We start from the raw sequence: 72,089 nt of genomic DNA, 5'->3' as shown, positions 1-72,089 counted from the left end.
ATGGGTTGGCAGTGGTGTCGTGGCGCCCGCAGCGCCGGACCGCTGATGGTGGTGTGTTAGGTCGGTCTCCATACTACGTCAGGAGCAGTGGAACAGCAGTGTCCAGTGGCTGCAGCAGACGGAGGTAGTGTAAAATGGGAGACCTCTCAGATTTTCAAAGAGGACAAATTGTTGGTGCGCAGTTATTTGGAGTGAGTGTGACGGCAGTGGCTACTGTGTTAGGTCTGTCGCGTGGGACAGTGTCGAAGGTGATGACGGCCTACACAACACATGGGAAAACCACATCGGGGAAGCGGAACAGTGGGCAGAAAAAATCATGAGTGATAGGTCACGCCGGGTATTAAAGCGCATTGTCACGCAGAACCGTCGTGCCACTGCGGAGCACTTCCCTCACCCTGTTTCGAAAATAACAGTCCGCCGCGAATTACATGACATGAACTTACGGGTTCGTGTTGCACGGGCCAAAGCGCTCATCAGGGACCATAACGCTTTCGCACGCCGCAAATGATGCCGCGACCATGCAACTTGGACCGTTGAGGATTGGAAACGTGTGATATGGTCGGATCAGTCATCCTTCACCCTATTCCCAACCACGGGCCGTGTTTATGTGTGGAGAACGCCCAAAGTAGCTTATGATCTGCAGTGTCTCCGCCCAACTGTGAAACATGGAGGCGGCTCGGTGATGCTGTGGGCCGCAATATCATGGTTTTCATTGGGTCCTGTGGTCACACTTAGCGGACGAATCACTGCCAACGATTATGTCGCAATTTTAGGAGACCACTTGCATCCTATGGTCCGGATGTTGTTCCCGGACAATGACGCCATCTTTCAGGATGATAATGCAACCATTCACACAGCTGGCGTTGTTGCAGCGTGGTTTGAGGAACATCGGGATGAAGTTCAACACCTCCCCTGGCCCGCCCAATCCCCAGATCTCAACATAATTGAACATCTGTGGTCAGTCAGTCTTGGAAACACGACTCCGGCGACGATTTCCACCTCCATCCTCTCTTACAGAACTGGCCAATGCCCTGCACGAGGAATGGTGTGAAATTCCACTTGCTACCATTCACGACCTCTATGCCTCCATCCCACGTCGCATCAAGGCTGTTCTGAAGGCGAAAGGTGGCCCGACACCATATTAATCTGGTAAGTTGCAATTTCGTTCAGGTGTTTCCATTTTTCTGATCACCATCTGTAGATATACTGTGTATATGTAAAGATAAGTTGAAGCAGGTCTTTAAAATTAGTTCGGAAAGATAATATGAAAATCTGGCATAATTTGCAAGAATCTATCTAGTCTAATATAAATAAAATAAATAGTTTGTTTGTGTGTTTGTCCGTCTGTATGCGACCTGTGGACCAGACGAGTGGACCGAGAGTTACCAAATTTTGGTCAGGGGTACCTTGGCCCAGGCCCCAGATAAAGACGAATCCTTTTTTTTTTTAATTCGAACCACAGGGTCTCAGGGGGCGCTTACAGGGACATGTAAAAGTGGTAGAAAATGGCCGATATTACTGTCGAATTCATAGTTTTCGCGGTCGCTGAAATCAATGGTGAAACTCTGATCACATTAACTTCCAAAATCACCCTATTCGGGCCGGGGGTCACCGCGGGGCAGGCAGTTGAGATATCGAGATATATAAAAGTAATCCACAATGACCAATATTAGTGTCAAATCTATAGTTTTCGCGGTCGCTGAGATCAATGGTGACAATTCCATTAGCGATGATATGCAAATTCAGCTACAATTGCATGCGGGCCGGGAGTCAGCGGGGGGGGGGGGATACCGAGACATGTAAAAATAATCCAAAATGACCGATATTAGTGTCAATTCCATAGTTTTCGAGGTCGCTGAGATCAATGGTGACACTTTCATTAGCGATGACTTGCAAATTCAGCTACAATTGTATGCGGGCCGGTAGTTAGCGGGGTCTCAGGGGGGCGGTATCCGCCCCCCGGTGACCCTCGGCCCGAATAGGGTGAATTTGGAAGTTAATGCGATCAGAGTTTCACCATTGATTTCAGCGAGCGCGAAAACTATGAATTCGACAGTAATATCGGCCATTTCCTACCACTTTTACATGTCCTTGTAAACACCCCCCTGAGACCCCCTGGTTGGATTCCGAAACATGTAAAAGTAACCCAAAATGATCGATATTAGTGTCAGATTCATAGTTTTAGCGGTCGCAGAAATGAATGTAATACTTCAACAGGCGTTGTCTTCCAAATACTGCCCCCATGCGAAGAATGGGTATATTCAGCTGTCTAATATAAATAAAATAAAAGAGTTTGTTTGTGTGTTTGTCTGTCTGTGTGCGGCCTGGGGACCAGACGACTGGACCGAGAGTTACCAAATTTTGGTCAGGGGTACCTTGGCCTAGGTCCCAGGTCAAGAAGGAAAGTTGTTTTCAAATTTCGAACCAGGGGAGTCTCAGGGGGGCGTTTACCGGAACCGGCTTGGGAACCAGACAAATTGACCGAGAGTTACCAAATTTTGATCACGAATACCTTGGTCCAGGCTCCAGACCAGAGTTAAACGATTTTGTCAAAATTCGAACCAGGGGGGTCTCAGGGGTCGTTTACCGGGACATGTAAAAGTAGTAGAAAATAACCGATATAACCGATACGTATATATAGTGGCGAATCCAGAATATGATCAAGGGAGGGGCTATACCATAGTTTCCAGTTTTATCTAGTGTAAAGCAGGATTGAAGCCCATTTTATGCAGTGTATACTTGAGTGTGAAGGGGGGGGGCTATAGCCCCATTGGATCCGCCTATGTTATATATATATATATGTGTGTGTGTGTGTGTGTGTGTGTGTGTACCGTGTTATGCAAAAGTGAACTAAGCGCCAAACTTTGAAAATCCACGTAAATGCGACGATTGGTTCCTGATAAGCATTAGAACGTTTTGCACAATCGAAAAGAGAGGAAAACCAACAATTTTCCCAAAAAAAAAAAAAAAAAAGAAAAGAAACATAATTTCACTTTTGATTACGGCTACATTAATGCTGGACATCAACCTTTATACGTAATTTTCTTAAAAGTATGAAAGTGGCGCTTAGTTCGTTTTCGCAGGACACGGTACATATATATATATAGGTAGATATAGATATATACATGATCGAAAATGGCCTCGTAACCATACTCGCTGAGATGAACAGAAGATGCAGTTATATCCACAAATTCAGCCCCATTTGTATTCTAAGGGAAATGATGACATGTAAAGATAATTGAAAATTATCGTTATTAATGTCAAATTCTTAGTTTTGGGGGTCCACAAGTTCATTGGCGACAGTTTTGGTGCCCTTTGTGTCCAAAATGAAACGTATTATCCCCGTGCGAAGAACGGATATTCTGCTAGTCTGTAACAATAACTAACGGAAGTTTCACTTAATATATTTCTCGCTGCTCAAATTTACTCACTTGTGCGGTACATGTGTATAAAGTAGAATTAAAACCTGTTGCTTTAAGTATTTTTCCTTTAGCGAAATACATTGTATATAGGCCTACAGTAGGACGTCGATAATCCTAACGTCAAAAATCCGAACGCGGTCCCTAGAAGCTTTTTACATCAACGTTAGCGATAAACAAGCTATGGCGTGTCCATCAACGTTATGTGAAGTCAGTGTTTTTACAAAAGTCCATTTATATGTAATTGTTTGTCATGTATTTTTATTTTTATTTTTTCTTAGGCCTATAAGTTTTAAGTGTGACTTACAAGAACAGTGTTATTTAGAGTACAAGCAGGTTCTTCAGAAACATTAAATGTAAGTAGCCTTACGTATGGTATTGTAATTACTGTATGTACTGAATAACCACTGTATCGATAGAAGAACATACCGTACAGTATATGTAAGCGTAAATGGCATTTTCTTGGTCATTTTCGAAAATCCGAACCATTTGAAAATCCGAACTACCTGTGGTCCCAATTAGTTCGGATTTTCGACTTCCCACTGTATATGTTGCAGACATGTTACAGCAAATAAGATTACTAGCATCAGGCCAACAAATAGTTTTTAAATTATATTTTCCTGTTTTTGCCAATATTTCCGAACAAATGATTTTTTCTAATGGTTTCAAAATTTCCGGTATTTTACAGAGAGCAATGAAGATATCTCTATGAAATATGTGTTTGATTTAACATATTAACTAAAATGATTCTGTGATTAACAAAAATGATGATTCTGATAATACCCTAATTTTCCATTTTTTCCCCAGCTCGGGAAAACCGTAAAAAAAACTGTTTTTTACCCAAAATTCCCGGTTTCTTCACAGGCCTTCACAACACTAGTCTGAACTCACAGTGCACCGAACACTCCTAACGGTGGCGAATGTTAACACCACGACATCGGCAACTACAACTGAAATGAACACGTGACCATCGCCACTAGACCTTGGCACAATGGCAGAGTGTTGCACTGACTGATGAATCCCGATATCTTCTTCATCATGACGATGTGAGGGCGCGAATCCGTCGTGTTCCAAGGGAACAGCTCCTTGATATCTGTACTGCGGGACGGAGACAAACTGGCTGCGGCTTAATTATTATCTGGGGAACATTCAGGTGAGCATCCATGTGTCTAGTGGAGCTCGAGCAAGGCACCATGATGGCCGAGGCGTTGCACGCTGCTTGCAGACTACGTACATCCCTTCATGACGGCCATGTTTCCCATCGGTAATGGCATTTTTCGACAAGATAATGCACCATGTCACATGGCCAGGAGTGTGATGGAGTGGTTCGAGGAACACAGGAGCGAGTTCCAAGTGATGTGCTGGCCCCCAAACTCTCCGGATCTGAACCCAATCGATCACATCTGGGATGTGAATGAACGTGACCTGAGGGCGCATCACCCCGTTCCCGGAATTTACGGGAATTAGATGACCTGTGTGTGCATATGTGGTGCCAACTCTCTCCAGCGACCCACCGAGGAACATTGCGACCATGCCAAGACGCGTTGCCGTTGTTATTTGTGCCAAAAGGTGGACATACTAACAATTAGGTAGGTAGTCATAATGGTCTGGCTGATGTGGGTGTATATTTTAACTCGTATATTTTGTCTCGACTCGAATTTCTAGTCGAGTCGAGACAGAGACTGTCGAGTCGAGACAGCAACATATTTTCGAGTCGAGACAACATTTTCTCGAGACGAGTCGAGACAGGCTTAAATCTCGACTCGACTCGACTCGTGCGCATCCCTACTCTTTCGCATACGGGAGTCGTATGCACCCAAAGAAAAACACATATTTTATGTTCCCGTTTCTTCTTTCTTCCTGATCCTTGCCATCTTCTTTGGTCATTTCCATAACAAATTTCATTCCGAAACAAGTTTTAGTTCTGAGAACCATATAGTTGAATTTTTTATAAAGTTTTTAAAGATTGCGAATTTTCGAAAAAGTTTTATTTTCAACATCAAATATCTGAAGAAGAACTAATGTGAAAAATCCGAAATTTGCACAAAATAAACGATAGTTGTGCAGTAATACGTGGGTAAAATTACATTACTGAGACTTAAGTAGTTTCTCAGTTATAAGTTGTTGCAATTACGTGAAATTTGCCATTTTAACAGCAGAAGAGATGTTCAGGTTTTGTTAATAGTGCCTGAGGCATACAATTTATCAAGCGGAAGTGCAGTCAAACAGCAAGAAATTCGAGATTTGATACTTGTAAAATAATTATCAGTAACAGATCATATCATAGATTTTACCTCTGACACAAACAAAATTAAGATGTTATGAATACTCACAACCAGATGAATTTACTGATTGCAGTACTTAAGTACTTCCAGAACATAGCATGTGGTGATTTGCACCTAATGGTACCGTAGCCTGTATTTACACCAAGAAATGATGGATTCGGAGAATCGAAGACATCAGTCAGGAAAATAACGATCTTTTTATTCACTTTTTGTATCTCTATGTAAAAAAACTTTTAAACTACCTACGAATTACAAGGTGTGGGTGCCTATTACTAAGGTTCTCCGGAAACTCTCACCCACAGAGTTCACAATTCTTACAGGTCGTAATCTCAATATCAGTGCCAAAATATGTACACAAATTAGTAAACTGTTTACCTCATTGATGTATTTACAGCAGCGCTATAAGCAAAAAATAAAGAACAGACGCGTTTCGTTTTTTATTATTTGTTTACTTTTGTACAAGATATGATTCATAAATTGTGCACACTTTGCACATTTAACATTACTGTCGTGATATTTTGACTTTCGCTACATAGTTTACATCCAAGTCTTATGACGCGTCCTGATATTGTCACAGAGAAGAAAAAAATCAGAAACTACACAAGTCTCAGTGACGCAATTTTACTCGCTTGTTACTGCAAAACTATAGTCTATTTTATGAAAATTTGAAATTTTTCACTTGCGTCCTTCCTGAGATATTTGATAGTGAAAATACACCATTTTTGAAAATTCGCAATGTTTAAAAATTCCTGAGAAGTCAACTATATGGTTCTGAGATCTGAAACTTGTTTGGGACGTTGTCTATTATCGAAAATTTACATTCCAAATGGCAATATTTAGGTTTCCAATCTCAATGTTCAGAGCTGTTTCTTCGACGTTCTAAAGTACGTCTCAATGTCCACAGAACACTGAATGTTGCCCATGTCATTATATTTCATATGGTTTTGGTTTGAACACATTATCTTTAAAACATAAAAAAATACAGAGTTTAATGGAATCCTGTAAAAAGTTCAAAATACAAAGGTACCTATACAAAGTGGCCGTTACGACAAAACCTACGCTGTTAAAAAATAAATGACTAACCGTTTTCAACTTTCTGAACATGGAAAGAAATTAGATAAAAAAAATAATCAGAAACTAAATTTTGTCAGCAACCGTCATTGGCCGATTTGATTTTGATTACAAGCCCCACCCCTTTCAATGCGCTTGTTGGCCGATATATTTAAATCACGTGTCGCTCTTTTTCGATGTTCTCTATGTCTGTGCAATCTTATCACAATTGTCGTGTTACACCGTGGTGCCCTGCCTTGTGACTAAATTTATCCATGATAAAACAGTTTCACAAGTAAAAACAATATAAATTTCGTAATGAATTTAATAGTACTCGTAGCACGCACAAACTTAAAATAACAACAGGTGCTCACCCAGAAATTTTGGTTGGAAGGTGTCCAACGTTCCGGCGGAAGGGAGGGTCAAATACAACCTCTATGTAGTATTAAACCGTTGATATGATGCACCCAAAAAGACAATAAATAATGTAAATGCTGCCACTGTATTCTACTGTTCTATTATTTTCTGTGTGTTTCAGATTCCACGTTAATCAGTAGGTCGACGTCTCATATAGCCTCGCTGCTGAACGGGACGTTAAACTGAAACTCAACTAAACTCTATATACGTATATTGTTTTATAAGAAAAGAATGAAAACAGATAAAGTGAAATTATATATATATGTTAATATGATAAAGACAGTAATTCGTGTGAGGTTGTTGAAAAATCTGCTAATATTCATCCCCTGTAGCCTTTCCATGGCTGGCATTGGGGCCAGCTTTCATGAAAAAAATATTTTTATTGTTATATGTATTTTTTATGAATAGCCCCCCCCCCCCAAGTTACGGAGTAACCGGCGCGGAGTTGATTATGGTGAGCGGAAATACGAGTCTTGCGCCTACATAATATAAATCCACAATATCAATTGTATTTGTAATATTATCATGTCTAGTTTTGAGAACTGGCGTCTAATTCGAGCACGGTTCTTGTTCATGATGCTCTTTCAGCTACCTAAGCATCTGTACTACTAGTAAGCCTCTATTTGCTTTCGTTTTTTTTTTTTTTTTTTTTTTTTAGGAATGCATTTTCTGTGTGGAAATGTAGTAAAACAGTAAAGACGCTATATAATCCATTTCCAATGGGATAAGACCCTATGACACCCCGGGGGAGTGGGAGAGGTGACATATAAAAATGATGTTAGAGTCTCGTAGATGGGGGAAGATTTGTTGTTACGAATTTCTTAAGCAGCGCCGTGCTGGGTAAACAAGCAGAACAATATTGAGGAGAGATTTGTTTCAAGTGAATAAGCACAATGACGTGTGATTGAGGAAGATAAAATTAAGTATCACTAATATAACAAATAAAATGAAATATGACTAACTGTAATACATTCTAGATATTTATTATTATTATTATTATTATTATTATTATTATTATTATTATTATTATTATTATTATTATTATTATTATTAACTTGTTTCGTTCTTTGGCACGGGACGTGTCATTCTTGTTAATGTTTCGTGAAAGCAGAGAAGTGAACTTGTTTTCCGATTGCCTTTATAAATAGCTGTTGTAAAGAAATCTCCCTGTCATTTGAGTAGTGTATATAGCTAAAAAATCCCCTACCGTCTCTTTTCTTATGACAAACAGCTGCACAAAAGTAATATTGTTCTTTCCACTGTATATTGCCTACTATAAAAAAAGGGAAAGAATGAAAAAGTATTCGGTAGAAGATCTAAATTTCTGTAGAGCCCTTGGACCCGTTTTACGAATTCCGTTTGGTGGTAACTTTCAATTTGCAGCACTGAACATAAACTACACGTGTAGAATTGCTGTTAAATGTGTAAGAACGTTAGCCTACAAAGTAGGTAAAAGATTTCCGGCCGTAAAAAATATTTAGGACCGGAAATAAAAAAATAGCCATCAACTCGGTAACATCTTTCCCGACTCAGCAAGGACAGCACTTAATTTCAGAAAAATATGTTATTTAAAACTGGGAAGAAAGAGCTACTTCATTGTCGTCCCATTTCTAGTATAATAAATTATATTTGAAATTATCAGAATAAGTTAGATCACATTCGACTATTTTTTTTAAAAAAAGGAAATTTATCATGGAATTTATATTTAAATTTTTTGAGGAAGGCGATGGGACAGGTTAAGTGAGTTATAGACTAATAGGCCTATGTGATTGATCTCAACTGCAAGAATTAGAATTACATGAAAAAACTGGATAAACACACATATTATATCCTACGAATATGTCGTTGAGACGCCATTCGCAGAGCCCACCAATATTTCAGCGTCATTTTCATGTACCGGTATTTATTTATACGAAACTACCTTACTGGCTTTATTTTAAAAAAATAATAAATTGATATTAAGATGCGTTTCAATTTAGGGAAAGTATCTTATTTTCTTAATTAAATAGTAAAGGACGTCGTTTCTCTATTTTATTTGATTTATTTATTTTTATTTTTATTTTTTTAGAAAGATTTTCTTCTATTTTTCTTGTTCTTAGTTTAATTTGATTACTGATGACTATTGAGAAATGTCCACATGTTAATAACAAAATTATAAGTACTCCATTGGTTATCGTTCAGAAAGATTATGATCAATATTTATTATCGTCCTGGCGTTCTAGTACTGAGTAGTCTTAAAAAAGAATGACATTCAGAGGCATTGATTTCAGGGTTGCTACGGTGCATCTCCTTAACCTGGGAGGTTATCAACACTCACACAAAAAAAGAGTAGAATAACAAGAAAATAGGATAGGATAGAAAAAAGTAATAGAAGAGAAAGAAAGAATAATGAAAGAATGATCACTACGAGTTATTTTTTTATGTATACCATTGACATATGCTTCCATGAAATACTTCCAATATGAAGGAATTTATTGGGATCATTCCTACATCAACTACTTGTATCGCCAGGATAGTCTCTCTCTCTCCCTCATTATTGCCCCTAGTAGATAGTGAGAGTGGCGAAGCAAGAGAGGGGCAAGGGGGCAAGCGCCCCCTAGTGGCTACTCTTGCCCTAATGATTGCCAACCAGACTTCCCTCCATTGACTCCACAATCTTAAAACATTCTACATATTGTATTGTATACGTAAGTATAATAAGCAATCTTATTGTCAAATTGTAATATCCATGCATTTAGTACGTGTTGAAGCTGAAACATTATTCATAGGCTTAAAAAAAAGTTAATTTTTAGAGAACATTTTTCCTATTCGTTACTGCAAATGATAATAATAATAAATATATGGAATTAAACTTATTACTCACAATAACGCGTATTGTCAGAATGCTGTTGTTTAGTTGGTGAGCCGCGATGGCTAAGTGGTATAGTTAATCCCAATGACATTTAAACCCGAGCATAGGCAAAAACGGTCATGCCAGGTGGCTCGGGAACTAACAGAGGCAACGCGTTGAGAGTTGGCTTTTATTATTTATTATACAATGTACTTTACTTTATGATAGGAACAACGAGCAAGGCGTTACATGTTGTTATTTATTCTACTCAGTTCCCTATGTTGTGAGTATATTTATTCTACTCATTTCTTTATTTCCTTGTGTAAAACACTCCAAGTAACCTCTGAATGGGGTCGAGAAAAAATCGAAAACGACACATTAACTCCTCCTCCTCCTCCTCCACCTCTCCTTGTCTAAAGCAGTGAGAGCGACATATTTCACTCTTTCCATTCAGCTGGAAAAGAAACAGGAATCAAGTTTACAACGTTAAAACTGTAAAACAGTCTTTTCCATTCGTTTGTTCTGAAATATTTTTAAGAGCCTAAATTTAAAAATAGATATGGGCGTTGATGGAATCGGAGAGGAGTGGATGATGAGGATTGAGCGTTCCGGATGTATTTGAGGCAAAGTTTTTCTACATGGAACCAAATGTATGGAAAAGACACGCTAGCATAGAGCTTTGGAGTTTGATGTGGTATAGAATTCTGAGTGTGTGATGTTCGATGATCTTAAGTTTTTGATAAAAGGGGGTAGCTGCCGAGACCTAATGGTATGGCCGTAACTAAGCACAGGTTTAAGGAAGACTATATAAGTGTTTAAGAATAGCTTTGCAGAAATACTCTAGGTTGTGCCAGTAAGTCATTTTAATAGATTGAGTCGATTATATGCATTTTTGTTGATGTCCTGAAGAGAAGTCTTCCATCTGAGGTATCTATCTACGGTGAGTCTTAAGTATTAACGGTTTTGGGGATTCTACAACGGTTCTCGCTAACAGTGATGGAAGTAAGTGTGAATTACTGTGAAATCTGGAGCGTCTCTTAGGAGGTAGAAATACTGTAGTTTGGGTTTTAGCAGCATTGGATTTCAGTTGCCGTTTATTGCACCACAGAACAAAAGTGTGTATTATTGGTTGTAAGGCGTTGTTTACTTAGTGTATAGTACGGCAAATTGCAAGAAACGCTGTATCATCAGCGTATGGAAATAACTGAATATTTTGTGGGGGAAGAGGCATGTCAACAACATAAAGTAGATGTAATAAGGGTGAAAGTAAAGAGCCTTAGATACGCTTGAGTGCATAAATATGGTTTGATATGACTGTTGATTAATGTATTCGAAAGTACGGTCGCCAAACAAGAAATTGTAAATTAAGCGGATATATGCGATAAGAAGGCGAAAATATAGCAGTTTTGAAAGCAAACCCTAACACTACACGTCATTAAATGCCGTCTCTAAATTAAAGAGTACAAGACAGGATGGCTTGATGGTATTATACTGCTTATGGATGCAATTGAGGAGACGCAGAAGCTGATCGTTGATGCTAATTTTTGGGCGGGAGCCTGCTTGATGGTGTGGTAAAGATGGTAATGAGAAAGATAAAGATGAGAGGTGTAGTAAAGATGGTGATATATATGCGGTTTGAGGGATGAACTGCTCAATTGCGAGTTGAGTGATTGGTGGCAAAGATTAGAGTGGGTTAAAAGCCTACATTGTTAGGTAAAATACTAAGCGTGGGTTATTTTGACCCATTCCTGCTTCTTGTAAAAAAAAAATATAACAAGTTTCATTCAGGGAGTTAAAATTTATAACGTACAATGAACAGGGCAATGTAACTGATCGTTCTTTATATTACAGTGAAATTTATACGCTGTATACACTGTCAGTGGCGGCTCGTGATTCTTTCAAACAATACCTGAATTATAGTACTGTAACATTAGAAATTTGTACTTAGAAATACGCTGTCTTTGTTAGGAATAAATTCTGTCGCACATTGTATTTTGATTACACCTGACAGTTCTTGCAGAGCGGTTTGCTGGTGCAGTGCGCTTTGCAAGCAAGCTTCTGACAGATTACATACTTTTGAGGAGTGAAGAATCACGTGGCTTGCGGAATCGTTAATGGAGGAATGCCTAAAATATTAGCCCACTACCTCTCTGTGATATTGTAGTATTTCTTTATAAAAGATCATCTGGGCCAAATTGACTCAGTCTTGGTATTCGAAGGGTTAAATTCATTTTCAGTAAAAGGAGGATAGGTCGCTTGACAGTGTATGAGTTTAGTAAGTTTAGTAGCGAAGTATTAGCCGAGTGGGTGCTGAGACGGAGGAGGAAGTAGTGGAAACTTTTTGAGTGAGTGTAATGGGCACATGTTCACAACCCAGACGATCTAGAATGTAGATGAAAATAATGTGGGCGAGAGATCATGTGATCACTATGTCAGGAGTAGTGTTAGATCACGAACGGATTGGTTTTGGTAATGGGTGAATGAAGCCTGTAGTGGAGGCAGTGATAAAATTGTTAAAAGCTGTTTCTCTCGGTTTGAGCGGCTATGGATGTTAATATTGGAAGAGATCAGGTAATGTCGGAAATTATTAGAAATATATTGGAATGGGAGGGGAATAGGATGATCTGGTCGAACATAGATGACTGTTATTGTGACACAAAGATTTGTAATAAATAGTTATGATTAGATGTTCTGGAATATTAGATGGAGTCAATACTATACCATATGTAAGAATAAAATACTATTGTCACGCCGCTGGTGGCGCGGCGAGCCGGAAGATTTTTATCGTGCCGAATGAGTTAGCCGGTAAATTTGCAATTAAGTTTTACTGATAAGTAATGTGTGAAATTGTTCCTCGTGTAATAATTGTTCAAATATGAGTTTATGAGGTAAGTACAAGAGAATGTTGAGAGATAGAAATAAAAGTCATAGTCAAATACCTAGGTACATGATCACTATGAAGTTAAATAGTTGTTTCGAGTGGAGATACATGAAAGTACACGTACGAATCATTGTAAGTGGCATGAAAATCGATGCAAAAGATGAACGTTTTGAAGAGTGCGGGTGACAAATGCTAATAGTTTATGAATCTAAAGAAATTGCTTAGTCTCACGTGAAGTCTTACCTTTTCGATTTTCAACATAATGAGTCAATAGTGGTACTACAAGTTTCGGCTTGAATTCTTCTGGAGCAAGCCGAGACTTACACTTCTAGCTGTATGCCGGAGGCGGGAATTGATACCAAGTGTTGTAGATTGGAACTTGTTGCAGATTCGGACAGCTTTTCATAGGAAGAGGAAAAGTGTGCACCTCTTCGTAGGATAACAGCTTCATAGGATGCACCTGTCAGTAGGAAGTTCTTTGTATTCTTGACAGCGTTTACCTGGGAGAGGAATTGGTTGTAATGAGCAGGATTGTTCAAATCAGCGTCTCTCATTGAAAATGAAGATTTGTTTATGCAAAAGGTCGTTGTTAGTATCCTGTGATGTTCTAAGAATTAGAACTATGTAAGTTGGTCCCTGATTCTTCCGAATACGGATGCATTTTTAAAGGTGTATCCCACTTCAGGAAGTTCAGCTTATATATCGCCAAGTGTTATAGATAGAGGGACCCCTCGTACTACTATTGACATGGTGTGTGGCTGAGGTTGCTAGTGTCGGATGTTCTTGAGAGAAGTTAAAGTTGCAGTTTTCCTGGACATTTCAAAACTGGATTGTCACGAATTATTTTGCGAAGTCTGCCGACTGGGATTTAATGATGAATCCATTTCTTGTTTCTACCATTTGCGAAATATCTTTGCGTTGCCGATACTGGAGAAGTTACAGAAGTAAAACCTTCGAACTAAAGTACTTTGGATTGTAGTTTTGCTGTAGCAAGCTGTAGACAGGCTGCAGAGGAGGATAAGCAGGTTGGAGTCAGAGTCGGAGGTCGAGATGCTATGTGCATTTGTATGCTTCTTAAATGGATTTGAACTCGTTGATGCTTGGTGGTAGCCACTGATTGAAGAACGAGAACTCGTTTCAGTGTATGCTCTGTCTCGTCGATTTCTCCGCATCTCGTTTATCTTCAAACGAATAAATGAAATGAAATTTTGAGTTTTACGTCCCACGGATATTCCGGCTAGGCTAAGGGAGACACTGATGATGAGCACTGAATGAAATTGTAGAATGAAGAAAGTGGGAGGAAACTGGAGAACTCTGAGGAAACCCACGCACACGGTGTTTGTCCACAACAAAGTTCACTTGGCGGGAGAAGGGTTTGGACCCGTGACCCCATCCATCAGAGTTGAACGCTTTACAACTGAGCCACCCCGGTAATTTTATCTTCAAAGGATGTATGAAAGACTTTTCCTCGTCAATTATCATATGCGATAAAATAACCGAACTGAAAGAGTATCCAAAAGTATGAGATGAGATCAGGATAAGAGTGAAAATGATCACAATGATGATCAAAAATTATACAACTTGTGTACTCCAGCCTGCTTCCGCTCGTGAAATCTCTCAATTTCTTGCAAACTGTCGCCTTTTAATGAATTAGCATCACTGTGCGTCCACACGAGTGCAATAAACATAGCCTAGACTACGCCTCACTACATGTGCGCCAGCTGGGAAAGTATGCGAATGCACTACTTTTTACCGGCCAGCCAAAGTGGCTAGCAACCTATGAGAAGGTTACGCCCTCTGTAACGTGAGTGATGAAAATAAATTTACGTACAAAATGTAAGTGGTGGTCTGTGGTCTATCGAAATTTTACAATTATACGGTATAACAACTAACAAAAAAATCAAAAAGAAAAAGAAAAAATGGGCGTATGGAACTTTGATCCTTAGCATTATGAAGTAGGTAAACATATATATACACAACTTAATATAGACAGATTGATTCAATAGAAATGCAATACAATTAGAGAAAATGAAAAATTTGTAAAGTGATAGCGAGGATGGAGAATGAGGGGAGGTGCGAAGCACAAGTTAACACATGGGCATTGTTAATCAGACAAATGAATGCGTCTTCTGCGTAGGGTCATCTCTATGTGATGATGGGAACCGGGGAAGCCAAACCGAGCAGAAAGTGATTACTGGGCAGGATATGATGGATGAAAGAGTGGAAGATGCTAATGAATAACATAGTCAGATATAACCTTCAGCCCCAAATTAGCCACAATTCGTGTCTTTTTCTAATTATTTGTAAACAACTGCAACAAGAGTTTTCTTAATTGGTATGTTAGCAACTTTGGATGAGACACTTGTCAGTTTCCCGGGAAGATGTGGATTTCGTATGTATATGCCCAAAAGACCTCCAAAATATGGAATTAAAATTTTTAGTCTTGTTGGGGAAGCATTATACTACACAACAAATATGGAAGTATACGTGGGGACTCAACCAGAAGGTCCGTTCCAGATAGATAACAAACCTGAGGAAGTAGTAAAGAGATTTTGTCAACCGATTTATGGTTCATCTCGCAAAGTGACCTTTGACAGTAATCGGTTTACAAGCTGCAATTTGGTTAAATCAATGGAATAGGACAATAAGTTAACAATTATAGGGACAAATCGTAAAAACAAGAAAGAGTTGCCCCCACGTTTGTGAATGCCAAAAGGAGGAAAGAATACAGTAGTGTATTTGGTTTTCATTAGAACTGTACCATTGTCTCCTACGCATCTAAGAAAAATCGGTGTTTAGTGCTGATCTCAAATATGCACAATCACATCAAATTAGATGAGAATACCGGAGATAACATGAAGCCAGACATCGTCACATTTTACAATGATACTAAAGGTGGGGTGGACACAGTAGACCAGATACGTACTGAATATGGCGAAGGCAGAAACACTATACGATGGCCAATGACGTTATTTTATCACTTCTAAAATGTAGAACCGGTCAATGGTAATGATATACATTCAGCGAACACAGCGACTAAATTCCAACAGCGAAAATACGTAAAGCAACTGGGAAAAGTTGACTGAAACAGAGAGCACTGAATAAACGAAATCCCATAGAACTTCGAAAATCGGAGGCAAAGTTGTTTGGATTGACTCTAGAAGAAGATGCTCGTGTACCTCCTCAAGTAGGAAAACGAGAACGATGTTACATGTATAAACACAGTATGACCAGATATTTTGACAAGTGTTCTAAGTGGATTTGCCTAAGTCACGCAAAAATGATGTGTAGAGATTGCTGCAGAATGAAACGTGAATTTCCCTATGTGTAATATACGACTATTAGGAGAAATCCTGGTTTACTTCTTTCTAGTTGATAAATATTTTATTTTGAGTGCCGGTTTTTAACCAATATATGTTATAACATTAAAGGATAACTAATTTATTATTAGTTAAAATTTTTTTAACTTCCTAAGTAAACCTCGCACAAAGGCAGCTCTGAGAAATTTCGCCAACAGACAAAAGTGTATATGTATGTGTGCGTCTTTGCGACGCAGAAACTCCTTTCGCTTCTACAAATATGGTTATAAAATTTACTCCCTCTGCATTCTTGACCATAATGCTTCATGGCTATTTATAACCATTACGTTATCCATTGCGTAGCGTTGGTGGCAGAATGCATCGGAGTGAGGAGGGACTGGCAACAATGAATGGAGTCGGAGATGGACGACGGTGAAAGAAGTTTGTAAAGATATCGTAAATGTCTCGATAAAAGAAGTTCTTAAGAATATTATTTCTAACGAGCAGTGAATTCAAAGTAAAATTCACCAAATGCAATGAAGGTTACTAACAGTGCATCATTTCTTACCTGAAAACAGGTTGGAGACGGACAATTGGACAGATAAGTAAAGCTTAATGGGTTTTTCCCTCTAAGAAGATATTTACATAAATGTAAATCGTGTATAAAACAGGGCCTTAGATAAAAATAAAATCGTACGATTAGAATACAAATAATTACACAAGTGTTAACAATAATTAGTTGAATTATATATATGTAAATTTCTAGATATGCATATCTTTGCGTTTTCTTTGATTTCCTGTGTGCACTAAAATGAAGCGTTTTAAGTAAACTAGCAACTCCTAGTTCCGTTCATAAGCAGTGGCGAAGGGTCGTAAGAGGCCCTGAGGCCTGGCCTACCCATTTACTTTCAGAAATTATAATTTATAACTAATTCATTTTCCTTGCACAGAATGTATGATAGTTTTCTAAGTTGAAAAGAAAAATATTGTTCGATAAAGAAATCGTGGTTAGCACCACTACTAGGAGGCTCACCGAGCAGTGTCTCAGGCAGCAGTAGAACTACCGCCAAGCCATTCAGTAAATCCCGCGAGAGAACGTGTTGATAGTAACCTGCGAAAGAGACCGGCCTCAGCGCTTATCGACTTTCATTTCTACATAAAGCGTTTCTCTCGAGACCTTCGATTTCGATTCGATATGTCAAACAAACAGAATGGGGCAAGAGAATGTAGGGCCCCATTCCATACCAACTTTGCTTAATTTTGCGGACTCTAACGTAACGCTAAAGCTGGAACAAGCAATTCTAGAGGTGCTACTCCTATTATCGCAAATTAATGTCCCTTTATTCCGTTACGTTGGCGCAAACCTGTACGAAATCAGACAAGTTGGGCCGTATGTAGAGTCATTCTGATCCGAGATTAGTGACATACTAAAGAGTTCGACTAACATATGTTTCCTGCAGTAGTCAGGCTTTTAGTATAACGCTAATCATACGTCAAAACGACTCTGCATAAGGCCCGTTGAGTTTGTTAGAATTGAGTAGAGAGTGTGTTTTTGAAATATTGTGAGTGACATTATTCTTACATTTGCAAAAGTGAATGAGAGAAAATGTCAGTAAGTGGAGAATATAAAGATAATATAATTCCTATTAAAGAATCTTCTATGTCAGTGGTCTTCTGAAAAATAATGTGTTATTAAGGAGCGAAGACCAACTCCTGTGTTGAAAACAGAACAAACAGAGGGCAAGAGAGTTCTGTATGCATTGGCACAAAAAATATTTGTAGTTGTTGAAATAAAGAGCAGCGTGTGAAAAACTATTTAAGTCTGATTCTGTTTTTAAAGGGGGAATCAAATGACACACAAAATGACTTGATTGAATACTTGTCATGTGTTTTGAGCAATATAATTGAAGACGGACTTTTACAAGTAGAGTTTGTTTCAGCACAAGTAGACTAAACATATATTTCTTGTAAAGCGAGATAATGTGATAATCCATCTTCCCCATCCGATCAAGCCCAATTAAAACAATTAAATTTCATTATGGCGAATTAAGATCAGCTATGAGCCACATACATGAATTACATTATGAAAATTGAGACCCTAATCCAATGAGTGTTGTCGATGGACTACAATTAGTTAATTTTATGTGAATTTGTCTTCTTGTGTTTCTGTAGTAAAATATTTGTCTAATCTGTTTCATTTTATTATTATTATTATTAGTAGTAGTAGTAGTAGTAGTAGTAATAGTAGTAGTAATAGAAGAACATTGGGCCTACCCACTTCAAACTATCACGCTTCGCCACTGTTCATAAGTGTAATTAAATACATAGTGTTAACGTTGTAAATACAGCTTAATTTTATGCCCTTACACTGGGTTACACGAACACATTCTAGTCTCCGAATTCTGGGTGAGTAGGTTGGAAGTGATGGTTGTAACAGGTTAATTTTGTGGGTGCCACTAGCTGTATCTGTGCACGGGTCCGGCATGCAATAAAGACGGTACTATTGCATGGTAGATCCGGCGGGGTGTAGCTGGGGGAAACCGCAAAGTAAACAATAGTGCAAGGCTATTATGACGGTAAGGTTTCCAACTATTGAAGTTAAAATAAGTACCAAAACAAAAGCATTGCATTATCACTTACCCATCCGCCTACATTTTAATAGTAAAGCAGCGGAATGCATCAAAGTGTAATAATCGAAATACCGCCACAAAATGGCTTTCCCGAACAGGGACGAGCAAGCATTGAACCCAGGACCGATACAAAATGGCGCCCGTCAACGGAACTGATGTAACCTTTAGTTACATATATTGTGTTTATGTGTAGCTTCGTGTGCGTTAAATATTGAGTTGGTTTAGTATGCACTAACGGTATTTTCAGTATTAGTATTATTTCCCATAATTGTGTGTATTTAAATTGTCAACATGTCTGAGAGTGAAAATCTTAATTTACAAACATTGCTTCAGGCAAATAAAGAATTGTCAATGAATGTAAATCAAAAATTTGAAAAATCAAACGCAGATTTGACAGAAAAATTTGAAAAATCAAACGCAGAATTACATGATAGGTTAGATAGAATTACAGAAGAAAATAAAGTCGGTTTTATTTCTATTAATAAGAATGTTACGGAAGAGATAGAGAATTTACGTTCCGACTTTGAGAAAAAGTTGCAAATTGAGGTAGGTAAAGTAAAACGTTCTTGCGAAGAAAATTTTGCGAAATACACAGAACAAATACAATCCGAAATCAATAAATGTAACGTAGAATTAGAGTCTGTTGTCGAAAAGTTAAACGTTACGGAAAAACGAAGAATTTTCAATATGTATAAACGCTTTTGATTACTCTTTAATTGCGTTTAATCAAAGACAAAATAAGTGTGAAATCAGAATAGGTACATTGAATGGTCAATTAGAATCTTTGAAAGTCAGGTAGATCGTGTGCATAGCGAACTAGTAGAAAAGACGGATAAATGTGAAAATTAGATGTCAAAACTACAGGAGGTAGTTGAATCTAGTATTGCTGCATGCGAAACTATGGTAATATCGCAAAAATCAGTGGAAGAAACACAAGCTGATATTAATAGCAGAGTTGAGGCTATTGTTAGCGATGTAGAACAAATAAAACAATCTCTTGTAGACAGTCAGGTAAAAAAAAACTTCTCACATTCTAATTACATTTTTCCGAATGTTCGAGTTAAAAAAGAAAGAATAGACGATCACATCGTTAAAGATAAGCGTAGAGGTACTTCAGTGTATTCAGACTCTGGTAGTAGTACTCTTGAATCTAGTAGCTCTAATGAGGAAGATAAATCACGTTCTTTCCAAAACCGTCGGAAAAGAAAAATAGAATTAGATAGGAAAGTTTCTGTGAATCTTAGAGATTTAGAAAGGTTTGAAAAGCTTTCCGGTCATGAGAACGAACTTACCGCGATAGATTAGGCTTCAATTATGAATATTCCAAGTAGCCAATACTTAGATATTATAAAGTTTTTACTTACAGGATCCGCGTACAATTGGTATATTAACAATTGTTCCTCTTTTGATACGTTCAAAAAGTTCAAGAAATTTAAGGCTGAATTTGAGAACGAACAAGTGCAAGCAAGTAAGTTAATGGTGCTTCAAAATAAACCGTATAATCCGAAAGCAGATGGAAGTGTGTACAACTTTGTCTCTTATAGATGCAATAAAATACAGGAAATCAACCCTGATATTAGAGAATCACTTGCTATCAGTATGGTGCTGAATTTAATTCCACCTTATTTCAGACGTTAACTCACTACACTACTCTTTAACTTTGTCGACCGTGTTAGAAGTTGTTCAGAAACTGGAAGCCATTCCTAGATCTGATACTAGAGGGGGATCTAATTTCGCGAAAATTAATCACGTGACATCCACTAATAGTAATTTCAATGAGAATCAAAAGAAACGTAAGAATAATGGAAACGGTAATAAATTGTCACACGAAAATACTCAGCAAAATAAAAATAAGCGTAGACGTGGATTTAAGAAAAACAAACGGAACAACTATAATAATAATAATAACGATGAAGTGCATTCTGATGCGCATTCTTGCAGTTGTAGTCAGGAAATCCCATCTAGAGTGAATTTCCCAGTGGGTAATCAGTTTTATCAGTCCTTAAATGGAAATAATCAATCTGTAAATACGAATGGTAATGTTGGAATGCATTCCTCTAACTGCCAAATGCCTGGAAATTCACCTAGTTTTCCAAATTTTGTAAATCAAGGAAATGTTAGGTCTCCAAGATCTCCCATTGTAAATTCTACTCCTTTTAATTCAAAGGGACAAGTTCGTTTTCCGCACCCAAACTAAATTATCCCTGTGTGGAGGGTGCTCATCACAGGGAAGTCAGTAAAAGTTTTGGTAATAACGTAAATGCACTCACTAATGGTTGTCATACTTTGTATGTTACTATTGAAAGGAAACTTTTAAATGTTGTACAATGGGGCAGTGATGAAAGTGCATCCGAGGATGAAGGGGAAAGTAATAGAAATTGTAAACAAATTGTTTCGTCACAAGCTACTGCAGAAATAAAGGTAAAAATATTCAATGAAGAATTTTATGCTTTGTGCGAATCTGGAGCATCTGCTAGCCTGCTCAGCTTTAAATTGTGGAAATCTATTTCTGCCATTGTTTCTAATGCTCAATTAAAAACCTCTTCCCGTATTGTACTTGTTGATTATTCTGGTAAAAGAATGAAATCAGTAAAAGGTGAAATTATCCCGTTTAGAAATAGGGCCTTTGATGTATGACGTAAGGTTTCTGGTTGTAAATGATTTAAATTGTTCTTGTTTGTTAGGCCGAGATTTTCTTACTTTAGCAAATGCAAAATAGATTTTGCTGAGAAAATAGTTTTGTTAGGCCACTGCCAGAATGTCGTTAGGGTACCTATGAAAAAAGGAATTGACAGTCGATTGTAATTTGCCTTCTTCTGGGAATAGCAACCAAGTTAAAATTTTGACAAGGCAAAAGGGGGAAAGTCAGGAGTTTGAGTTAGTAAACAATGTAAAAGTCACTAATTTTGATGATTCAGAAATTTCTTGTGAAAGTGAGTCTGAAGATGTTAGCCACCCTTTAGAAAGTAAATGTCCCGTAATAAAGAATTTGCTTAAGCAAAAACAACAATGTATGACTGAATGGTTAAACGAAATTAATGAAAGATAAAATATAAGAGCATTTACGTGAAAGATACCAAAATTCAGTTGTAAATAATGAATCTTTGAAAGAGTTAAATTTCGATTTAGTACAGGAATCAAAATTTTTGTATGAGTTGTATGGAAAACAGATTAGCGATATTGAAAATGAAATAAAAGAATCTCATGGTATGTACAAAATTAATTTTCTAAATCAAACCAATCCAGGAACTGTAGTAGAAAATAATAGTCCAGAAATTGAACATTTTCCTTCTGTAGGTGACATTAAAGAAAAAGTAAATGAAATTATTGATCTTGATGACCAACAAAAACAACAACTTTATAATTTATTAATTAAACATAGATGTGTGTTCAGTGATATGCCAGGTAAATGTAATCGTTTCGAATACACTATCGAAGTTGACACTGACAAACCTATTGTTGAGACAATATCCCTTATGATTTAAATTTAAAAATAACATAGAAAAACAAATAAAAGAATGGCTTGAAAACGGAGTTGTAGAGGAGTGTGTGTCTATTCACGCTCATCTGTTGTTATGTGTAGGAAAAAAGAATACATCAAAACTACGTACTGTAGTCGATCTGACTTCTTTGAATAAGCATGTAAAACTTAAACAGTTAAAAGTAAATAAAATTGATGGCCTACTGTTAAAATTTCAAGGTGTTCAATTTGTTAGTTGTCTTGATTTTGTTGGATCTTACTTGCATGTCAGTTTGTCTGATGAATGTAGACCTTACACAGTCTCCTACTGGAACGGCAAAATGTATCAATTTACACGTGTTCCTTTTGGATACTTAAAAGAGTCTGTAGCTTTTATGAGTTGTTTACAAACAACGTTAGGTTCCGGATTGTATGATCAACTGGTCTGTTATGTCGATGACGTCTCAGTACCGACAATGTCTTTCGAAGAACAAATTTGTTTATTATATGAAATATTTACTAAAGTACATAAAGCAGGAATGACGTTAAATCTTAAAAAATGTTCATTTTGCAACACAAAATTTAATTTTTTTGGGTTTTAATCTAAATTCTCAAGGCATAACGAAAGATTCATCGTACGTACAATGTATAAAGGATCTTCCACGACCTAGAAATCTGAAAGGATTACAACGAATACTTGGTTTGTTTCAATGGTGTTCTAAATTTGTTAGTAACTTTGCACATAAAGCTGAACCTTTGTTTGCTCTTTTGAGAAAGAAAAATAAATGGATAGGGGATGATGAGTGAGAAAGTAGTTTTCAACAAATGAAACATGATTTACCTCAAGAAGTGTTGTTAGGTCATCCTCGTTTAGATCATGATTTTTGTATCATTACAGATTGAAGTTCAGTGGCTTCAGGGAATAATTTGTTTCAGGAAATTAATGGCGAACGCCATATTCTTGGGTTTCATAGTAGAACTTTAAAACAAGCTGAAAAAAATTACACGACTGAAAAAGAGGCTTTATCAATTGTTGTCGCTTTAAGAAAATGGGGTCAATTGTTGTATGGTAGACATAAAAACTTACACCGATCACGATTCTTTTGTACACCTCCATAACATAAGAATTGGAATTCACGCTTAGCGAGATGGAGTATTGAAATTCAAAGATTCGAGGTAGAAATAATTTATATTAAGGCTAAAGATAATCAGGCGAGTGATGCTCTCACGGGTAATATTACAAACAAAAGTTGAAATACATGAAATTAATAAATTTGAGGTTTTGCCGTCATGTTTTGGAAATCTTACTGTTAAAGAATTAAGAATCAAACAAGAATATTCAGAGTATAAAAAAATAATTCAGTTTTTGCGAAATCACAATGACCCGTATGTAAAAGTGAAAAACAGAAACACTGAAAGTTTTTATAAGTAATGATGTTTTGTTGAATAGAAATTATCATTTTTCAGACTCTTGGAAAATTTTTATACCTCCTTCCATGGTTCCCGAAATTGTTAAGTACTTTCATGGTCATACAAGGTCATTTTGGTGCTGAAAAAACAATTGCATTTATTAAAGAAGTCATTAAGAAGAGGCGTTATTGATTTTATAAGAGACTGTATGGATTGTAAATTGACAAAAGCTTAAAAATCACCTCCGGCTAAACCTTTGGAGACTGTAGCAGTGAGAAACATACGAGGTATGCTTTCTATTGATATTTTAGGGCCGTATCAAGCTTCTCAGAATGGAAATAAGTTTGCTTTTTCAGTGTTAGATGTTTTTAGTAGATATTATGTAATGTTTCGTATGAGGAATGCAACCACGAGATGTGTTTTAAAATGTCTAGAACAATATTATTTTCCATTTTTGGGTGTTCCGTTGTCTATCTTAGTAGATAATGGTAGTTGTTTTGCTTCTATTAAATTTAAGGAAAAAACGAAAGAACATGGGATTAAAATCCATTATGTTAGTCAGTATCATCCAAAGAGTTCTGTTCTGGAGAGAATTCATAGGAAAACTAGTCGTTTGTTTAAATTGTTGTGTAATGATAACCATGTAACATGGGAGAAGTATATTCCCCAAATTGTTATTTTACTAAACTATTCTGTGTGTAGAAGTTTAGGAGTAAGTCCAGTAAGTCTTCATCTCAATGCAAAACCGCAATATTCTGTATTTCGGCATTTTGAATAGTTATAAATGATGAATATGATGAAAATTAACCTCTAAATTGGGAAACTACTTATAATGGCTGATTTTCGCAGAAAAGAAATGAAAAATATAATAAAACAGAAGAAGGTAAATATTTTATAAAAAGAAGACGATTTTTTTTTTTTTTTTTTTGCTTCAAAGTCAGTTCAGCTGTAGATAAGAAAATTAGCAAGTTTTTTTCATTTGTACAAGGGGCTTTTACTTTGTAAACAAAAGGTTACAGATAAGGTGTTCGAACTGATGGAACCACTTACTAGTGGAGCATTTGGAACTCATTCAATAGATCGTATGAAAGTTGGGAAACCCACTTCAAAAACTAAACAACTTTGGTTAGAACTTACCAAAAAAAAAACGTATGCGAAAAGGAATAAGAGGCCATAACTCCAAATTGTCTGAATGTAGAGTCGTGTGAACTTGAAACAACAATTCATGTGAATTTTAATGATGTGAAAGTAGATTTATCTTTATTTAACCGTAGCAAGAGTCGAAACGAAAACATCGAAAAGTCAATGAAAAGATTGATAGAATGTGATGAATATTTGAAATATTTAAGAGATGAACTTAATTGTTCCAGTTATGCTTTGTCGTTTACACTAAACCATCATGTATGTCCTACACTTAGTACGTTGGGATAAAAAAAAAGTATATACACTTCGATATGTGTATATATCGTTTTGGCGTTAGTAGGCGCCCGTGGCCTACTATGTGACTTCCGGACGGCCGAAGCCTTTTATTAAGCAAAGAATAATATGCCAAGTGGCTTGCCAAGGCATGAGATGAGGTTCTGTCCCATTTTGGGTAATTTTGTATTTGTTTAAAGCCCCGAGTAGGCTATTTTCGTATTATACCCTTCTATATTCTATTTAACATTAACCTTTTATTTTATCTTTTAAACCTCGTCTCGGGGTCGGGAAATAAATAACAATAACAATTATGTGGGTGGTATCTTCCAAATTTAGGAGGAAAGACACTATAAATGTGTAATGGTCTGACAAACCATCTACTGCTCAGTCCATTCCAGGTTAACGTCTAACCGGAATGTAATAAATGTAGAGTATTATAATTAATTAGTATTGTTGTAGTTGTAAGTGTGATGATGCATTTAATATTATGAAAATGTTTATTTGTTTTTTTATTGCAATTTGATTTGTATGTGATATTTTCGTGTTTTATTAGTACCATGCTATTGATTTTTATGCTGATTAAATTTAATTGCGAATATTTTGAAATATGATATTGTTTCATTGATAAAAGTTTCATTTAATTACGAAATAGTGAAATATATACATGTAGTTATACAATTTTATTGTTTCAAATGGTGTATTGAAATAATTTCGTTACATGAATATTATAGACAAGTATTATTCATTGTGTAATGAAAAAAACTAATTACAATCGAGTTAGATGTTATATAGGTAATTGTGTTACGTAATGGTGTTAAGTATCTTGTAATGCATTAATAATTATTTTAAGTGTTTGAGTTAGTGCATACTAAATAATAATACATAATGTTAAATAATACTATTATTGAATAGAATTAAACAAAATTAATAGTATATTAAATTTATGATATGCTGTGTAGGAAATAATGTGAATGAAAATTATTAGTGAATATTGATTTGTTTACCATTACACTTATGAAAAATGGACATTGAGACTTTATGGCCCTCGTAAATTCCAAAAATCGTTCCAAAATGGCCCTTGCGTTTTAATCGTATTTCCGAGTGAACTTTAAAAACTTGTATACGTCACCCGAAGTAGAAGACTAAGGATTAACCCTTTGAAAACCAATGAATAAATGATTTTTAAGAATTGTTCAACTATCTCGTACACTAGTGCGGTGAAGTGATGAGTGTTGCAGGGTTCTGTTTATTTTTCAGTTCCTTCAAAATAAACGTCTTGTCTAGCGCCTATATAACATTAAAGGATAACCCCGCGGGTTAACAACTTTTCTTATAAAACGAGTGAAAAGTTGGTAAGTCAGTATACTCAAGAACTTCTGAGCACACAATAAATAGGTAAGGAATACGAAACATAAGTACGAACTTTATTTTTAACAACCCACATGCACATTCACTTTACATCATCCCGCGCTTCAGAAACGACTGTGAGCGAGAAGGTATAGAAGATACTGTGTGACGAACTTTTGGTACACATCCTCTTTCCGAACATACAGCATGAATTCCGGTGAAGTCATTAACACTTTGGATAAGACTGAAATTAATGTCGCTTTGAAATCAAAGACGTCAACAACTGGAGTGCAATCATGTTCTCTATTATTAGTGAGTCATTTTTTGACACATACACCCTTAATACGAATTTAACCTAAAGTTTGTCTGATCAGCTTAACTGATTTGGAAGGGACGAGGACTTGATTTTTTGATCGATTCATATCTTCAATTTGTCAACAGTTTCTGTGAGTAAGCATGAAAGAATGCCCTGGAAACGGGTAATAAAAATACATGCGGTGAAAGCGGAACTGCGCAACTATGTATCGGCCAGCAAGATGCAGACAAAACGCAGATGGTCCAGAAAGTCCTAGTGTTGGAATAGACATGGAACATGCTTTTCCGCTGGATCTACACTTCTAGCTGATGATGAAGGTGCACCCTCACTATCGGTGTCCCTAACTCTCTTACATATAAGTTTCAGAAAGGGGTATATTTGAAGATTTTCTTTAGATAAACATTCACTTGTGAAATCACCACTCGAATCTTCCTGGGCGTCAGCCATCTTTTCACTATGCAGCAATGCCTGTGGCGGCAAAGCAGAATCGCAGTTCGTAGGGTACATGCGGAACCAATTTCCCGTAACATCTGCCCGCAAAATACGGACTTAACAACTTCTTCCAAAACTCAAAATTCCATTACAAACGGCAGGAAGGTAATTTCAAGGGCTTAGTGTGGTCTGATTCCTTTAACACTCTTTCCAAAAATTGACCACTTGTGAGTGCGTCAAATTCTTTTCTATATACTATGCCTAGTTACGTGTCTTACCAAAGCTGAATCGAAACTAAATTCTGTTGAACACCCTATCCTCGTGTTTGGTTATTGAACTGTGCTTCAACATGCGATTTGCCAAATGTGAACTGCCAGTAAATGTCTTTCTACACTCTCCGCGCGTATGAGATTTTTGCCCTGTGTGGATTAGCATTTAATTTGCTATATGTGAACCTTAAGTAAATGCCATGCTACGCTCTTTGCATCTTTTTGGTTTTTCACTTGTGTATTGGAATAAATTGCAATGTTTGAGCGTAAACTATATCTTTTCCGCATCATTCACGAGTGAGGTTTTGGTCCTATGTGGATCAACACGTATGAACGTTGAATAAATTCCATTCCAGGATCTTTGCACGTGTGAGATTTTGCTCCTGTGTGGATGTGTCCAACCAAACTTGAACGTCGATTAAACGCGTAACCACAGTTTTAGCATTTGTTTGCCACCTGTATGGATTAACATGTGTCTAGCCAAATTTGAACGTCGATTAAATCCCCTACCACACTCTTTGCATGTGCAACCTTTTTTCCTGTGTTGATTAAGATTGTGTAGCCAAAGTTAATTATCAATTAAATGCCTTACCACACTCTTGGCACGTTTCAGGTTTCTTTTCTGAGTGAATTAAGATGTGAAACCTAATGTGAACGTTGATTAAATGCCTTACCACTCATGGTAAATGTGAGCTTTTTCTCATGTATGGATTAACATGTGTCTAGCCAAATTTGATCGTAGACTAAATCCTTTACCACACCCGTAGCATGTGTAAGGTTTCTCTCCTGAGTGGATAAACATGTGTGTAGCCAAAGCTGAACGTTGACCAAATGCCTTACCACACTCTTGGCACTTGTGACCTTTCTCTTCTGAGTGGACTGACATGTGTCTAGTCAAACTTGAACGTCGATTAAATGTGCGGCCACACTCTTGGCATGTGAGATAATTTTCTCTTGTATGGATTAACATGTGAGTAGCAAAAGCTGAACGTTGCGCAAATGCCCTACCACACTCTTGGCACGTGTGAGGTTTCTCTCCTGAGTGAATTAAGACGTGTGTAGCCAAATATGAACGTTGATTAAATGCCTTACCACAGTCGTGGCAAATGTAAGCTTTTTCTCCTGTGTGGATTAACATGTGTGTAGCCAAAGTTGAACGTCGTTTAAACCCCTTATTACATTCTTGGCACTTGTGATGTTTCTCTTCTGAGTGGATTAACATGTGTCTAGCCAAAATTGAACGGTGATTAAATGCCCTACCACACTCTTGGCATTTTTCCGGTTTCTCTCCTGAGTGTATTAACATGTGTGTAGTTAAATTTGGTCGATGATTAAATGCCTTACCACACTCGTGGCAAATGTGAGCTTTTTCTCCCGTGTGGATTAACATGTGCCTAGCCAAATATGAACGTTGACTAAATGCCTTACCACACTCGTGGCATGTGTAAGGTTTCTCTCCTAAGTGGATTAACATGTGTGTAGCCAAAGCTGAACGTTGACCAAATGACTTACCACACTCTTGGCACTTGTGTCCTTTCTCTTCTGAGTGGATTGACATGTGTGTAGCCAAATATGAACGATGATTAAATGCCCTACCACACTCGTAGCAAATGTGAGCTTTTTCTCCTGTGTGGATTAACGTGTGTCTAGCCAAGGTTGAACGTTGATTAAACCGCTTACCACATTCTTGGCACTTGTGACGTTTCTCTCCTGAGTGGATTAACATGTGTCTAGCCAAAATTGAACGGGTTTTAAATGCCGCACCACACTCTTGGCATGTGTGAGCTTTTTCTCCCGTGTGGATTAACATGTGTCTAGCCAAATATGAACGTTGATTAAATGCCTTACCACACTCGTGGCATGTGTAAGGTTTCTCTCCTGAGTGGATTAACTTGTGTGCAACCAAAGTTGAACGTCGATTAAACCCCTTACCACATTCTTGGCACCTGTGAGCTTTTTCTTCTGTGTGGATTAATGTATGTCTACCCAAATTAGAACGTAGACTAAATCTCTTACCACACTCTTGGTATGTGTGTAGTTTTCCACCTGTATGAATTAACATGTGCGTAGCCAAACTTGAAAATACACTAAATTCCATTTCACATACTCCGCAGATGTGGGATTTTTTACCTATATGCACTAACTTACCGCTTGACGAAATTGAACTTTGACTAAAGCTTTTATCACTCTTTCGGTACGTATGACGCTTTTCACTTTCCTGTGGCAGCATATGTCTTGACAAACGTGATCGATGAAATCCTTTGCCAAACTGCATTGAAGTATGTGATTCAACATCTGAATGAGAAATTGCTTCGTTTAATGTAATAAACCTATCCTCTTCTCCATGGAAAGCTAATACGTTATCGCGCCTGTAACAAATTCAACAGACAAGGAAATGTGAATGGAGATAATATTAAGTAGCAACAAAAAAATATCATCGTTCGCTATATTTCATGATAAGATTATGCTTAATTTGTTTTATTACATGAAATATTGTAGAAATATGAAATGGAGTACCAGAGAGAAGTCTCCACATCTCTCTATTCTCTAAATAAGAGGCTGTAGTTTGTTTCACGATATCAAATTGAACCATCATTTATATTGTGGCGATCGTAAGTCTTTGACCAGGTAATGGCGCCTGCTTCGAAACAAATGCACATTATAAGAATTAAATCTCTCTTATCAATAGTTTCATGTGGAGAAAAAACAAACTTGCGATCCAAAGGTTTAAGAGCAAGTCAACTTATTAATATAAAGTGTACCGAAGATCATTCACTAATATCATCGTAAGAGGAACATGAAAGGCTTTTTGAAACGAAGAAAAAAATAACATACAACATTCCAAACTGAGGCAAACAAACTTAACGTAACCAGACTAAAGACTAATCGTTTATAGCGTAGTGATCGTGGTTTAGGGGTCTAGGCGGTTGACCAGTAATCTGGAGGTTTTTGGATCGAATACACGTCGAGCATTTTTTTTTTTTTTACTTTAGGAATTTTGATGGCGATTGATCGGAGATAACACACGCTTTATTACATTCAAATATTTGAATACTCGTTTGTTTCAACACTTGAACTATCAAATTTTCAGAAATAATACAAGTAATAATAATAATTATCTCGAAGAATTAAAAACTTATTATCGCTCAGGTCATACCATTACAACCAGAAACATGGTATTAGGGAAAAAACATTTAGGTTTATTGTAATGTTGCCCATGAAAGACGATTTTCTCATCTCGGTTCTAAAACAAACAAAACAAAATCGGGATGAGACTTAACACTTTAATGCTAGTGGGACAAGGTTATCTCACACTATCGTCATGTTTTGGACATGAGAACCGAGACGAGACGAAAAGTATCGTAAACATTTCTCGTCTTATCTCGATTCTCGAAATTGTGCTTCTTTAAGCAACAATTGCACTGTAGACAAAGCTTTTTTAATTACATCTGCAAACTCCACAAGTTAGTTTATTACAAGCTTTAGTGTTCAATTATATTCAATTCTTTTTATTACAGTTATTTTCCTGAAAACGTACAGTAGAATATTTTCTACACGAAGTATTAGCGGAAAGTTTTCGTTTAAATTTGAGTAGCTGTAGAGGTGTCTCATGCAAGTACGGAACCCCTTCCCCGAAAACCCTACGTTTAAGCAAGTTTTGCCAAATTTTAGGCAACTAAAAAACTTTTAATATCATTATTATTATTATTATTATTATTATTATTATTATTATTATTATTATTATTATTATTATTATTACTGAAGTGTTGTACATTTAATGGTACAACCTGTTCCACTCAGCTCCGGCCTAGTGGACATTGTGCTGAACAAACAACGTGTTCATAGGTTTTCTCCGTGTTTTGCCTCCTCCCACTTTCTTTATTCCAATATTTCTTTCATTCTCATCATCGCACAGTGGTCCGAAAGGCATGATTGTGTGAGCGAAATTCAAATTCCCATGGTGTATGTTGCTCCTATGTGGAATTATGGTACTATAACATAAACCCAACAAAAAAAATCGTAAATTATGTCCAGAACCAGGTCCGTAGCCAAGGGGGAGGTACTGCGCACGTGGCCCCATATAGGCGAAATGAATAGAAATAAACAAAAATAGATATATATGTATGTAAGAAGTTTGGACCTACCTACTTTACCTTATTCACTACCACTACTGTGAGAACTGTCTTCAGAGAAGTGTGTAACCATTACGTCCACAGAACTGGAACTACATGCATCTGTACTTTTCTGCTGTGCAGGTGAAATGAGTAGCTGAAGAACATCAGAAGAAAGTGTATCAAGCTTCTTATGGGGTAGCTTAGGATCTGATGTTAAAAGCAACCGATGAAAGAGGTCCACATTTCCTTCCGTTCTTGATGTCTTTCTGCTATGGTGTTCTCTGTCGCGTCGCGCTTCCTGAGCGTCCTCTGATAACTGCCTAATTGGCAGTAGAGCAGATGTGATAATATCGGAGCCATGGATAAGATCTTGTGAACATATATTGGCATGTAGTACCATGGATAAAGGTTGACAAATCTTTCTGCAGTTTCTTGTGCATATTTCTGAAATGATGACACGTTTATGTCATAACCACTAGACATGGCGAGCAGGATGGAAGAAAAGCGATGAATTAGAACTTCATCTATGCCTGTTATTTTTGCAGACAGTTTTGGATCAGCGAAGAATTTACGTGCTATGTTTCCGTCGTTAGTGGTCCCACTTCCGCCAAGTTAGGTATGTTTACCAATAAGCCTGTTTGTTGTTTAAACCGCTCTTGGATGTCCTTCTTTCTTTGTGCAACTTTGTTCATATTTTCCTGACCACGGATCTGCCATTTCTTTATGTCAAGACGATAACTGACATGAAGAACACATTCAAAGAACCGAATCCATGCATGAAGTGTTGACAGCCCAAATTGGAAGTGCAACGGATTAGCATGTATCTTCCGTACCTTAGTCATGTCATTCATCTCTTTCGGGAGAGCACCACAAATGTAACATCTCAGAGATGATGATGTGTCCGTTAAAGCGTTACATACCTTGCCATCAACCATTGTTAATACCAAATGATGAGTGACAGAAATATGTCTATCTGCACACATCACATCCGTTGATTTTGAAATTTGCTGTTCGATGTACCCCTTTTCTTTGTTACATATTTGAGGAGTTTCTTTAAGAAACTGAAGCCGCAGAGGTCTGCAGAAGCGTACAGATGATGGCCTGGGATTTTGCCCCATTTACAGAAAGGGGTGAGATTTCTTACTTCACTCTCCTTCATCTGAATGATAACAGCCATCTGAACTTGCAAAAGTCGATTAGCTGTGTGATCTAAACCATCTTGTAGACTGATTTCAATTGCAGTAACAGTTGCAGAGACAGACGGAGGATAGCTTTCTTTTTTTGCTTCCAGAACTTGGTGGTAGGAAGGATTCAGGTCAGCAGATTTCGCCTTAGCTTGGGTCCGAAGTAAGTTGTATTGGTGTTTGGTGAGCTTTGCTTCTACTATTAGTGACAAGACTTCATCTGGGGTATACGATACCATTCGCTGATCAGCCGTAGCAGTCTTCCAAGCCTCTTTATTTTCTTCGGTCTTGTTGGCGAAGATAGTATTATTTTTTTCACCAGGTTTGATGCTGTGATCTTTCCTTCTTTACGGAGTTTCATTTCTGTTGCATAAGACAGAACGCCAGAACCATACGACTCACGAAGTTCATTGGTTTTCCTCCTCTTAACAGATTCATTACTTTCTTGAAAACATTTACCAGATCTCCCCCTGCCAGACGTAGTTGCACTTTCTTCAGCTTCAGTTGCCAGCTCCAGAAATAGTAACTTTGCATGTGCATTAAACCAATCAGAATATCGTTCAAGACACCTATCAACCATTCTGGAACAACTATCTAGTCGCTGGAAAATCTTGTTGCAGAACAGTTTGATAGCTGTCTTTATCTCCTTGCACTTTTCTTCATTATCCTGAATTCGCAGCTTTCCTATAATGTACTCTTCCAAGTGTCCTTTTTGTTCAGAATGATGTTTGCCTGCCTTTTCCCGCATTACGTTAAAAAGGTCTCTTCTGGTAGGCCTAAACGGCATTATTCATGAAAAAAGCAGATAATAAACCACTTTCTGAATTTAAAAAGCACATTGGGTATAATCACAAAGACTAATGTACAATATCAAAGCAATTAGGCCTGAAAAGAAAATCTACGTTAGATTGCGATTTCCACTGTTGCACGTCCTATACATACTGTTCTCAAACCAATCTCCTCGAAAGTACAGCGAATGACGTGCGGTTTAATAATTCACCTATCTTCCTTCTGATAAAGACCAAATGAAAAGCGAAACGTGTCAAGACAGTCATAATATAGTATGACAGTGCGGATATAGTATGTGTCAAATTCTGCATTGTTTTATGTACTGACACATGTTAACAGGTGACTACTCTGAAAATGTACAAACATGTGCAACAATTTTTGTTATGTACGTTACCTACACGTGTTATCCTTCACACCCATGCCGGAATCTTACTGGTACCTCTTGGTACTTTTTCTTTATAACTCAATGATTTATCACCACAACAGTGCATTTCTCCTACTACTTATATGCTAAGATTTTATATGACATTATTCCTCCAGGTTCGTTTCTGGAGAGCAGTTATATACAAGGTCTGTATGATAAGTAATGAGACTCGCCGCGCCGCGGCGCGCGTGTCGCTGGAGCGGGTTTGTCGGTGATGGAGGATGTAGGGGGGGGGTCCGAGCAAAGCAACGCACCGCGCGTCAGTTGGCTCCGAGCCTTAGTGGAGCGCGGACAAGCCTTGGACAAAGCCCTTGTGAACATTCTTGTCACGGCGGAAAATCAACAAACATGGAGGGTTCCATCGAACAGCGTTATGCGATCAAATTTTGCGTTCGCCTGGGGAAAACGGCTACTCAGACGCTTTCTCTCATCACGGAGGCCTACAAAGAGGAAGCCCTATCCAAAGCCCAGGTGTTTCGTTGGCACAGTGCGTTCCGGAACGGCCGGGAAAGCGTTGAGGATCTGGAGAGGGCTGGACGCCCGACAACAGTGACTACGGACGAAACTGTGGCAAAAGTGAGGGATCTCCTGAACTCAGACCGTCGATTATCGTTGAGATTGATTGCTGATGAACTCGATATGAACCACACAACAGTGCACAAGATTGTGACGGAACAATTGGGAATGAGAAAAATCTGTGCGAAACTGGTGCCGCGAGTGTTGACTGACGAACAAAAGCAACGACGTGTTGATTGTTGTCAGGAACTGTTGAACCTCATGAACAGTGACCCTAACTTTGAAGATGACGTCATAACAGGTGACGAGTCGTGGGTGTTCCAGTACGACCCTGAAACGAAACGTCAAAGCGCGGAGTGGCACACTCCTGCGTCCCCGCGCCCCAAGAAGGCCAGAATGTCGAAGTCAAAGGTGAAAACAATGTTGATTGTTTTTTTTGACAATGTGGGGGTGGTCCACAAGGAGTTTGTACCCCAAGGACAAGCCGTCAACGCCGCCTTCTACAAACAAGTCCTTGAGAGACTGCACAGGAGCGTCAAGCGGAAAAGACCGGCGATCGCTAGCCGGTGGAAGTTGCATCACGACAATGCCCCTGCCCACACCGCCTTCTTAGTGACCTCCTTTTTGACCCGGATTGGGGTGGAAGTCCTTCCACAACCACCCTACAGCCCAGATGTGAGCCCGGCCGACTTCTTCCTCTTCCCGAAGCTGAAGCCACGCTTGAAAGGAACCCGTTTTGCAGACGTCACAGCCATCCAAGCAGCCGTGACCACATTTCTAAAGGACATGCCGGCTGCTGACTTCCAGGGGGCGTTTGCAGCGTGGAAACATCGATTGCAGAAGTGCATCGACGCAAGAGGAGAGTACTTCGAAAGCTTTTAAGTCCCTGTACAGATCAGATAAATAAAACAATGTTTCCAGACCTGGTCTCATTACTTATCATACAAACCCTGTACTTCCTCTCATTGCTACTCTCCTTTCGTTTCTGTTTCGTGGGGTTTCCTTTTCGTTCACTTGTGTTCTCAAACAGAGACGCTGACTGGTGCTCTAGTATTGTTTCCAGTTCCTGTACAGCAATCTTCTAATTACACATTACACAAACTTTACTTATCTACATGTACGTTCTATTCGTATTTAAAAAATACTTAATGTTGTTTTTGAATGCACTATTGTATGGACTAAACGTGTATGCTACTCATACTCCATCCTTCAGTACTTGACATTTTGGATTTTTACCCAGGTTTTGCGGCGTTTCTGACCACTGTGCATCGACGTCTTCTGTAGCTTAGCTGGCATAACCATTACTTAAAAACAAATTTTCTTACGGCTCTTGTTAGTACAGAATCCCTACTTTCTACACGAAATTTGCCTCGAAACGTTCCGTTATAACATTTAACTTGTTGTAGGGAAACTGTCCGTTATAGCATTTAGCTAGTTGTAGGGGAACTTTCCGTTATAACATTTAGCTAGTTGTAGGAGCGTATGGAGAGGGTATGTGCTGTTGGTCCTGACACTTCTCTCAAATCCCGACTATTTTGTAACTTCTGGCTTACGCTGGCGATTTTTCAGGCTTTAATACAATGTGACCTCATACGGAATGTGTTATCTATATTATTATTATTATTATTATTATTATTATTATTATTACTGAATATTTGAGACCTCAATATTACGTCCTACTGCAATGCAAATAAACATACTGATGTTACGAAAATGAAAATAAATTCTTTGGACCCTATATAAGGATGAGTTGAGTTATGAGAGATACTTTGCAAAGAAAAGATAAAAAAAAAAGTGTCAGCTACTCGATAATGTGAAAATCGAACCTTCGGATGCCTTAACAGAAGCTAAGTAGGATTTGTCTTCATCACAATACCCTTTCGAAGTAACACCCTTTCTTTGGGTAAAATACATTGGACTATGTATGCGTTATACTGATATATTCTCAAAATATAAAAAAAGAATAATTATTTTTATCAATTTTTCTTGAACGAATATATGGAACGTGTTGTAAATGCCGAACGAAAACACTATTATTATTTTACAGGTAATTTAAATAACCTTGAACGACAGGGACACGAACAAATATTTATCGAGGGCATTTTATATTTCAAAGGCTTTCTCATCGGGAATCGAAAGTGAGACCCCGCCTACTAAACAATCTGATGGGTGGGGTGCCTGGTTCGTTCACAAGGCAAGTAAGGTTGAGACGGACAACATAATGCTCGTGGGTTTTCTCGGGACACTTCCAATTCCTCATTCCACCAATTCGTCCATCATAATTCACTTGCTTCAATCATAGTCTTCCTTAAACTAACAGTTATAATCGTTGGACATTAAGCGATTTCATTTTCAAGCTGTTAACCCAAACCAATCCGAATCGAAAAACAGTTGTATTTTCTATTGCTCATTAACGTTTTCTCACAAAACAATATGGAGAAAAAGTCATGGCCAATCGTAATTGCATTCAGAAATGAAACAGCAGACTAGCAATACCTTAACCTAAAACGTAACCATTACATATCGTTTGGTACTTTCCAAAATCTGTACGGATATTCTGAAAGGTGCCACAATTGGAGTCAGTGATTGAGTCGGTGGGTCAGTCGATCGTTAGTCAACAGCAAGCGACCCACTGCGACCCACCATCACCATGGCCAACTACGACCCACCACTCACCATGACCCACTGCGATCATGACCCAGAAGTATGTATCTTCTGCACACGAATCTACATATATGACTCTATGATTTAATTCTCATACTCTGCATTTGTTTCAAAGCAGTCGCCATTACCTGGTCAAAGACATGTCCATCACGATAAATACGATATCAGAGTTAACTCAGGTACATACAAAAATACTTATATTGTGCTATGTGGAATAAACATTTCATTATTATAAGTGAAAATAGATACCCGTTGTCACTAACATTATTTATATATCGTTACTTTTTGTGTCAGAAAATTTAAAAATCGGAAGAGCATTTTGCAACTACAGCTACAAGAAACTGTCACTATGATTACAAAGAAACAAAGGGACGATATAACAGCTTTTAAAATTTTGCACAAGATACGTGATTTCATTAAATATACTAATTTCTAGTTGCGTCTTTATATAGTCTGATACCTTGAGATAGTAAAATTTGCGTATATTGATATGTAACAACGTAGTTACATCTAATACATTCTAATAAATTAAATACATTTGAGAAGCATAGAGTTTTCAATTTCTTGTAATCTTTATGTACTTATTTGAAATACATGATATAATGATTCCAGAATTTCACGTTAAGGTAATATGGACAACCATTAGCACCTTCGTTACTCTTAGATTATTACTAGTGCTTTTATATTTGTGCTTTCAACATAGAATTTATCATAACCCACTGTAATGCTCTTCGCAGAAATCGAAATATATACTAGGTTTGGAATCCTGCTATTACAGGATTTTTGCAAACAATGCCCCACGAGTGTTATTAGCACCGTGAAACACTAGATATTATTGTTTTTTACGCTAAAAGTAAAAAGGGCAGGCGAAGATAAATGCTACACTCTAAATACCGTAAAACTGAAGAAATATGTTATGCATCACATTAGAAAATACAGGGAGCTGAACTATTTGAAATATATAATTTAATATGTTGAGCATGTTCATTTAAGTGGCATTATATTACGTTACGTTCATTCAAATGGGTATCATAAAGACGGGAAGAGGATTAAAATTGTACGTCAAATATTATAATCTGAGTGGTCTCTCTTGTTAGAGAAAGGACAGCTGGCACACTAGCTTTTTTACTTTTAAAGAAGTCGCGTACAGCAGAGTTTTCGGAAATAAACATTCAAGGGAGAGAAGACGAACAATCTGCATACAATACCTCAGTACAAAAAAGTTGACAGCAACCTAATCTGGCATTAGCTACAGAAATAGCTGAAACGATTGAAATTAAATTTTACGCTAAAAGTTGTGAGTGGATTATCCTTAGCAGGTGTCTTTACGCTATACCAGTGAGCAAGTGATCTACGACTCACGAGATGAAAACGGGCAAATTCCGCACATTTCATAATACATAAATTTACCATATAAAATTAATAGCCAATGTACAGAACTTCATCACGCATTGCCTGATGCAATCAAGTGATCACAATTTTGCTAGCATAAAAAGAATTATAGAAAAACTACGTTTTCAAGGGGATATTGTAAAATTAAGCTGTAAACTTCAAATCAACTTATAGACTTATTTAGATGTTTTATCAATAGCTACGTCAGAAACAGCAATAGGCTTGTAGTATACGACTTAAAAAATTATTTACTGGGAAACAAAGTGTTTGCATTATTTCACTTTCAAACAACGCCTTACCCTTTCCGAACGTCCTTCTACTTATATGGAGAAGTATATCTACGTACTTCTTAGGAAAAATATCGAAGAATCAATCTTTTTCCTCCGTAATTCACATTAATATTACCTGTTTCATTCCCGCGATACTACAATACAATACGCACGGAAGAACACCTACGGACACTCTTCACGAAGTATATCTACGTACCTTTAACGGAGGAATAAAATCACGTAATACTATATGTCTAATGTTGTAATGAACACTGGACACTTATAAACACTTACAACGTAAAAACTACAAAATAATAATAATAATAATAATAATAATTAACATTTGAAATAAATTTTCAAGAAATTTTTTTTTTCGATTTTACCATCGCATTTCGAAGAAAGGATACATTTTATTTATACTATTTCAGACAAAGTGTATTTTCTTCGCATAATTGCGTCTTGAAACTAGTCCACATCTCACTAAAGTACGATCAAGATCCTGCATAAATTCTGAACCAGGGACAATAAGCATAAGCTTGGTCATGGTTGTATTTACTGTATCATCTGTGAAATTTAAAAGTTGAAGTTAAGCATTGGTTTTCTGCACATTCCTTTGCACAGGTAGCACCCTCGTGATCAAATATTTGTTTCGCTGGTTTCAAGGAAGTACAACATACTGAGCATACGTTCGCGAAATTGTGAATGAAGGCAGAAAGAATCAATTAATTGCAACAAACGTGACATTCATTTGAAGTTTTCATAGTAATTTTCACTGTGTAAGTTTAGCAGTAAATATTAAAAGCTTAAAAAGTAAAATATATACTTCACTATAAACCTTAGTATACATTCAAGAATATACGAAACTCATTCACGCAGTGATTAACAAAACCCAAAGTCCCACACCACATAAATTTAACTTCTCAACTGGATATCATCCTACACTAAACCATTCCAACTTGGATTATTATAGCCCTTCTTAGAGTACTGTATCTTATCGCTTTTGACACATCAACCTCTCACAAAAGTTTTACAGCTCACATGCATATTACTGACGCAAGCGACATGACCCGCTTAAGGTAGACATATCGATTTCATTATTTGTGTAAAAATATGTAATGTCTTCCTACTGTAAATGTTAACTATATATATAGCACTTAAACTTTCTTGCGTTCATCTCACGCTAAGTAAGTTATTCAAAATTGAACGTCTTTTTGCTGATTGTTAAGCATTTTTAACCCTTTCAGCACCCTATCAGCCCTGACTTAAAAAATTGTGAACGTATATAGAATCACAAATATATACAAAACAGGCCGAACATGCACAGATGTGCATGTTAATTTTTCCGAAAGCTAATAGTTAAAAAAAATTAAATCATGTTTATGAGGATTAGTAGATCAAACTAGATTATGGGAACCATTATTCTTCCTTTCTATTTTTTGAGATAAAAGAGATGATCATCCTTTTCTCAAACTGGTCTTTCTGTAGAATTGTTCACAGTTCAGATGAGATTTTGTAAAGCCGGTCAACAGATATTTTCTCCTTCCTGATCGATTGCAAGTAAAACTGTAGCTGCGTGATACGTCTATTCTAACAACTATATTTATTCCACTGATTGGAGCAACAACCAGCAATTACAAAAATTATTATACATCCAAAGCAAATTTCTCCGGCAAAGTGATATTACTGGTATTAACCTTTAGAATTTTACAAACTAGTAAACTTTGGAGACACACATATCAACTGAAGTCTGCTGAACCGGAAGAAACTTCACTCACACAATTTTTGATGCACTAATGTATATATCATTATATACTAAAAAATTGAATCAAACGGGAATCAAACTCATGAACTTAATGTTTTGTTGTAAGTCCTGGGTTTTACCAGAGAGCTAATATCTTGAGCTTTTATTCATATGCTAGTTAGTAGTGGGAAAGAAGCGGGATAATATTGCATACAAATGGAGAAAGGAAATAAAGAAGTGTTTAAAAATCTCAGAAATATTACTTTCACACTAAGACAACTATAATGAACAACTTCAAAAAGTTACAAAATTCGTAAAATATTTGCGTTTATGAACAACTGATACGGTGTTAGCGGAATGTGTGAAATAACGAACGTAAATGTCGGAATTGTAAAATCTTGTAGTGGTTAAAACATACATCATTGGCTGGAAAACGAAAAAAATAACAGCATTGTCTAGTACTAAAGTAATATTTCAAATCAGGATAAAGGTAAAAATTCGTGGCAGTGAAAAAGAAAGTGTGAAGGCGCCACATTTTTTATTAACCATTCACATAACTTCTGCCAAACATCTGTTACATAGGTACAACTCTTTTATGCACGACTACAAGTTTCAACCTGATGGGGTGAATTAAACATGTTATACAATACTCAAATTAAACAAGTGAATATCGTTTCACAATGTGAATCTAAGACTTCCAAAATATACGAATTCAATACTCAAACTTGAGGTAGTACATCTGTAACAATTTCTTCCCATATAGTAAGAAGATCAAAGAAGGAATCTGTTCCTTGGACGCTGGATCTATCTCAAAAACCTATTACTAGTTATCCGTTAGTCTTTTACCTCTATAGAGACAAATGTTGAAAAAAATGTTAATTTCAAGCATTTCTAATTTGAATAGAAAGTTAAGAAAGAAGGTGGAAGGTATCGTTCGGACGCTGATCCGATCGCAGAAGAGCTGCTCGACATCTTATACACTTTTCCTCTATGAAAATTAAATAGTAGGATTACTAATCACTTATTAAACAACAGCTGCTACATACCTGTTACCATTTTCGTTTTGTAGCGATAAATGTTCAAAACCGGAGGCGGATAATTTTAACCACGTGCAGTTTGAATTAAATTTCAACGGAAAAAATAAACATACTATTTGAATGCAGAATCGATTACAGGAAACTACAACGTGATAGATTTTAGCAATCTACCTCTACGAAAATAAGTATTGAAATTGGAAGTAATAGTAAATTTGAAGTACTTCCGTATTTGACGGTGTCCTGAATAGTCACTATATATTGTATACAGACGCTCAGTTGCTTGCAGAAAACTGATTCCGGTTATCTCCTTGTTCTATGGCAACGAAAGTTGAAAACTATATAGAATCGGATGTAACAGTAAATTTAAAAACGGTTCGTTTTTGGGAGAGCTCTGTGGTAATCACGATATGTATAATTTAAAAATTGAAATGTTTCCAGAAAGCCGCACTTCGCTGTCTGTTACCTTCTCAGTTCTGTAGGGATAAATGCTGAAATCAGAAGTGGCTAATTTGAAACGCTCACGGTGGACGGAAGAGATGGATGTATTCTTGAGAAGCTGAATCGATTGTACGAAACCGTATCTCGATATCTCTAATCGTCCTTACTCTACAGAAATCAGTATTGAAATTACCAGTTTAGAAAATTTCAATAACTTCCGATTTCGTAACGTACTGTTGGTTATGATATGCCCACTACAGACCCTCAATCAGTTGCACAAACCGTTGTTAATGTCTGTTACGGTTTCTATCCTACAATGACAAATATCAACACCACAAATGGTTAACTTAAATCGCTCCGCCTTGAATAGGGCTTAGTGTAAAATGTGGAACCTTATCTTAGAACGCTCAGCTGATTGTAAAAACTCACCTCCATAACTCTTACCGCGATTGTGATATAGAAATAATTATTGAAACCTAAATTAATATTGAATTTGAGCCATTTCTTCTTTTGGTAGAGTGTTGTAGTCATTTTATGTTCGAAACTCAATTGTTTTTTGAAACACGTCGCCTTGCCATGCATCTGTACTCTGGCGATAAAATTTAAAATTGGAAGTGGCTAGTATAACCTGGTTTGGTTTGATTAAGATTTCAACACAGAAGATGGAACCTATGCTAGTGATGCATCATCCCATGCAAAAAGTTGCTTCCTGATAGCTTTTACAGTGTTCTTTCTACGGAGATCAATTTTGAAACCAGTAGTACTAGAAATATCTAGGATAGTAGCGATATGTTGTTTTGAGACGCTGAATTCTTGGCAGCAAACCGCTTCCACTTTCCTGTTACCGTCTTCGTTCTACAGCAATAAGCGATGTAATCGGCACTAAAACTGGCAGCAATACAGAATCTGGAAAAGAGCCCATTTTGGCAGAGGGTCTACCCAGTCATTATGTGTTGTGTATAGACACAGGATCATTTGGAACAATCACTTCTCGTTTTCGTTTACCGTTCTGTTCTACGGTTTCATTAGCTAAGTCTGAAACTACTGGCTAGTCTGAAGAAAATTCGGTTTGAGTATAGGTTAACCGAGAAAATTCAATCTAATCGAAGGACGCTGAAATAATTATAAGAAACAGCATCATGAAAGCATTTACCGTTTATTCTACACAAAAATTACTTTTGAGATTGGATGCAATAGTAAATTTGCACCATGTTCGTTTTCGAAAAGGTACATTGGATAGTAGTGAAATTGTGTTAAGACGCTAAATCATTTGCAAACAAATTATTCTCGCCATATTACAATATTCACTGTACAGCGATAAACGTTGAAATTCGAAATGGTTAACATGAACCAATTTAGGTTTGAATAGAGAGTTAAATAAGAAGGAACCTATTCTTTGGAGGCTGAACCAATAGCAAGAAACGTTTCTCTATATTTTCTAACCATTTTGTTCTGATGCTCGTTGACAGACGCATGGACGAGCAAATTCGTTCTAGAAGACTGCCGTCACACACAGCATACTTTCAGTCTAAAAACCTTTGTTTGTCTTCATGTACATTATGAACAATAACACACAACTTAGATTTATGTATATAGTTAAAAAAAAATAATCGTGATATTACGCCGCACTCGACACCAGTTTTGGAATGAATGTTCTAAAAGATAGTGTAAAAATGTGTCTGTTCAAATAAAACCAATACAATTTTAACACAGATACTTTATATTTTTTTATCAGAATAATAATCCATGGGTCATTTTTGAAGAAAAAGAACTATTTGACAATGCGTGTACGTCCGGAAAATTGATGCCACCGGCACTAACAGTGAATGGAAGGTTTAGCTGCATAACACACACACGTAGTAACTTTCTGAATTAAGGAAAAATAACGCATAGTTGTGTAAAAAAATGTGCTTTGGCATCGTTCTATATTTTCTGCAAACATACCCTTACCTAATCACTGCTAACCTATGAACACTAAAATTGAAATATATAAATAATTATTAACAAATGTGAACATATAGAAATCCATTTTGAAGAAAAGATAGGAAACTGTAAGTATATATAACGAAACCTGGTTTAAACAACCCTAATCCATGAACACATGACCTAAGATAACATACGTGAAACGCAAGAAAAGAAATATTAATATTATATGTGAACATATAGAAACATATTTAGAATGAAAAATGTTAAAACTACTCTGACTTGAACCCACGACCATTTATTCCAGACATCAACGCGTTAACCATCTGACCACAGAATCAACCTTGGAAGTATTGGTTTGTCCGTTTTATTTACTATGCAAAAATGCGAAACTAAATCAAAATGTAAATTGTTTCGTACAAAATTTAAGTACTGTACACAGCATAACCCCCTAAAGGCAACGTTTCGGCTATCACCGGCTCGTTTTTTGGAATTCAAAAGAAATAGGACAATAGGAACGCAGAGCACCCACCAAGGCGAGTGGGGTACGTTATTTTTCAGAAGTAATAGAAGGAAGCGCTCCGCTTGGAAGGGTTGAGCTAAATTGAAAGTTTAATTTTGTGAGTTATCTCAAATGAAGTAATATATACATATATAATACGTGCTAGCATTCTCAACTTTGTCTGTAATATCAGTTTTTTCGTAATGAACGTTTGAGTTCGTATCGTCGAGTAACAGGAACTACCAGCAACAGTGAAGACATCAGTTACTTCTACCAGCAAAATTAACCTCCGTAGCTCCAAACTTATCCTAGCCCCCGCCCAAGGAACCTTGTGTGAACCTGTCATCTAGTGAATTATACCCCAGGGCTCGAGTGATATCAGCTGGCCGGTCGAAGATTAACTGTGAATAGTTAAAACATTGATTCCCTCATATATTTAAAAGCCACCACTTCGTTGAACGTACTCAAACAGTTAAATAGAGGCAAGGTTAAAATAATCAAGGAACGTCAATAATAGTTTCTTGATTGCTTGTAATTTTCCGTGTCATTTTAATTGTATATTTCGTATTTAGGAATATTATACTTTTACATAGTTTAACTAGGTCTTGTGATTTATATTGTATAGTAATTCTCGTTCGTTGATACTTTTGTCAAAATCCACCGTTTATACATATTTTATTTTACGGTACTTACGTTTTATTGATCTGTGTGCCCAGCTTCGGTTTCAATAAGATATAAGTGCGGAAGTGATCGTGACCTGCCGTGGTAAAGCTGGGGTGAATGCAAATGAATATTTAGATTTCCAGAATTTCAACACCGGCAGGGAAAAACACGATCACAGCTCAGAGCAGCGCAAACAAAAATTTGAATTGTAAAGGGATTGAAATAGAACGAATTAAAACTTTCTTTATAGTTTCCAACTACGGATATTCTTACAAATTTCTAAATTGTACAAAGAACAAACTCCTAATTTGTCAAACATAACTACTAAAAATGAAAATAAATATTTTTTTTCCGTAAAGGTGCTTGTAGAATAGTTGCAAGTAAACGGTAAAAATCCGAAATAAGTTAGGAAATTATTTCCAATCCTTATCTCCTCCAAAATTTTCGAGCGTCTTACAGAACGAATGGGCCTAGATATGAATCACAAACAATTTCTTACTTTTTTATTTATTTGAGACGTGTTTCCAAACTGTAGTGATTATTGATGTCATTTTCGATTTCGAGCGGTGAATGTTTTAAAAACTGTTATAAATATTTTATACATCATTGGAATCATTATATATTGTTCTCGATTACTCAATAGGTTATGATTATTAACATATATTTTTCGGTTATATCTTTTGAATGCTATATTAAACAAATGACACACAATACGAATTTTTTGCGCAGTATTAAGTAAAAATTCTTATTATAATACTGTACAAACTTATATTTTACCAGATGCCAGGCGAAATAGCACTAGCTTCAGGGCAAAAATGTATACAAAGAATTTTGAAATGAGAAACTGATGAGAATAAATAAAAAAAACACATTCTTGCGATTTCCATGTCTTGCCTCCGGAACATTTGCAATGTAACTGCTCCAAATTTTTGCTTGATATATTTTTTCGCTTCAACGCAAATTCTGCGTTAGTGTATTTTGAGACGTTCATTTGAATTCCTACAGTTCGTATGGTAAATGCTTTCCATTAATTGTGCTGCCACCAGGTAGTACAGAAAGAAAGAGAATAGAAGAAAAGGAAGAAGAAAGGAGAGAGAACTGCAGACTTGTAAGCCGAAGTTGGTGTAAGTGTGTGTGTGGAAGATCATTCAGCAAGTTTTGCTGATCATATTATTATCTCGAAACCAGACTTTTTTAAAAGGATTTGAATTACGCTATGTTTTAGGAAAACTAGAACTGTCTTCAAAATTCCATAAATGATTTGTAAGAATAGTAATGCAGATATTAGTGTTTTTCGCAAGTGTTGTATAAGCCGTTATTAAAGTAAATGAGCCGCAAGTAGTACTTTATAACAAGAGGGGGTTGTGAACGAGACAGTGAGTTAAACAAAGGACTCGGCAAGGTGTACCTTAACTGAATGGACGCTTATTACACCGATTAATATGAAGGATTATTGATTAAGCCAATTTCTTCGATTAAACTCACAAAATAATGTACTCATCATGTTCGCCTAGGAGGCCTGCTTCATAAATTGTTAACAGCGATACAATGGACAATTAATGCAAGAAGATTCATCAGATTCATAATGGGAAGACTAGAAATGTGATCACAAACGATAGTGCGCTTTTACGGACTAAGACTGTTCTTGTGAAAATATCAGAGAATTTCTACAAACCAACTACGCGATTGGGGCAAGGTAAATAGTAAAATATGTAAAATGTTACAGGTACGTTCAAGTATTCGCAATAAATGGCACTGAAAATATTTAGCTTTGTTTGTTCTTTTTCAGGTTGCATGACAAGGCGAAAACGTGGTTGTTGAATTACTTGTAATTGCACTGTGAAAGTGGGTGATGCTCTCACCTAATTTCTTTATCACGCCTCAGGTCTCCTCTCAGGTGATTCCGTCCGAATCTGGACCGTTACGGTAAAGTGAACCGTGCCTTCCCGGACTATTAGGCGATTGTCGAAGAGACGAGCTTTCTGAATCTGCAAGTAATATAGTGCAAAGTTATATTACTTGGGGGTAAAGAGTTGTGAGATCTCTGGGAGCAGGAAAATTCGGTGTAGGAAAATTCGGTGTAAGAAAACTCGGTGTAGGAAAATTCGGTGTACGGAAAACTCGGTGTGGGGAATGTTAGGTGTAAATATTCGTTGTAGTAGACCGTAGGATTTATTAAAAAGTCAACTTTGAGGATAAATGAGCGTATTACTAGTAGTTTTAAGTTCAAACTGTAGTAGACCGTAGGATTTATTAAAAGCTCAACTTTGAGGATAAATGAGCGTATTAGTTTTAAGTTCAAACTTTGTGTAGAACGTACTTTCACTGTCTACTATAATTTTTGCTGTTTACTGTCTACATTATATTGCTTTATATTGAATTGTGTTCCTGAAATTATTTGAATTCTAGATTTCGACGGATTTTAACATTTCATGGCTCTTACATGACGAGAAATTTGTTTTTCGATGTCCGTTCGTGTGATTTAGCGAAGCGACCATCGCTACCAATCGACATTTAATTTAAAACTTAAGTTTTTATACTGTTTTGGAGGATGTCTCCTAGAATTTTCTACTTCCAAAAAATGTAGGTTACCGGGCGGGTAAAGTTGAAAATTGTAGATTTTTAAAAAATGTTCTGACGATTTTATGTTTATTTTATAAATACATTTTTAAATCTAAATTCTTCAAAAATGACATAGTTTACTTATGGTACTCAAAGGTGTAAAAATAAATGCCTCAACTAAAGTATCTACGCCTGATTGGAGGAGAAGTCAATAAGGTTGCAGTACTTGTTTACCATAACTTAAGGCAAACAAACTAAAGTGTCTGATTGGCGGAGAAGTCAACTATTTGTACAATTATTATCTGATAAAACCATTATGCTTTATATTGCCCTTTCCACTAAGACTTTTTTGATCAATATATTTTTGCATCTTACATATGTATATACAGAGTGATTCCTTCATAACTCACGCATTTCATTTGGCTCTAGAATTTCTAACTGAAGGCCGATTTTCATGCGGTTTGTTGCAAATCATCAAGGAAGGATGGGAGATTTATGAGACTATGTTTACTGGTTTAAATTCGTTCGGGGTAATATCGAGCAGGCCGCAAGAAAAACAGCAAATATTCGCCATTGTACGTTACAGTTCGAACGAGATATTGGATATTTGAAGCGAAATTGAAGAATACAAATTAAGTGTTAGGAAGAATACAAATTAAGTGTTAGTGGTAACACACATAAATCACATGTTGAATAGAGATTTCTTGGGTGACTTAGAGTCGGTAACTGACATCTTCCACAACATCTGCCAGCGGGGTCCGATGCTTCCCTGTCTCACTCAGAAGCGATCCTGTTTCCTGCAATTTATTCACTAACGACCATATTATGTTCAGGTCTGGGGCAGAACGTGAGGCAAAGTTGCGTGTAAATGACCTTTGCGTAGCAACAACAGATCCCATTCTCCAAAAATTTTTAACGATAAAATCATGTTTCTCCAAACAGTACATTATTGTAACTGTGTCCTGACCATATTGATACAGTAGCACAGTATAATTCTCAATACAACGATCCAGTTTCCTGTTTCTTATTGACCGTCGCGAGGTTGCCATCTAATGAAGAAACTCAAATCTCCTACCGCACCTCACCTAATTCCAATTCGGTACAGTGGCGAATATTTGCTATTTTTCTAAAGGTGTGACCGATATTACCCAAAATGAATTTAAATCAGTAAACATAGTTTCACAAATCTCCCAACGTTCCTTGATCGTTTGCCACAAACCGCATGAAAATCGGGCATCAGTTAGAAATTCTAGACCGAAATGAAATTCGTGAGTTTTAAAAGAATCGCCTTGTATATATTCTATGATGTACTATAGGAAAGGTGTTGTTAGTTGTTCCTATAACTATTCTCTGAACTTGTAATTGTTTTATTTCTGACAAAAAGTGTCAGCTTCATTGTGCGATGCAAAGTAGTTTATAGTAATACCCCGCAAAAGACATGAAAGAGGGATTGGACTTAAGGAAAAAAAAATCTTTTCTTGAAATAGGTAATAACATTTTATTCGTTACATTTTATGGTTTTCATTTTCACAATAAGAAGTGACGTAAATTATCGTAAGTGGTAATATTCAATATGTATTACACCGAATTTTCTGTACACCGAGTTTTCTTACACCGAATTTTCCTACACCGAATTTTCCTAGACCCGGTGTAATAGAATGGCGTTTCCTCTCAGGGACAAATCAATTAATAATTCATGTTATTATTAACTGGTTTGTAACGGATGTAGCATCTGGGAGAGGACCTAGGTGTTATAATATTTGACAGGTTTTATTTCTCATGATATGCTATATGCGCTAAATTGAAAGTATTATTGGTGTTTATTGTGTTTGTGTATTCGTAACGTGTAGTCATGGCAGAAAATGAGAACCTAAGTTTGCAAAGTTTGCTTGAAGCTATTAATTCAATTAATGATACCAAAGAACAACTCAATGATGTTATTACTGAGACAAACAGTACAATCCACCAACATGTAGAAAAATGTCACAATGAAACGAGACAACGGTCAGAAAAATGTTTTGACGGTGTTGCGATGGGAATATCGACGTTACAGGAATCTTCTATTAAGCTGAAAAAGAGCTTAGAAAAAAGTGTAGACAAAATCAATCGTGCAGGTTCAGATAGTGTTAAACGACTTTCGATGCAGTTAGATCATAAGTTTGAGTCACAAAAGAAAGTAATGAAGTAAATGGTGTTGTAGTTACTATTTCTTGTACAGATAAAGAATATGCGAACACTCTTAGTCCAGTTATTGACGAAAGTTCTTGTCAAATTGCTGTAGCAGATACACCTAGTCTGAAAATAGTTGATAAGCGACAGGTAAGAGAAAATTGTGTGTTGTGTGAAGGGTTGAATAACATTCACAAGCTGTGTGCATACCGTTTAGCGAAAAACAGCACTAATGTCGTCGTTTATTGTAATGAAATTCGAGGCAAAGGGACCTCAATGCGCGTTAGTAGCTTGTTATCGCAAATACTTGAAAGTGTCCTAGGTAGTGTACCGCTTAATAAATTAGAATGTATCCCCGTCCGCACTATTTGCTTTTACTTTATTAATGTAACGATTGTTAAACTAGGTCATGTTGAAAGTAATTTGCACTGTTGTGAGTTAGTAATCAGTCAAGTACAAATTAAGCAAATCAAGCAAATAACTTTCTTTGTCCTCGTATGCACGATGTCTGTACATTCAAAAATCAAAGATAATAGTTTTGAGTTCAGTAAGCTTTTCAATTGTAGTAACAACTTTGTCTCCTGGATAGAAAAGAGTCTCGTTTGTCGTGAATTTTTCAGTAACGTAAAGCATATGTACAGCATACTTGTCAAAAAGCGCATTCATTTACTGGCCTACAGTAAGAAGAATAAAAAAAATAAACAAAAGTTGCATAAAGTTCGCGAGAAAGTGAAGAAATTATTCCGTTTATTGCATAACTTTCATAAATTCTCAAACAAGGTCCTGCGTTCCAATTTTAAAAGTAGATTTGAATACCGTCGTTGTGTAATGATAAAGCATGGTACGTGCGAAAATAATTCTGCTTGTGTCTCTGAATTGTCTTCCGAAAGTTCTTGCACGAATGACAGTTACTTGAAACCTAGCGATTATAGTAGATCATCAAGTATCGAATCAGCTGTTGCATTAGGTGCAGACCGCAGATCATTTGTGAATGGTAAGAATTGTAAAATTTTTCAAAAAACGTCCGTCAGGCTATTGAGTAAATCACACGCACTGGTAAGAACCAAAAGTAAATATAAATGCAAAACAAAATGTAGGTCAAAAATGTTTGTTAATGGAAAACCGTATGTTAATTGCGTAATTACAATGAAAAACCCAAACATGCAGGTGCATCAAAAAACCAATTTAAAATGAAAAGTCAAATTAGTGATCGATTAAAATTTCGAAAAATGCTAGTAAAGCCTGTTAAAAGTTTTCGAAAGAAAGGAAGAAATTGTGAAGATTGTGGTATAGTTCAAAAGTTAGTGAATCAATCTTCTAACATGAATCAGTGTTTTAATTCACAACTTGGTATGCGATCCAAGTATCAACGCAGTGTTGCCATAATGAATGAAAAGTTAAAAGATGCGAAATTTAATGCTAATAAAGTGAAAGTTAAGCAGCTCAGTGTATTAAAATGCAAAAGAAAGAGCAATATTTTGTGCAATGTTGCCATCTGCAGTGTTAAAAAACAAAGTGCATATATAAATAGGGTGTGTTCTAAAAGTAAAGCTATGATTAGAAACCACTTGATCATTTGTGAATTTACGTACATGATGTTTTGGCAAATGAAACCGTACAAAATTACTCCTGAGTTAGAGAAACCGAAAGTAGGCATAGGTTAAATAGATTATTACCTTCCGCCTAATTCATTATTTGGAATATGTGATATTTGCAATGATTTTGGAATTGTTAAAATTTTAAAATTATTTTTGTAATCGTCGTCGTTTAGAGATACATACTTCAAATTGTCATTTTATTGAATTATTCTGTATGTAGTAGTTTAGGTGTCAGACCTGCTAGCCTTCATTTAAATGTAAAAGCAAATTTCTCTATGTTGAAACATTTCGGCATTGTATCAAACGAAAGTTATGATGAAAGTGAACCTGTAAATTGGGAAAATAAACTCATAATGGCTGACTATCGCAGAAATGAAAAAGTTAGAATAAGAAACGAGAAATATAATGCATCCCAAGAAGGAAAATATAAAATAAAAGAAAATGATTTGGTATTCTTGTTGCAATCACATTTGAGTTCAGCTGTAGATAAAAAGATTCGTAAGTTTTTCATGCTCTATAAAGGTCTCCTGTTTTGTAAAAGAAAGATCTGAGACAAAGTATTTGAACTTGTAGATCCTTTAACCGGAGAATCTTGTGGCGTGCATTCTATTGATCGTATGAGAGTGTGGAGACCCACTCAGAAAACTAGGAACATCTGGTTAGAATTAGCTAAGAAACATATTCATGAGAAAGAATTTGGTTCTTAAAAGAAAGTAGTGAAAAAATTGATTCTTGTGAACCTGAAACTTTAGTAAATGTGAATTCCTTAAATGTAAAGAAAGTTAATTTGTCTGTTTTCAACATGAGTGAAAGTAATGAGTTCAATGTTCAGTTGTTGTTGAAAGAGTTATTAAAATGTGACACATATTTGCAGTACTTAAATGATAAGCTAGATTGTCGGTATCGTACTCTTATTTTAGCTTTAAATCATTTGCTGAATCCTAAACTAAATAGATGTGACGTGTAAAAAAAAAGAAAAAAGTCACGGACACGATTGTTTTCTAAATATTAATATGTATGGAAACATTGTTCGTTAGTATTCATATGTAAAAGAAATATGAGTTAAAAACTCTCGTTTATATGAATTAATACAGGGTGCGGCACGTAAAACCGGCCCGTCGTAATATTCTGGTATATTGTTTTTGACAACACTTAAATAATCTACCTTCCTACCAAGAGAAGGCGTGTCAAGGTCGGATCGACTTACGTGACCTGCAGCAGTCACGTGCAGCCGCAGCCAGTGAAACTTGTCGAAACCAGTTAAGGAAAAGGCCTCGTTGTGTTAAGCCGGGTGAGTGTCAGTGTGTGATAATGGCGTATTCGATACCCGAGCGTGTTGCCATTTTTGAAGGGTTCATTCTCACTGGATCTTTTGTGAAAACAAAGAATTTGTTTCGGGAGAAATTTCCAGGACGTTCTGTGCCAGCAGAAAGCATCATTCAGGAATTGATTGAAAAATGGCGGCGTACAGGATCGGTTCAAAATGTTCCCAGGAACAGACGACCATCTGTCTGCACACCTGAATTAAAGATGCAGGTGGAAGAGATAATGACAAGAAGTCCTCGAAAGTCAACCAGGAGATTGAGTCAACAGGTTCATGCGAGTGAGAGAAGTTGCAGACGTGTTTTAAGGGGACTGAAGTTAAAACCGTACCGGATAAGTCTTGTGCAAGAACTGAAGGAGCCTGACCTGCAGAAGAGGGTGCATTTCTGTTCATGGCTTTTGAACAATGTTGCCAGTGGTTTCTTGTATCCACTAATGCTCATCATGAGTGACGAGGCGTGGTTCCACCTGTCTGTGTACGAAAATTCCCAAAACAACCGGTATTGGTCGACAGAAAACACACACGCAATCCACCAGGTACCCTTGCATGATGAGAAGTTTGGTGTTTGATGTGCCATTTCCGCCACACGCGTTATTGGGCCCATATTCTTTGAGACGACAGTGAACATTGACGTGTATATGGGAATCCTGGAGTAGTTTTATACACACTTGACCGAAGAGGAGCGTCAGTTATGTTACTTTCAGCAGGACGGTGCAACATGCCACATATCAGCTGCATCATTGTCCCTTGTGCATGAGATGTTTACACCAGAGAGGACAATCAGCAAAGGCTTGTGGCCTCCCCTGTCACCAGAATTGTCCACGTGTGACTTTTACTTATGGGGACTGATAAGGGAAGAGTATACGAAACAAATCCACACACAATTGAAGAACTCAAGACCAGGATCCAGGATGTCATCAATAGCATTACAACACAAGAACTGAAAAGGGTATATATGAATCTCCTCAATCGTGCTCACATGTGTGTTGAAGTGGGCAGAGGACACTTTCAGCACCTGCTGTGAAGGTGAGTAGTCATATTCAATACATTACATTTCATTTATGTGTTGCAGTTAATCATATTCAATACATTACATTTCATTTTATGTGTTCACTTTACGGGCCGGTTTTACGTGCCGCACCCTGTATATTGTCTTGTTGATGTTTTGCGAAAAAGTTATTGCAACTAACAGTAAGATCTTGAACCACGAATTGTATAAGGTGAATCGCTTAGCATTCGTGTACTATTACTGATGTAAACGATGATAAGCTCTAATTCTATTGGAATGAGAGTAAGTTTTTGTGTGTCAGTGGAATACTGTAACAAGAGTATTGAATTATGAATGGCAACTCCCCTCCCTCATTTTATTTTTAACCTTTGGGTTCATTTTCTATGTTGTTTTTACACTCCTGCCTCACTAGAAGGTCTTGTTACCATTCTAAAGGGGTGGGATGAAACTATGAATGTATAATGGGGAAGGGAGACTTATAAATTTAAGTGGATCGGCGCTAATTAGCGTAAAAGTGTGGCAGACTTAGTTCTATCCGGCCTCACTCTTATCGTAACAATACGAAAGAGTGGTAATGAATTTCTTTCATGTAGTTATTATATTTAAATGATGTGTAATCCTTGTATTTGTGAATAACGATTTTGCCTTCCCTAACTTTTTTTGTCAGAATAACGTAAGAAGTTTAAGAATGTTTCGTCATTTATGCAATTTTAAGTATAATATGTATAGAATAAGTTTGTTTATTTCCTCTTGTGGAATATTGAAATATATGATTCTCATTAATGTATGTTTTATCTATTTTTCTGGTAAACTAAGTGATTCATAATGTTTATTTGTTCATTTTTTATAATTTTTGCATGATATCGTAAAGTAAGTAATGTGAACATTTTATGTTTGAATAATGTCATCATTTCGTGTAATGTTTGTGTTATTTTTAATAATAAGAGCGCAAATAGCAATTTTATAAGTCAAATATCGAAAGTATATCATGAGAGTTATTTGTATATCAATTGTTAGTCATGCACGTATAATTGTTTAACTTAGTGAGAGTGCCAAATGTAAAAAGAAACAGCCTTTACATATAAAAGCCCCATAAACATTTATGTATGCGTATAAATGCCCCACGAATTCGTTATTTTTCTGCTTTAAAATGAGACATTTTTATCTGACGAAGTGATCGTCAGACGAAAGTTCTTATAAAATTCCCAGTGAACTAATGTTTATATTGACATTGGAACAGTGATGATTATTTAAGTGAAACTTCAGTACAGGGTTCTTGAACTTTTACCATTATTCAATGGTGCACGTACATTCCTTTCGACCGTCAATGTAACTGCTCCAAATTTTTGCTTGATATATTTTATCGCTTCAACGCAAATTCTGCGTTAGTGTATTTTGAGACGTTGATTTGAATTCCTACAGTTCGTATGGTGTATGCTTTCCATTAATTGTGCTGCCACCTGGTAGTACAGATAGAAAGAGAATATAAGAAAAGGAAGAAGAAAGGAGAGAGAACTGCAGACTCGTAAACCAAAGTTGGTGTAAGTAAGTGTGTGGAAGATGATTCAAGAAGTTTTGCTGATCATATTATTATCTCTACACCAGATTTTTTAAAAAAGGATTTGAATTACGCTATGTTTTAGAAAAACTACAACTGTCTTCAAAATTCCATAAATGATCTGTAAGTAGTGTTGTAAATAGAAAAAAAACGTTTGTATTTTTTCAGAAATGTACGTTTTTTAGAAAAAAACAATGCCTCTCGTTTTTTTCTAAATTTCGTTTTTTTTCAAATAGTCATTGGTAATGCATCTTACGTCTATTTAAGTATGAAATATTTTTATGTAGGTATAATTACCGTAAAATGCAACATAAATTGAATGCTAGATATTGATACGCTACAAATATTTTACAATTTATATGAATAGCATACCTACTAACAATTCGGGTTTCAGCATTTTTCATCAACACCAACTTAGAAATAAAAGTAGAAATGAAATTTTGTTTTTTTTTCGTGAAAGTAGGTCTTTAATTAGTATAAAAATGATGTCACGAACAGTATAAAATTCAAATAACTTGTCTAAAGTGAAAACTAATACTAATTTGCCTAATAGTATTTGTCTAAATATAATATATAAATAATTTGTCGACTAGATATGATATGCAGAGCCGGCTCTACCGTATGTGCAACACGTGCATTTGCATGGAGCGGCAAGTATGGAGAGTCCGGCAAAATCTCTCATAAGTATATTATTTAAATTAAATATTTCTTGTTGGAAACAGACTTCATGATGATGGTAGTTACATTTATTAAGATGACCTAATATTTGAATACTACATTCATAAATTATGTTTAGGTCGCATTAGTTTAAGGTCACATGGACAAATGCCAAAGCAAATGGTCAAATAAATCCCAGCACAAATTGCTTGATTGTTGTCAAATGCAAGAACTCAGTTCTCGAATAGTAGCAAATATCTCTTCCATTTAGTTAGTTATAACAGTTTTGATATGAAAAATCAAGAAATAAAGATAAAAGAGCTAGTTGCACTGGAATTGCAAACTGATACATTGAGATTGAAGCACGATATTGAATTCTGTAAAAAGGATTACCATCTTTCCTCTGCAGTTGTGTTTCCTTTATCTCTCACTAACATTACAGATTAATACTTAAAGAAAGAACAGACACAAGGAGATTGTACTTTAATTAAGTATTTAAGTCTTTCTGAGTGCGACTGCACTTACCCTCCCCTTCGTTGTTCATGCTAGAGTAGCATACTTAAAATCGTGACTTTTAAGATTTGTTCTTTCTGGAGAAAGGGGGAGGCGGCAAATTATGTCATTGCACGGGGCGACGAATTGCCTAGGGCTGGCAGTGATGATATGTTTATACAAGACATGAATATAGGATGACTCAATTTGAAGTAATGCAGGTTGTTTCAAAATGAATATTAGGGCTTTGAAACTTTGTAGTATCTATTACAATTAACTTACAATTATAAATATTATCTAATAATAGAGCAATTCCAACAGTTTTGTACGCACGTATGCACATGCATTGTTTCCTCTGTCTACCATTAGAAAGAGCTAGTAGCTAGATGGAGACTAGAGAGCAGAAAGGTGTTTGTGTTTCAATAAAGACTGAATCTGTAGTTACAATGCAACCGTTTGTGCGAAGAATATTTTCTAGATCATGTCGTCTTCAGAGATAAATCGATATTTTACATAAGAGGTAATGCGTATACTCAATGTTCGCATCTGGCGGTCAGCAAATCCTCAGGAAATGGTACAGTTGCAACGAGACTCCACTAAATTGAATGTGATTTGTGCTATATGGCGGAAAGTTTATGGGCCTTTCTTGCCTATCGACTAGATGTGTCCCGTGTGAGGAATGAAGCTCACATCGAACACTTGTACCAAAGACTGTTTAAGGTGCTATTTTACTTGATGTATTGTTTATAATTCTACGTAACATGTAATAAGTACTACGAAGACTTAAAACTCCGATATTCATTTTGAAACACCCTGCATTTCTCAACAACAATATTTGAACTAATATGTAAAAAGGAGAGAAAATTTTCCTTATAAAGTGATTGTTTACAACAACGATATTATTATTAGTCGAGATTATAACTACAGGGTGTCCGAGAAGTCCTTCCCTGATTACAGAAATTGATAACTTAGGCTAGAAATAAGATAGAAATATGAAACTGGTGTTGAATTGTTTACAAACTATAAAAGTTTTGGTCACATCAGTACACTTCCACATGAGCACCCTTGGTAGCACGTAGCACATCTAGGCGATATTCAATTTCCATCCACACATTAGCCAATATCACTGGAGGGATCGATACAACGACTGTGGTTATCCGTTGCTGCAGGGTTTCAAGATCTGGTACACGTGTTCGGTAGACCTCATCCTTGACATAACACCATAAAAAGAAGTCTAATGGGGTTATGTCAGGAGAGCGTGGAGGCCAAGCTGTTGGTCCATCACAACCAATCCAGCGCCCAGGAAATGTCCTATCGAGATAGGCAGGGACGTCCAAACCCCAATGAGGTGGTGCACCGTCTTGCTGAAAAACGACATCGGAGCGATACTGAAGCAGCTGAGGAACATCATACAGCTGCAACATATCCAGGTACACTGCAGATGTGATGGTATCCTCAGCGAAGAATGGCCCAATAATTCGATCGTGCAATAACGCGCACCAAACATTCACCTTTGGACTGCCTCTGGTGAACTCCCTGGCCTCCCTGGGGGGTTCTGAACCCCAAATGCGTACATTATGACGATTCACTACTCCACTGACAGAGAATGTCGCTTCGTCGGAAAAGGCAATTCGTCTGAGATAACCATTATCGTCCTCAATACGTGATAGCATTTCGACCGCAAAGTCATATCGACGTGTACCGTCGTCGGGCAACAAGGCCTGAACGAGTTGCACTTTGTAAGCACGAAACAATAAACGTTTGTGTAAAATGTCATGGATAGAGCTTTTTGGCATCTGTAATTCGCGTGAGGCCCTGCGCACCGATTTCTTAGGACTTCTCAGAAAAGACTGCCGCACAGCCTCCACCGTGTCTGCTGAGGTTCTTGGTCTACCAGACCTCGGAAGGTCAGCAACCGACCCTGTGTTCTTGAACTTCTCATACCAGGCTTTAATGCTCTTCACATCAGGTGGAGTCCTCCCAAATGTTGTCTGGAACTGTCTCTGCACCGCGGTTGGTGATCGTGTCTCATGGTACCACAGGACACACTGTGCCTTCTCTGGTTGGTTGGCATGGTTTCTTGGGCTTCTTTCTTACGTACTACAAACCTAAAACAAAAAAAATTGAGACTTGATAAAACAGAACAAACCTAACACAGACAAAAACTTTTATAGTTTGTAAACAATTCAACACCAGTTTATTTCTAGCCTGAGTTATCAATTTCTGTAATCAGGGAAGGACTTCTCGGACACCCTGTACAACAACACGAGTTATTGGTCAAAAAAATGTAATCAAGTGTACAATAACCCTTTCGGACACACGTGGCCAAAGTGGCACACACGAGTGTGTCACTTTTTTTAATCCGCTCCCGTGTGGACACTAATTAAGATATCGAGATATTATTTTTGCCAAATATGGTCGGACCATAGTTTATCATATTAATTTCTTTTTCTTCTCGGGGTCGAACTTTTTTCTCAAATTTCAGCCCAGTCAAAAATTCGAAAATTTTCGAATTTCCCCTGTAGCTTCCTTCATTGCAGACAGATTTCCTTATAACTTACCAGGTAGATACCTTGGATAGATACCTAATTCTTCACATCAATTGGACGGGCCTGTGTGCAGTCTTGCCAATTAGGTAAATTAAAATTTCCCTCAATTTGGAAAAAAAATCGAAATTTTTGTTTATATATCCGTATCTATACGTCCGAGTGCAAGACAGCTTACGCAAGTCGAACATTTCTCCTTACTGAACAACCGCGGGTACAGATCGTTACAATGGGGTAATTAGGGGGCGCACGGAAAATTCGTATTTAGGTTCTAACCCTTGATTCTTCTAGTTTTCCCTACTTTTCTGTTTACCGCAATATAATTTTTTGGTAATTAGAAGCTCTGTTCCTTAAATATCGGCATAATATTTGTAGAATATATTAGTGGTGTACCGATGTTTACTTTAAGATAGTTTGCGTCTGTGTGGCAGCAGTGTTGCCAGCTACAAAAATTTAATTACAGATTTTAGGGGAAAATTATTTGTTTTGTCTCTATTATTTCCCACTTGTTCGCTACATCGGAACAAACGTATCAGTATCTGAAAGTCTCGTCTTTTCCCTACACAACGCACTATAGAAAGTTTTAATAGGATAATTAGGGGAAGTACAGTTGAGGTTTACAATAGACCTTGCTCTCTAAGTGGAAAGATAACTTTTTTTTTTAGGTAGAATAAGATATTTTTATTGACATGCTTACTTTATTAGATATCGTCACAATGCTTGTAAGATATATTAGAGGGATACCAAAGCTTATTTTAAGATAGTGTGTGTGTGTGTGTGTGTGTGTCTGATAGCAGTGTTGCCAGCTACAGAAAATTTTAATTCCAGACTAAGTGAAAATTTTTGAAAAATTTCCTTTTTGTGTCTATTATTTCCCTCTTGTTGGCTATATTCGAACAAAAGTACAAGTGTCTAAAAGCCTCGTCTTTTGCCTACACAGCGCACTATAAAAAGTTTCACTCGAGTAATTAGAGAAAGTACAGTTGAGTTTTACAATAAATCATGTTCTGTAAATGGTAAGATAATGGTGAATTGTTGAGGTAGAATGAGTTTTTTTTTTAATTTCATGCTTAATTTGTTAGATATCGCCATGGTACTTGTACGATGTATTCTTGGATTACTAAGGTTTATTTTCAGATAGCGTTAGTCTGTCTGATGGCAGTGTTTGCAGCCAAAACAATTAATTCCCGATTTTAGGTGAAAATTTCGGAAAATTTCCCTTTCCACCTCTATTATTACCCTCTTGCTGGCTACATTGAAACAAACGTACCACTAGTTGAAAGCTTCCTCTTTGGCCTACAGAACGCAGCATAAAAAGTTTCAAAAGGATAATTAGAGAAGATGTAGCCCCGGCATATTTGTTGATTTTTGCTTCTAAGGCGTAAAAAGTGTCAAAATTTCATGTGTATGATGAAAGAGATTTTTTTGTGTCCCTCTTTCAATGGAAGCCAGCGACTTCAGAATTTCACCGTATCTTGTGAACACACCAAATAATTTTTTTTTTTAATTGACTTCAACACATATGGCAGCAGTGGTCCTAGATACAAAGAATTTTGAAATTCGGTTAGGAAATTTTTTGTAAATTTTCACCCCTACATTTCCCTCAATAATTTCTAACCCGTTGGCAACACTCCAATGTAACTTACACCAAAAAATAGCCACGTCCATTTTCTTAAAAATCAAGGCCTTAACCATGTCAATTGAATAAACGGTTTTTGAGCAATAAGTCACTAACTGAAAATGTAGGAAAATGCCAAAAATGACCTGGGGTCGAAAGGAATAATCACAATTTTGCTAGTATATAGGTACAAAGAAACAAACGATTTGTAACCTACGAGGGCTTAGACTCAAGTTCTGTTGATTATTTCAATAATTTGCAACATAAATCAATAAATAATAGCTACCAGAAAAAAAATAGACATTTCAAAAAAACATGAAAAAGAACGATGTTTTTTATTGAAAACAAACTTCGCAGAAAAAAAGTCTTACAACACTATCAGTAAGAATAGTAATGCAGATATTAGTGTTTTTCGCAAGTGTTGTATAAGCCGTTATTAAAGTAAATGAGCCCCAAGTAGTACTTTATAACAAGAGGGGTAGTGAACGAGACAGTGAGTTAAACAAAGGACTCGGCAAGGTGTACCTTAACTGAATGGACGCTTATTACACCGATTAATATGAAGGATTATTGATTAAGCCAATTTCTTCGATTAAACTCACAAAATAATGTAGTCATCATGTTCGCCTAGGAGGCCTGCTTCATAAATTGTTAACAGCGATACAATGGACAATTATTGCAAGAAGATTCATCAGATTCATAATGAGAAGACTTTAGAAATGTGATCACAACCGATAGTGCGCTTTTACGGACTAAGACTGTTCTTGTGAAAAATATCAGAGAATTTCTACAAACCAACTACGCGATTGGGGCAAGGTAAATAGTAAAATATGTAAAATGTTACAGGTACGTTCAAGTATTCGCAATAAATGGCACTGAAAATATTTAGCTTTGTTTGTTCTTTTTCAGGTTGCATGACAAGGCGAAAAAGTGGTTGTTGAATTACTTGTAATTGCTCTGTGAAAGTGGGTGATGTTCTCACCTAATTTCTTTATCACGCCTCAGGTCTCCTCTCAGGTGATTCCGTCCGAATCTGGACCGTTACGGTAAAGTGAACCGTGCCTTCCCGGACTATTAGGCGATTGTCGAAGGGACGAGCTTTCTGAACCTACAAGTAATATAGTGCAAAGTTATATTACTTGGGGGTAAAGAGTTGTGAGTTCTCTACGGTAACCGTCTAAAGATGGTGCGTGCCGGGCTGCGCTAAGCTGTACCGTAATAGCAATTCCTTATCATAATTATAATAATTACTATTATTATAAAAATTAAGAAAATAAATACCAATGAGCCACACCTACTGCGACAGAAGACTATGGATTCGATAATAATAGCGGCAATATTTGATCATTTTCTCATCTCTACTCTTCCTAATATTTTGGAGTCTTTCGCCTCTATAGTACCCTTCTCCATAATGTTAGTTATATGTGTATATTAACTTGCTGTTATAAATTAGTATACGAATCGAGCTTTATACTCCTAACGTAATGACAGAGAGAGAGAAAGAGTAAATTAATATCGTCTTCTTAGCACTTCCTCTTCCCCAGCTAAGGTTAACTAAATAATGATATATAATCTACTGTTTATTAAAAGCTATGATGTCTTGCATAAAACTACTTTGAACTACAATGTTAAGAATTATCCTATAAGTACAAGGGCCAAAATATTACCAAACACTATACCTAATCAATCCAGGTGAAGCGGTGACTCTCAATATTGATATCTAAATGAGGGCTACCGCTTCCCCAACCCCCCCCCCCCACTCAAGTACCATAAAAACATCCCAAAAAACAATATTTAGTCAAACCAGTACTATAAAGGTAACGTAAGAAGGAAATTTTTTTAAAAAAAATACTCATTACTAATTATAAATCAGTGCAACATGACGAGGAAAAATAAATTACATCTCACCAAGATAATGGAACCACCAAGAACAAAACAAATACTTTGCCAAATACTCAAATTCAAAGCAAATCAAGAATAAAAATAATATCAACTAAAAATGGAAAGCACTCACCGTTTCGCCATACTAGAACAGTCATGAATAATAAACTCATAATTGATGATTCACGAAAAAATAAGATAGCAAGAGCACATGCGCAATACTCAAGTTTACATTAGTGAAAAATGTTCATTTCCGCACAGACGTCGATTTATTAAAGCGAGCACACTTGTTATTATTACGAACAAGACTAACAAATAAACGCCCACTTTTACCATACGTCGGAAATATTTTCAGCCTTCGGCCATAACCATGACAGGTTTTCTTTAACTCAAATAAACCACACAATGCTGCAAAGCGATATGAGTTAATATCCGAATCTAATACAAACTTATTTAAAAACGACAAGTTCAAATTAAATTCATGTTACGGTTTCCCAATCGCACTTGCTAACTCGATCGTCGCCATGAAACGAAAATTCAATTACCCGCTCACTGCATTCCACACATACAAGCAGACAGAACATGAGATATCACAGTAACACTCTACTATATGACTGTACAGAGACACATAGTGAGAAAAATATGAATTACCACCAATTTTTCAAAAAGGATGTCACACAAAAGGCACGAACAGTTCCAACAAGTGACTCAGGCAGAAACAATTCCAGCAAGTGACTGAACCGATAAGAACCGATTAAATTTACTGTTTGAGTCTAATTAAGTACTTGCCTTTAAAAAAAAAAAAAAATCATGCAATTTTAGGTCACGCAATCATGCAGCCTAAAAGTTACGAACCCGGTAAATCTTCCACTGATTACGGTTCAAATGATAAACTTGGACAAAAGGAATAACCAAATCAAATCAGTTCACGAGGATCAATTTTTCTGTTCGTGAGTTGGCACTTTTGTGGGACATATGCTAAACTATTAGAATGTGGGTCCTGAGTCGGTACCAGAAAATACATAATTTTCTTTACAAATATCGATAATTCAAACTAAGTACTGATACCGGTACCAATATTAATAAAATGCATGCAGTTTTGTGTAGAAAGTAAAATGTTTAAATACTAAAGGGAAAATATTGCACAGAAACGTATATTCAACATACTTGTTTGTATGTTGTGCAAAATTCACCCCACCAATTCACATTTCAATTTCAACAATTACATCAATGTCCCATTATGCACACTAGTATTCTATGAAACTGACTTAACATTGACGGAAGCTCTTTTAAAATTTAGCGGTCTTTACAGTGACTGCTTTCCATACCAGTACAACAACAAACCCTCCCGGTAATTAGAACTGATTAGCTTTTGTTCCAATATAATACATTCCACGTTTAGATTTAGAAAATTTTAGGATAATTACCATTCTCACGATTTGTTATTTTACATAAGTCTCTATATAAATAAAAAAAATCGTCGAGCACCCATATTTTAAATATGTGCAACAATTAGTGAGCAATGTGTAATCAATAATAAAGAAATAATTATTTTATCAAGATATGAACTACATAAAATTTGTATGAGTGGTGTCGATCTTATTATTACTTTTATTTGGTATACAGCTAGTCTATGTGTGCCATGCCATTTCCAAATTGTTGGTTACTAACTTACGTTCGAGATATCTCCCATACCTAAATATTTCTCGTGAAGTTTTGCTTTTAACCAACAAAGTTTCCAAACGAATGTAACCGTATTATAAATCTGAACCAATTAGTATATGCAAACTTGAACATTACCTTTCTGGCCGAACAGAATTTAAACTTTTTGTTGTTACTTGCTGGGAGTCATTAGAGTACGACGCGCAAGTCTCCTGAACCACTATTTTTCTTAGCGTTTCTATATTACTTTCAAATGCAGAATCTTCTACTGCTAATTCTGATTTCACCCTATCAACGTTTAGTTTCACATCCAAAGAACACATAGCTGTATCCTTGTCCATTGTTTCCTCTCCTTCCGTTGTAGATAATATTAACTCATTGTTGTCAGTCATTAGTTCGTAGGTCCACCCTTTCCCTTCGAGTGGATCTTCTTGAGGTAAGTCATAAGCAATTTCTTCTTTGCACATCAATTCCACCTTAACAGATTCCTCACCAGCCATTGTGAATTGAAATGTAATACGAATTTAACACTGTTCTTATACTCAGTGTTGCCAACAGAAATTAATTTTTCCAGCTAAATTTTGAGTTAAAAACAACTAGAAACAGCATCAAAAGAACTAGAAAATTACGTAAAACATTTTTTCTTACCTAAATACACAATACCTTAACTTTAAATACACAAACTGGCAAAGCAACTCTTACACAGTGATCCAATCTTCCACCTCACCACCGGCGCAAATTCCGGGGTGATGAGGGAGACATGTACCCTCGAATCTTGGAATTAAGGGGACTGTCCCACTAATAATCTGATTTGAAATGTATCTTTTGGAGAGAAGTGTGATGATTTGAGTCCGATTGCCACAAAGAAAAGTGATGAAATTGATGTTCCCCCAGAATAAGCCTCAAATCTACCCGCCTCTCAATGTTGAAGACAACTCTGTTTCCCTGATCCTCCACAGCTTTGTTCTTCAACTTCATAAATATGTTGAATAGCGCTTTAAAAAAAAAAAAAAAGATTATGGGAACGGTCTTAACCCCCCCCCACACACACACATGTTGAAAACATATTTACGGCACTGTACCCCACTCCACCCAAATGGGCAGAGACGGATTCCTACGTACTTACTCAGCCATGCAGTATAAAAGCCCAATGCAAAACGGGAAATCCTGAAGGGAAGACCCCAATTTCTATTAATTTATTCAAACAGGAGAAAAATAATACTATTTTTTTTTAAGATGAACACGGAAATTCATTCTCAATCAACAAATATTTTTCTCTTTTCTCGAAATAAGAAAGGCAGGAGGTTCATCTTTCGTTTACTTTGAGTAGAGATGTAGATTTAAAAACTGAATGCACATCTGCAAGAAACAGTATATCTAGCAACGCTGATGATGACTAAAATCGGAGATTCAATCTCTTCTTTGTGTTCCTCCCGCTTAGCCAACGCCCTTCAGTCACAAGATCTAGATACTTCTAACATGAGCCAATTCCAAAACAGAAAAAACAGGTAGACGAGTATACTAATTTGTTAAAATGTCTGTTACTAATACAAAATAATTCTCTCAAGGGAAATATAGACAAAAGTAATTACACAATTTCTTAACATAAAAAGAACTAGAACTCAACTAGATAAGATTTTTTAAAAACTAGATTTTCAACTAGCTACTAGACAACTATTTTTAAAACTAAATTGCCTTCTAAAACAACCAGATTTAGTTGGAAAACAACTAACTTGGCATCACTGCTTATACTTCCCTTATATTTTATGTTGCCAGTGTTAATGAAATGATTTACAAGAACGTTCACAAAAGCAACTTTATATTTCCAATCTTCTTCTGCAGTTGATTATTTCCTAATCCACGACGCTCTCCCGGCAATTGTGTGTTTCTTTGTAGTAAGCATCACAAAAGTTGTGCATAATATCATTACCACTCAATTGAACAAGAATATCGGCAATTTAGAAGGTAATTAAACGTGTAAAAGGTAAAGATTTGAATAGTTGAAAAATGATTTTTAAAAAAGTAACAAGATGAGTACAAAGTCATAAAACAGATAGAAAGTAGTATGTATGATAAAGTAAAAATACATGAAAAAAGTAGTGTCGCAATCGGGAAAAAGTCAAATTTGCAGAGAAGTATGGTACAATAGGAAAAAGTCAAAATAAGGAGAGAAGATCGAACAGTTAAAGGGGGCAGAAGGCCAAGTTGGACAGGGCAAAAAATAGAGAAAAGTGAGGAGTGTAAACTGAATGGGAAAAAAGTATAGAAAAAGGAAAGGAATGTATGAACGTGTAAAGGAAAAAAAGAGTGTAAGTGTAGTAAATATGTATAGAAAACCCCACACAACTCTCGTCATCATAGGGCACACAAAACACGATGCACTCGCCATACGGCCACTCTACTCGATATTTGAAGGATACTCTCCCGGCAATTATAGACGGTACTTCCAATCAAATATACGATCAGGTTTTGATATGATACAGATTAATTGCTTATTGAAAAAAAATAGTTCTTCTTCTTCTTCACAAGTATAAAGCCACTGGAGTAGGGGGAGCTGCTGTACCTAGGGACATTTTTTTATTTTGTATTTTTTGACGTATCAAACACATTTTTTTACAACATGCAATATATTCCCTTAATAGGTACATGTTTTGCAAAGTATGTCAAACAACGAAAGGAAATCTTCCTTTAATAGCAGAGACAATTTCAATTTAAGTATAAGCATGTCAGTTGTCCCTAGGTACTACTATGAGCAAAATAAATGACGCGTCTATTTATTTTGAAGTTTTTTGAAAATATCTCCGTTTTCTTTATATGTTCGAAATTTCGGAAGGTTTCCCCAGCAGGGCAGGTTAATAATTTGTGTTAGATATTAGCTTAAAATAAATAAATTAGAAGCAAAAAGCATTAAATCGACAGAAACCTCGAGAATTACCAACTCTGCTAAAGTGGGAAATTTTCAAGAACGCGAGAGAATTCTGCAGTTCAACACGAAGCAGCGACATCTATGACATTGAAAGAAATGTGGATTAAATCTACAAACTAAACTTTTAATGAAATATGTCTAATATGTCTTATTACGTGCATTATCTTCAAACTCCAAATACATGAATATATGCCAAGTATTAACGTAAAGATAGAGCAAATAGTGGATTAACTATGGAAAAGGACGAATTGGTAGCACGATCATAATGAAAAATCGTCTTTACCGGAACAGGCTCAGCTCACGTAAGAAAACAAATAGCTCAGTTAGTTAAAGCACCGAATCTGTATGCCGAAGGTAGTGGGTTTGATCCCCAAGAGGTACCGTTTTCATTTTTATCACTATGGTTATTTTATTTATATTTTATTTGGGAAAGAATCAAATTGTAACATATGTGTAAAACTCATGACGATACCAAAAAAAGAAAAAATATCGTTGTCGCACTTGCATTAGTGTCCCTAATTTTGTTTCCAAACAGTTTCGTAATTATTTCCCCTGTGCTCATTTCTTACTATATGCTTGCTGGCGCATAACGAATGTTTCCCAGTAAATGTTAATTCTAATTTGGAGAATTTTATAAAGTTTTACAATATTTCTCACTAGATAGTCTTCTATCTACGGTTTAGATATTTTTATAACAGATTTCCCTATTAAATGTTTAATTTTCTCTAGATGTTTAATTACGGAAAAGTTTTGCAATGTATTTGTATTGAATTGAAATTGTTTTGAATTTACTACATAAGGTAAGTAGTCCGAAGAAGGAAAACTGAAGTAATTGATATTCTACACAAAAGCAACCTATTGTAGAATAATGATGCTTCTTACCTTCAGCACATAATCTTTACGTTAGAGAGTTAGACAGAGAAAAATCCTGGTTTTTCCTCCCCCATGACCACCTTTCTTAACCCTCTACATACCATTGTTCGTCTCACAAAATTTCGGTGCTCCAAAAACATTCAAATAATAATAATAATAATTATAATAATAATAATAATAATAATAATAATAATAATAATAATAATAATAATAATAATAATAATAATAATAATCCTGAATATGCTATCCTTACACAATATAAAGATATCTTAGTTTCTTAGTTTAAATCTTAATTATCTTAGTTTAAAATGCTTTCTTTAGTAATTATTTGAGCAACCATGTAGGAAGGGGTACGACGTTTTATTTTGCCCCTCTCATTTCAGTACCCTTCCAACAGAAAGTAATTTCTGATAAGCAGGGCAGACAAAATGAATAAGAAATATATTTCCAGCATCCTCTCCCCTTTCATGATTGGAATATTATGTAACATTTTTTATTCTACCAAAGATGGCCCTGTGCGGTTAGGGGTAGGTAACTAAAATACCTAATATATAGCGCCCCTTGATTGTAATATTGCCACTTTTTTATTTGTACGAGGGAGCACCTACACAATCAAGGGGGACAAAAAGAATAGGAAAAGTGTCTATTGATTCCAGTGGTGGATCCAGCACGAACTCCTGGGGGGGTGAAGTGAAAGATTATTTTGATGATGTGAAGCTGTCACAAATTATCACTTAACTAAACTAAACAATAGTGGGGTGAACCGGAACCCAGTCAGTTTAAATTGATGTAAAAGTTTAATTGCTTATAACTTTCGAATTTTTCGCCTATTTTAAAGAAATTATTGGCTTCATATTAAAGTCTTGGCTTCAAATAACAATTTCAGTCCGTGTGGACAATGATCAAATCTCGGAGGGCTCTTCGGTGTAGGGGTTTCGGCTTCTTTATGGGACAAGATTCACGTAGTTGATATTGCAAAATTGTTTTGTATACGTGAGTGGAAACTTGCACCATTTGTTTAATTATACCTTTTATATTTTGCAGATACAAATTCCAGGCAATAGTTACTTCGCAAAGCTAAAAGAGGGCACTTACTAGTTTCATTAAAATAAAATGTCTTTTATGAGAAGTTGTCATGGAGCAGACGAACGAACAGGCACCCAACAGACCCGGGTGGTCTTGGTCTTGGTCTTGGTCTTGCACATGCGGTCTTGGTCTTGGTCTTGCACTGGAACTCTCGGTCTTGGTCTTGGTCTTGGTCTTGCACACCTAGTCTTGGTCTTGGTCTTGGTCTTGCACACCCAGTCTTGGTCTTGCAAGTTTTGCTTTTAAGAAATCTATGATTTTCATAAGTAAATTTTACTCTGGATATAAGGGATAATAAATCCTACATTGCGTCAATAGTGAGGGAAATGCAATGTATGTTTCTAAATGTAATATATTTTACCTTCGTGTAAGTGTGATGATACTACTGTACAACATAGGCGATGACCTTTACTTTTTTTTTCAATGGGTGATCACGCTTCACTACTTGTAAGATAAATCACATAATTTCGTAATATTTTTATATGTTTTAACAGATCCAATATTCCACTGGTTCCCAAACTGGGGAGGCTACCCCTGACAGTGAGACGCATGAAAGAAAACCAAGACGGCACAGATTACTGAAATACCATAAATTGCAAAATTATTTTTACACTCTAAAGGCGTCAGATTTTTTTCTTTCCAACCACGATTAGCGCATCTTAGTATTGAACAAACTCCCAATTAAATATCGAAATTTTGTTTTACTGATTCTAATATGTACTGAATGGGGCAGAAACAAGGTCATTACGCAAAAACGATGAAACAGTTAGACTTTCGAAATGTGGGCATGGAGAAAAAAGGAGAGAATCAGCTGAGTTGAACGGAAAACGAATGCAAAGGTTTTAGAAATAGTAGCAGTATGGGAGAAAAGAATTTTAGATGCAATTAAGAGGAGGACATTAGCTGAGGAGGAACTGTATTATGAGAGACGTGCTAGAGGGAGGGGGCGAAGGAGATTGTAGTTGAAGCTGCCAATAATGGCAAAATAGCTATTATTATGACGATGATGATATGTTTTGCAATATTGACCAAAAAAGAGAGAAAAAATTAAAATAATAATAATTAAACCTCTTAATGTTTTAGAATATAAATGAAATGAAATTTGTGAGTTTTACGTCCCACGATTATGTCGGCTAGGCTAAAGGAGACGGTGATGATGAAAAATGAATGAAAATGGTGGAAAGAAGAAAGTAGGAGGAAACGGGAGAACCTCGAGGAAACCCTCGCACACGGTGTTTGTCCACCACAAAGTTCACTTGGCGGGGGCTGGGATCGAACGCGGGACCCCAAACACCAGAGCTGAACGCTCTACCACTGAGCCCCAATATTTTAGAATAACCTGAGTGAAAACTGAAAACGACTCAACTGTCTGTGTCTTTTGTGTAAACTCAATTTATATAAAAACTTTTGACCTACATTAGAAATACATAATAACGGCATCAAACTTAAAGTTATTTGAAATAAGTACGAAATCACTCTCAGTTGTGAATATAGATTATTTATTGTTGTATAATGTTATAACGTTGAATCCTAGATATGCCGTATACCTAAGGGGGCTATAAGTTATATTGATAAACAATTATTCAACGTATAAGCATCCATCTATGAAATCAAACTTGCGGTCACATGCGCTAAGTTTTTTCAATGTCATGAAAATGTTATTTTAATATTAATTTTATAAGTACACATTAAAAATTTCCAACGGATGCTTGAACCTCAGAGCCAAGGCCATACCCATGTAGTCGGCACCTATGGTGTACGGAATTGCCGATGTTCAATACTACATTTCTTTAGTTTTGGAAAGTCCCACGATTATTACACTGAGGCTAAGGGAAACAGTGATGATGAGAAATTGTGGAATGAAGAAAGTACGAGGAAACGGGAAAACCCACGCACAGGGTGTCTGTTCACCAAAGAAGCTCACATAGCGCAAGCTGCGATCGAACCAGGGCCCCATGTACCAGAGGTGAACGCTCTGCCACTGAGCTACAGTGTCCATAACATGCTCTAGTTTATTTTTGCTTATCCACTTCTTATGGACACAACTATTCTTCGTATGATTTCCCAAAATCCAATCATGGGCCATCGTGAATGATCAAGTGATGACCAAAGTAAATCAGACACTGAAGTTATTATAGCTATATAATTATGCTGTCGGTCGTCTCGTGAACAACCGATTCAAACAACGACATACTGTAGCTATATGTTACAGGAGCAGATCGACTCACATGGATTGCATAAACTACTGGGAACACATTCACTCCGGCGGTATTTTTACTGGAGCCAAGAAGTTCACGTGAAAGATATAATGATTTTTCCCCTTCCTTTTTACATTCTATAAAAAATCAAGTAGTACCATACTTGTGCAAGACTCTTGCGCAAGAGTCTTGGTCTTGGTCTTGGTCTTGCAGGTATGGTCTTGGTCTTGGTCTTGGTCTTGCACCCCTTGGTCTTGGTCTTGGTCTTGCATCGGGATTCCTGGTCTTGGTCTTGGTCTTGGTCTTGCATGCAAGACTCTTGCAAAAACTGCAAGACCAAGACTCTTGCGCTCATCACTACTTACCGGTTAAAGAGCTCTACGGGGCTTTCGCTCAGCTATGTTTTCTGAAGTAAGCAGTACTTGTGATCTTATATTTGCAAGATTGGGAGAGAAACTAGATATCCAAAATAAGTTGCTCTACACAGAGTGCACTGCATAAGCCTAGGAAAAAAAGTTGTATTTTGTACACTTGTGCCTATTATTTCTTGTTTGTATAGTTTCACACGCCAGAATGAGATGTACTATTCGTTTTATTTTTATTAAAATTATTATCTAATTACCCGATAACGAAGGTAGTAGTTAATCTATAAATATTAATTTTATTTAAATATTATTTGAAATCTTAGGTAATAAAATTGGACGGATTGGTACTATGTCATGGTTTACATTTTATTCTACCTGTGCTGGCATACAACAGAAGAAACTTTTACACAAATTAAAAACGTTGAATCAAGATACATATTATGG

At 36.5% G+C, this 72,089-nt stretch overlaps 1 protein-coding gene across 1 annotated transcript; it reads right to left on the bottom strand.

The window, feature by feature from the left end:
• Positions 1-25,895: 25,895 nt before the first annotated feature.
• On the bottom strand, positions 25,896-64,720 carry LOC145674772 (uncharacterized). The gene is made up of 2 exons (XM_081744964.1): positions 64,336-64,720; positions 25,896-29,833 (listed from the first exon to the last, which is right to left on the bottom strand). Exons 1-2 carry the CDS (start codon positions 64,695-64,697, stop codon positions 28,165-28,167), a joined length of 2,031 nt encoding a protein of 676 aa, XP_081601090.1. The 5' UTR covers positions 64,698-64,720; the 3' UTR covers positions 25,896-28,164.
• Between the last annotated feature and the right edge of the window lie 7,369 nt (positions 64,721-72,089).

Source organism: Thermobia domestica, chromosome 18 (genome assembly GCF_964235325.1).
Source record: "Thermobia domestica chromosome 18, izTheDome1.hap1.1, whole genome shotgun sequence".
NCBI classification, from domain to species: Eukaryota; Metazoa; Arthropoda; class Insecta; order Zygentoma; family Lepismatidae; genus Thermobia; species Thermobia domestica.
The sequence above is the reverse complement of the archived record's forward strand: the minus strand, read 5'-3'. Positions and strand labels throughout refer to the sequence as shown.

What these genes read in the sequence shown, in the direction of transcription:
- LOC145674772 (XM_081744964.1), bottom strand. Translation starts at nt 64,697, where the DNA reads ATGGCTGGTGAGGAATCTGTTAAGGTGGAATTGATGTGCAAAGAAGAA. An exon ending in AATTCTGTTCGGCCAGAAAG is followed by an intron (nt 29,834 to 64,335) that starts GTAATGTTCAAG and finishes AATTTGTTACAG; the next exon opens with GCGCGATAACGTATTAGCTT.